Below are 64,495 nucleotides of genomic sequence, written 5' to 3' on the forward strand. Positions count from 1 at the left end.
GAATCGAGCTTTCGACCTTAAAGTATAAAAACTGAAAAAGGAACTATGTGTCCTTACCACTATTCCAAACTTTTTTTTTTTTTTTTGAACGATTGAATATATTAAGTAGAAGAAAGGCCTAACATTCCAAACTTATCTTAATAACAAAGATTATATAACAAGAAAAAAATTGCAGCATACTGTATGGTTTTAATGAAAGATGCTTTAGATTTATGTTATGTTATGTATCATTCATTCGTTTTAAAAATTATAGTTTAGTCCACTTTTAACGGTTGATAACTAAAGCCCTACTTTCAAAGCCCATCTTGTTTTTGGTCAATTTTGGGTATCTTATGCTCTTAATCTATTCTTGGACTATTTCTTATTTTCTAACCACTTTCATCATCCACCCAATCGGTTCTACGAATCAAGTTATTGTTTGGTAATCGAGTACATGGGTGGATATTGATCAAAGTTCTTGCCTTTTCTTTCCTATTAATATATTATTTTATTTTTTTTTGGAAAATTAGTACTAGAGAAATACTATAGTAGCGTAACTAATATGACTTTTTTTTTTTTTTTTTTAAATTATAAAGAGATGACTCTAATGAACTACTAATTTCTTGAAAATTCTATTGTAGTCATCCTTAACATAACTACCATTATATTAATTTTTTATTGGTTGATTTATGATTTATTTTGTATGCCAAAATTAATTATAAATGTTTTTTCTTATTTTAAAATTTTACTTTTTATTATTTTATATTTTCATATTAATTTATGAATTATTTTTTAATTTTAGTAATATTAAAAACTGAATTTTGTAATTAATTAGGAAAATTATAAAAAAAAAAAATAAAAAATTATTTCAAAATTCATAAATGAATTTTAAAAATTAGATAAATGATTTATAATTAATTTTGCATTAAAAACTAAATCAAAATCAGGCAATAAAAAATTAGTACAATGGTAGTCATTTTTTTTATCATCTTTTGTGATTTGTATGTAAGAAAAAAATATAGTAATGTGGGACTTTGTTAGAATTGTTTCAATAAATGCTATAGCAATTTCTAATTTATATATTTTTTTCATTCATTGAGGATTAAAGATATTGATTGCTTAAGATATGCATTAGCAAACGTGTTATCTGAAGGTAGTCAATTTAAAAAAAAAAAAAACGGAGGAAGTATCAATTAGTCCACTTATACATAGGAGTGTTTAAGAGCATGAGAGATAAGACAATCTTAACCCTAAGTACAAGTGGATGGTGAGGCTCATATTAATGAGCTTAAAGTCACAAGATGAATAACTGACAATCACAAGGAAACGTACTTCATTATATACACTCTTATTTAATTAAGGTATTGATCCAACTTCAATTCTCATCTTTTTCAAAGGGTTTTCAACAAACTTTTTTCTAAGGGTTTGGTTGGTTTACCTATTGCAAAGAAATTAACGATTACTAATCAAACTTTTGTTACCTTACTATGTGTAAAAATAAATAAACTTTTTCCTTGGTTGTTTTGAAACGCATCACTTTTTATATTTAGAAGTTTCAATTTATATGTATCACTTTTCTTTTTAGCTAATAAATATCTTTCTATCTATCTCATATCACATGTATCTCCACCAACTTGTGACTTTAAAATCACAAGGTGAATTCCCATCAAATTTTAATTATTTTTTAATGGTAACTGTATAATTCATAAATTATTTTATGTACACCGTATATTATTATTAGTCTTAATTTACGCTTAGAATCTTGTGTGATTAATTGTGATTGATTATGTAATCTTGTATTCTTATTTAGATGATTCTATAGGTAGTACGTATGTAGAAGCAATCTTTTTTTTGGAATCGCATGTAGTAGCAATCTTGGAAGGGAGCAATAACTTATTGGGTTAAATACAAACTGGGAGAATTGAATTGGATAATTTGGATTCATCATGATTGGGTTAAATACAAACTGGGAGAATTGAATTGGATAATTTGGATTCATCATGATTGGGTTAAATACAAACTGGCAGAATTGAATTGGATAATTTGGATTCATCATGATTGGGTTAAATACAAACTGGCAGAATTGAATTGGATAATTTGGATTCATCATGTGATCAATTACTAATTTTGTTTTGCCACTAGTTTGGATAATTTGGATTCATCATGTGATCAAATTACTAATTTGGATAATGTGGGAAGAATTGAATTGGATAATTTGGATTCATTATGTGATCAAATTTCTAATTGGGATGATTACTAATTTGGATAATTACTTATTTGGAAATTTGGATAATTACTAATTTGGATAATTTCTAATTTGGATAATTACTAATTTGGATAATTGAATGGGATAATTTGGATCATGTGATCAAATTACTAACTTGGATTCATCATGTGATCAAATTTGGATAATGTGGGCATAATTGAATTGGATAATTTGGATTCATCATGTGATCAAATTACTAACTTGGATTCATCATGTGATCAAAATAATAATTTTGTTTTGCCACTAGGCCAAATTCTAAGTGGTACGTGAATATTACGGAGAACAATGACAATGAGGATTAAAAAAAAAAAAAAAAAACAAATAGTCCCCTAGCTGGCATACATGGGCCTATGAGAATTAAACTTGGGGCCATAATATACGATAATAACCTAAAGACTACTCCTGCACCGTAATAGTTAAAGGTCGATGTCCAACTTTTAATTATTATTTTGTTTGCCCATTTGCATGTTCTCTCCATTTTACTTTGAGTGCGTATTAAGACTTTTATTCAACTTGGGCCTTGCCTTCTAATCCTGGATAACTCAGCCCAACTCCAAACAATGCAACCCTATTTTCTACTTGTATCTTACATCATTAATCTTAGCTAAATTCAGCCTTTGATGGTAGAATTTTGACTATTATAATACGACAGCATATTAGAATTCGGATATGTTTTTTTGAATGGATGCTAAAACTTTAGGCTAACATGCATAAGCAATATTTTTGAGTGTTTATATTAATTTTGACTCCAAATAGTATTGTTATTTCTTGGCCTCAAACTCTTTTACAAACTCATGATTGGAATTTGACCTTGCATATATGTCACGTCTCTTATGTGTTGCATCGAATAATCTTGTAATTTTAGTGAAGTTCCAATGATGGAATATTTGATTGATGTCTAGCTAAGGTATGTAGTACTCTACGTTGCTAACGAGTTTATGGACCATAAAATAACTGGAACTAAATTGGACGTGTCACGTGTGTAACTTCCATTGAGCACTCTCAGTCTCCACTCTCCAGCACACACACGTCAAGCCCAACTTATTATTTGGAACACTACTTGTTTATCGCCTTTCACATTCTTATTATATACTTCCAATTTATCTTATCCTTGATGTGCATGTGCTCCAATTTCATTGCTTTGTGACTCCATCTACTACTATAATTACCCAACAATGCTCATGTCTCAATACTTGTTCATTTCTTTTTGGAAAACAAATTAAAGGTGTTTGTTGATGCTATTTTACAAACAAACAAATTGAAACTCTCATCTTTTGTACTCCAATTTAGAGTGATTTAAAAGTATTTCGCTTTACGTTACCGACCTCTTAAATGGGCCTTAACTTGCTAACATTACGTGTAATAACAACTATCCAATATTCAAGAAAATAAATAAATGATAACGAGAATAATGTTTAAAATGTACTTCATAACATTCAACTCCAAAAAGTAATCACAACTCATACATATACATTTAAGAAAATAAAAAAATAAAAAAAAAGAATTGGACGATCCAAGTTATTCCTTATGCAAATGATGTTGTAATGTCTTGTTTGATTTTATTACTCTTACCTTTCAATATCATTTTGACGGACTTTGTTCACCAAGATAATGCTAAAATTTTCAGCAATATTATTTTCAGTTCCCATGACAAAAAGTCGTGAATTGATCTTAATGCTCACCAGGAGAGTGGGAGTAGGCCCTTGGATTCGATTAACCTCGAATAAAATTAATATAAATACTCCCTTTAGTATATTATTAAAATTTAAATTGAATTATTGCTTGTGTGGCGTTTTCTTGCTCAATTGCCAAGTAAGAGCTGGCTGAAAGTTATTAATAAAACATAAAGAAAATCTAAAAAGAATATATGATGATTCCTAAGTACTCGTATGAAACAGGTCCTTTTTCCCTTAAAAAAGGCAATCCGTTATGTCGGTAACTAATTAGAGTGCGCAAAGATATTTGTGTACTCTAATTAATTAATAAATTATTAATGATAGATATAATGTTACATCATAAGTTACCAATCGCCCACAGAAAATACCAAACTGCAGGTGAACAAACCTTTCTCCTATGTCTTCTCTGTCTTGTCACAGCTTCCCATTGTTGAATAACTACTACGGAATACTGGAGTAGTAACGTATTATTTTCATCTTCTTTTTTATTATTAAAACTTGCATGTTACTTGCCTACATTACGTAACTTATTAGCTGCGCACTATCAAATTGTCACTCGCCACGGACATAAGTCACACAACCACAATATTTTATCAAATTACCCTATACGTATATTATTATTAAATGTCTCATCAATTGGTTGTTGGTACAGTGGTAATTGGGACTATATTTAGTAGGGAGAACTGCGTATTTGATCCTCCGCAACAACAATTGGGAGGGGAATGAAACCTAATCACCCAGAATTGAGTCCTAAATCCGAATTAGCCTAAAGGGTGAATTGGGTGGAACACCAAAAAAAAATTATATTATTAGATGGCTCAAGTATTAAATCAAGGAATAATTTTACATTATATGACTTACATTTAATGAGTAAATAGTGCCAATGAAAATGATGAATTTATTTATAACCAGATATTTTTCTTGTTCAATGAATTAGCTGAAGATAGGGATAAAAAGAAGAAAAAAAAAAAACAACTTAAACTAACCATAATAAGATGTATGCTGTTTAGCTTGTGCTTATTCCATACATTTTGTTTCCCCAAAATGAATAATTTTGCTTACTAATTTTATCGCAAGTAAATCTCACAAGAAGTTTTCACTACATACTACGAGTAGATGTGCTTATACGAGTATCAAAGTTTAACTACATATATCATGATAAGATAATGTTACACAAAAGTTTGCATAAGCATAGGCGGTTTTGAGCCGGAGCAAGGTGGGCGACGGAGCAGGGCCTTCAAATTTGAGGGGCCCCAAAATTTATATATATATGTAATTAGGTTTGGAATAATAACATAAAATTATAGATGGACTAGTGGTTTGAGTTAATTTGCTTCTTCTGTATGAGAAATCTCAGGTTCAAGCCCTAGGTCCAACAATTTTTTTACTTTTTGGGAAATAAAGTGAAATCTAGCATTGAGTAAGGTTGAGCTTTGAGCGTCCAAACATTGAATGAAGTTATTACTTTGTCTTTAGAATTCTCCACCCAAACCCAAAATTAGATCTTTCCTTTTTCCAAATAATTTTTTCTCTCAAAATTTTTTCAATTTATTATTTTAATTCCCAAAAAAACTCTATATCTTCCAAAATTAATTTCACATTTAACTAATAAAACTTATTGTTTAATTTTGACAAATTTTCTAATGTAATGAATTTTTTTAACAAAAAAATTGGGTATTTAATTTATTGAGTAGAGGGGCCCATTTTGAGAAGTTGAACAGGGCCCCATAAATAATTTGCAATTGTAGCCCCGACACTGTGCATAAGCATAAAGTTATATGCATGATTAAGAACAATATTACAATATGGAGTCTGAACCTTTTGGGAGCTCTTACCAGACACCTATTACATGAGTAAGAGGGGGATGAATCATGAATATCAACACTTACTACATTCTAGTTCTAGATCATTAAATCATACCAAGTAGGATTTCATATTTTACAAAAAAAACATGACACCCCAATCATAAACAAGTGAAGTATTTTAAGAATTACACTCACCTATTGTGATTATCACATACTCATACTCCCATTTCCCAAAAATTAAAATTGAATTATGAATTACAGTTAAGTTGGCAGTTGGTTTCCCCTTGCCAACTCCACACAATATCTTTCAAAGCAGGCCTTACATCCTCCTCACAAAACTTGACATACTCAAGTGTATCCCCTGAACACTTTGAGAACTCTACCACCGTGACCTCGGCCGCCACCTCGAACACCTCCGCCGTCATTAGCAACCTCCCTTTCCTCCCCTCTTCCCTCCCCTGCATCTTCAATTTAAACTCCTTCGAACTCACTTGAAGATTCAATTTCTTAGCCAAGCCTTCAAATTTTGCCATAATAGCCGAGGCAGAGCACTTGGAGGTAAACATAGACCCCGATTTCTTGTTATTCTCGAATAAGCTGGACAGATCGAACCCTGATGACATCGATGATATGAACTCGAAAGCATTGAAAAATCGCGGTGATGCTACTTTAGGGTCCTGATGATCGGGGACTTGTAGGGGTTGAGGCAGATAAGACGACAAAGGATCCTTTCGAAACCAAGGTTGCCTCATGATCCCCTGAATAGACAGCCTTCGATTAGGGTCAACCACTAACAGCTTCGAAACAAGGCGCTTACCATCAGGAGGGAACCAAGGAGGAAACTCATATTCACCCTTGAATATCTTCCGATACATCTTCATCATATTAACATCCTGAAATGGTAAATACCCTGAAAGTAAAGCAAACAATATTACTCCGCAAGACCAAATGTCCGCCTTCGCTCCGTCATAACCCTTTTTCGTTAACACTTCCGGGGCAACATAGGCGGGAGTCCCACATTGGGTGTGTAGCAGGCCATCGTGCCTAAGGTGCTCCGGCAAAGCCGACAGCCCGAAATCGGTAACCTTAAGGTTTTCATTCTCGTCTAGGAGAAGGTTTTCTGGCTTAAGATCGCGGTGTGACACCCCGCGACTATGGCAATAATCGATGGCACTAATAAGTTGTTGGAAATACTTTCTTGCATATTCCTCCTTGAGTCTTCCCTTGGCTATTTTGGAGAATAGTTCACCTCCCTTGACGTATTCCATGATGAAATATATTCTTCCCTTGGTAGCTAGGACCTCTTTAAGGCCGACCACATTTGGGTGCCGAACCAATCTCATAACCGAGATTTCTCTCTCAATTGCTTCCACCATCCCTGCTTTTCTCACCTGCTCTTTGCTGATCACTTTTATTGCCACGTTTTCATTCGTCGCATCATTTTTTCCATAGTAGACCTTGGCAAATGTGCCCTGGCCTAGGAGCCTTCCAACCTCGTACTTTCCGAAAATTATGTTCCTAGTAGGCGTTTGGCTCTCACACTCGTGATGTTCATCTATGTGTCGGTCCATGACATAGAAATATCGAATACAAGGTTTGAAGTTTGGTGGGAGAAATGAAACTTAACTTACTTTCCAGATAAATATGGTGTGATTTAGTAGAGGTTAGGGAGTGAAATTGAGGATTGGTTAATAACAAGGAACATTAGAAAAAGTATCGAATGATTGAGGTTTGGTGATGAGAGATAGGACTATAATACATGTTATGTGATTATTTGAAGAAGACATGATTATTGTAATGGGATTATCGGAAAGTGTAGGCAGTTGATTTGAGAATGAAGCTAAGCTAGGGGCAAGGAGCACATTCAAATAATAACAAGGCCGTAGAATTATAATTTGGACGTTTTATAATATAATATTTTAAGGTTATTATTTGGTGGGGCCCAAATGCCGTCACTTGTGGTTGTGGCTTGGCACCCAATGGTTGGTTTAGTGTGAAGATGGGACCCCTGTTTTTGTATGTAACACAATAATTATAGTAGAGACTAGAGTATTTTATGAGGCCTTGGGGATACTTTGGACTTTGGAGCGTCCCCCATAATGTTAGTTGTTTGTTTAATTCAGTTCATGGGCCCACCTCAATCATCGATAATAACATAATACTAAAACAGATATCAGAGTAACACATGTCACATTTGGTGCTGTTTTTACCCTTCAAAACTCCCCTTCCTTTTTAAACTTTAATCTTTTTAATTATTTTTTGAATTCTATAATAATATCATTCCAAATCTTTTATATTATCTTTTTGACAAATATATTCTTTTTACTTCGTGTTTATAATTTTTCTTTACACATTTACCTAAATAATTATTCCAATACCTTTTTAATTATCCTTTAAATGGAGTATTATTAGATTTTGCCAAAAAAGTAATAATAAATTGATTCATATAATAGATGTTAAGGAAATTACTTTAAAACATCACTTAATTTTTATTTTATTTTTCAAATTTCCTCTATCTAATATTTTATTTCAATTTCATTATAACTATATATTCAAATTAATTACAATTTTGTTCTGAAATTTTACTACTACGTATATATTATGCAAATTAAGAATACCAATTAACATATGTCTAATTCTATGGAAAGGTAAAGTATCAATTAATTTTCTTTGTAAATTACGTAATTAAAACAAAAATCGATATCATAGTAAAAGCAAAAAAAATTATTATCTTTTGCCGATACACTTGATTGAGATGATATATTTATTATTTCGACATTCATAAATAATCTGCATACTTAAAGACACGCAAGACTTAGTGACAATTGACATCTCCTTTTGTATCTTCTTTCCTTTTGATGTATATCTATTATCTACAATTAAACTTTTAAGAAAATAAACAAAATTGATTAAACTACAATTATTGGATAGCTTCAAACACATTATTTATAACAACAGAGAATGACGATATCGTATATGTAAAGCATCAATCCATAAATAGAGAATATAATAATGTAGATTAGTGTTGCCCAATTATTGATGGTTCTTGCCTTTAATGATCAGAGTAGTATTTGTTTCCATTGAAAAGATTTTTTGCTAATAGTTTTACCGGAGATTTTAGTATGTTGTTTGATTAATTTTTAATGTTGATTAAAAATGCATTTATAAATAAGTATTTACTAATATGGCCACTAGACCTGATCAAACCAAGCCTCGCCTGAAAAAATCTCGGGTTTGGGGAGCTCAAAAAATCCATTTTTGTTTAATTTTTTGCTTTCCCTATTGATATAGACTATGACATTATAATTTCTATATATTTGATGTGTATGTTTCATCAAATTTTTATTTGTTGGATATAATTAATTTTCTTAAAAATTTTAGACTTAAATTACCATACATGGCACGGGTCTTAAGCTAATTGCTACATCATATTGGAGCTTCATACAGAGTATTGTTATACACTTCTACTCGTACTATATTTGTTTGTCTCAAATGATTTTTCACAAAATTATTTATAAAGATAATGAAATAATTACAAATTAATTGCATGACTATATTATTGTATATATTAGTGATAATTTATCGTTAGACTTCATAAAACCTAACCCATAAAATTAGAATGGAGCAAATAAATAAGGACAAAGGAAGTACTACGTGTCAACGTATATAATTTGAGAGTCATTAAAAAAGAGTAATTAAACAGGCTAGGTGATTTTTTTAAATAGAGTTTTTAGGATTTTTTTTAAAAATGAAGAAGATTTTTACTGTGCAATCGGTTATACCTTATACAGAGTAATATAGACTTAAATCGATACTACCTTCGTATTTAAATAAACGAAACGATTTGACTTTTTACGTAATTTATTTAAATAACTTTGACTAATATAATGTTTGTGATTTATAACATAAGAATAAATATAGTAGGTACTTGTTAGAAACTTCTCAATTCTCAATGAATAATTTATCATATTCAACTTTTATAATTTTTATTTTTTTAGTCAAAGTTTTATATTGATATGCGTATACAAGAGAGACGTTTCACTTATTTATATACGAAGAGAGTATTTTTTATCTTGTCTGTGTGGATATATAATGTACACTTACATTCTCCGTATACAAAGAACTATCATCACTCGTACAATATTTAAAGTATTATAGCCGATTATATGAAAATTGTATACTATACCAGGGTGCACCATGCTCATGGTACACCTGGTGTTAAATGATGTGTTTTTAACATTTCATTTGCAAGCTGTCAATTTGTTACTTAAAATATATATATATATATATATATATATATATATATATATATATATATATGTAATATATATATATATATATATATATATTACATATATATATATACATATATATATTACATATATATATATATATATATATATATATATATATCTTCCACGATTCATGGGATTTCAACGTGATATGCTCCATTCATAACTTCCAAAAAATTTCACCATATTTCAATTTCAAATTAAGAGAGAGAGAACAAAGTTTATAGTGAATTTTGTAGAAAGAGTAATACAGAGCAAAAGAATGTCGTACCAATCAGAATCACGCCATGATTTTAATTCTTTATTTGTTGATAATGCTCAAGATAATAATGATATTGACAATAATGGTGAATATGAGGACATTGTAGGAGAAGGTAATTTAATTTTATTTGTTATGATTTTAATTTCAAAATTTTGCTTATTAGGTTGATTTTATTTCGTTATTATTTTGCACGATTATAGTAAAAATATCATTGTGTTTTTTTTTTCAATTTTGATATTTATAAATTTGAGATCCATATGACAAAGGTTGAAGATGATATTCTTTATATATTTTTTTTTTCAAAGGTTGAAGATGACGTTGTTTATATATATATTTTTTTATTTCAAAGGTTGAAAATGATGTTTTTTATAAAGTGTACTTATGTTTGTTATTATAATTATTGAACAACTATATGAATGTTCTTTATTTTTATCCCTTATGTTCTTGGATTGGATGTTCTTTGATTTATTATGTATGTTCTTTGAATTATTATAACATTAATTTTAATACTATATCAATTATTAATTCTATATTTTTTTTAATATTAACTATCATTAACTATTTATATATATATTTTTTAAATCAGGATCATGAAGGTTGATGACGATATTCTTTTGAGATCTACTCTATTGATGATTGTTTTTCAGATCTAAAGAACATCCCTAATTTTATTAAAGAACACGATAATATTATCTAATGAACATAACTTATATATATTATACCTACCACGATCCAAAGACAAAATTCAAGGATCATTTCATAATAAGCAATGAATATTATATGACAATAAAAGTACATTGCAATTACAATCAAGGAACATGGACATTTAAAATAATCTATCAAAAGATCTAATATAATAAAAAATCATTATATGATATATGATTGAATATATGATAGATATTCTAGTTATATTATGTTATAGTAGGAGATATATTTTGTAAATATCTTTTGAGTTTACCTAACGTGATTAGAAGTCATGATTGTAACCCTTTATATATGTATCAATGGAATACACTCCAATCTGGGGAGTTTAATAAAATCTAATATGGTATCACAACTTTAGGTTTTTCGATCTAGCTCCCGCAATTTTTATTTATTTATTTTTTTGAGTTTTTCACCTAGCCGATTTTAAAAATTAATTGTAAATTACAAACAATTATAAAGTACATCATATTTTCTAATAAAGAACATTATTAAAATACATATAGAACATCACAAGAAATATATAAACCGAACCTACAATGAATGTTATAACTATATATATATAATTGGTGAAAAATTTGAACGAAATAAATAATTTGAAAGCTTAAATTTTGAAAATGAAATTTAATAAAAAATTGAATTTTGAAATTTAAAAACGAAATCTTAAATTATTTTTGGGAGAAATAATTTTAGAGAATAAAAAAAAAATTATGAGAAACTGCATTTTTTGAGAGAGAGCGAAACTGATTTTGGAAAATGATAATTTTTGAAAAGATTTTATCCGTTAATGTGAGTCATGGGTAGATCTTTTCCCACAATGAAAGATCTATACGGAAAAAATCTTGCGTTCTTTTTATCTTAACTTGATGTTCTTTAGAATATGCATGTTCATTATTTACAAACATGATGTTCTTTCCGCTTTTTTCAAGCTTATTTGGTGCCGACGTTTTATGAAGAAGAGGATGTCGTTTTTGCCCAGGTGTACCATGCGCATGGTACACCCGGGTGTATAGATCACGAATTACCGATTATACATTAAAAACTGTCGTACGCGCGCTTTGGAATCTTTGGTTATGTCGGAATTCCAGAATATTTAGGGATTCTAATGCTACCCGGTCGTTTGCTTCACAGTTTGCGGAGATTATGGATTCACATACAGTCTTTGTCAACGCGGATGCTTATGGAAACACCCCTTCTGCTGCTAGGGGTGATGGTGGTGCCTCTCCTGCGCCTGGTTTTTACATAGTTCATCTTGGACTGGTTAACCAAGGGAGTGCTTTACTTTCTCTACAAATAGATGGTTCTTGGTTTAAAGATACTCAACGAGCTGGGATGGGATGGTGTATAGATAATAGTGACCCGATGATCGAATCATTGGCGGCGGTAACTTTGAGGTTTGTACATCAGCTTTACATGCGGAGGCAATGTCATGCATGTATGGGTTACAATGGGCTTTTGATCAAGGCTTTTATTCCCTCACGGGTTTTACTGATTCTTATAATCTTGTGACCCTTCTTCGAGGGGATGGTCATGGTAACGTTGATTACCTTTGGCTCATTCGTAAGATTAAACAACTTGGATCAACCTTTCAGTATTGTAGTATACACGAGGCTGATCGTCAACGTGTTCATCAAGCTCATCAAATTGCTGGAGAAACCGCGGTTAATTTAATTTGCTTTAGTATTAATTAATAATATGTAATATGTTTTTATCCTTTGTCAAAAAAACAAAAAAACCAAATAGTACTCCGTAAAATTGGTTTTCTTAAAAAAAAAGTAGATGGCATACATATATGGAGTACTATATACACTTTGTATGGAATATTCAATGTCGAACTTCTATTGGCTTTAATATGTACTTTGTCTTCTAGTATGATAATATTATGTAGTCATCCCTCAAGAGATTTTTATATACACCTAAGTGTAAGGTACACTCAATAGAATATTTTGTTCAATTAAAAAAGTCAAAATTCACTTTGGATTCACCTTGCATAGTAAAAATTAACCTGGGAGCTGAGGCTAGCTATGTGAAATAGATTAATGGTTAACTATATAATATTAGCTGTGTCAACCTATTTTTTTTTTTTTTTATTTATTTTTTTTTTCTATGACAACCTAGTTGCTATTTACAGAGTTATACATTTACTATTGAGTACTCCCTTCGTATTTTAATTTATTACTTGCTCTATTTCTATCCGTGGGGAGTTTTAGGAGAAATAATACATTTTTACATATGCGGAGTTGTAGGAGAAATAGTAGAAATTAATATAATACGAAGGAAGTGAGGTTGGTGGAAGAATAAAAGTATGATACTGTAGTTGGGAGGAGAACATGAAAATATTAAAGTATGATAGTTGAGGGGGTCTATTAGGAGAGAAAAAATTTAGTAAAATATTGTGAAAGTTTTCCAAAAAAGAAAATGGAGCAAGTAATAAAATACGGTCGTAAAAGAAAAGTGGAGTAAGTAATAAAATACGGAGTGAGTACAATGTGAATTTGATAAATATAGAATATTTCCTATTTTGCTTTATAAGGATAACGATCAAAGTTATGTAGTTATACCACTAATGTAGTTTTGTTAATGTAAGTAAGACTAATTTATAGTTATACCACTAATGTAGTTTTGTTAATGTAAGTAAGACTAATTTATTTGTATTAATGTGGAGCAAAGTATGATTACTATAGATTGTTAATCTTGTTATAAATCAAAACTTGATTAAGAATGTTTTAAACGAATTGAGCTATTGATTAAGATTACTTGATAAAAATAAAAATGTGATTATTGTACTGTGTTAAGCCACGCCTCAAATGCACAAGAGTCTTATTAATTCATATGCGGACAAAGGGCACGTGATGAGTACCCTGAACAAACTATCAATAATTTAGATATCCACTCTTATCAACTACGGCGTATATCTAGCAACCATTATTATCCAATTCATCCGTAACACTATTATATTTATATAGTAGGAGTATCCACTATTAGTCTATTATCACCTCGCTCGCTCTAAAATATCTTTTTACCACTACCCTTATCCAAATCTCTATTGAATTCTATTCCCGGATCATTTCTTAAGTTAGTCAACCTATTATTTCGTATATACACTTGGTATTTTTAGAGCCAGTTTGATTCAAGTTAGAACATGAGTTTCTCTTATACATTTGACAATTGACCATCTTTATTTTACAAGCATGTGCCAAACAAAAATATAAATAAATACTCGATCTTAATAGCATTGATATGTTAAAGTGAAGTGTAAACTTTTCAAACGACGCATATAAGTAAGTGTTATACATGGAGAGGAAGAAAAAACAAAAAAAGGGAAAAGTTTAACACTTTATAAGCTAAGAGGCTACTCCTCCTATTTTCATATGGTTTTAAGATGGAACTTCCTTATACTTGTGAAAAGAACTCTCTAGCTTTTGGTGATAGTTACGACTCGGGCATGTATTTAACATAGTATCGAAGTAAGGCTCACGATTTAAGACTTTTAATGGCTTGAGTAATGAGTACACAAGGCCAACTTATGCATGTGAAGATTAGTGAAAAAATAGGCCCAAGGGGTCCTGTGAAACATCACATGTACGTGACGGAGAAATACAAGAACCTTACATGTGAGAGAGATGTTGAAGTGTAAACTTCTCAAACATTATGTAAGTGTCCTACATTGAGAAAAGAAGAGAGTGATCAACACTTTATAACGCTAAGGAACTACTCCTACCTCCAATCGCCATATGATTTTAGAATAGAACCTCATCGGCTCAAACCGTATAATTACAATAAATGGTCAGTGCTCTTACTTTTATTACTAATAACAATCTATCTTATCATAGGGAGTATTTAGTAAAGCTATAGCTATATATGATTAAAATGTGGAGCATGGGATTAATTACAATAAGGATAGTTGAAGATTATCAGTTAGTTCAACAACTTCATGAAGCGAGCAGACATAGGATTGAAATTAAAACGTACTATGATAAAGACGTCCAATAACATAAAATCTGTCTTACTTTCATTGACTGGGTTGTGATTTGAAGCACTGAGTTAGTTTGATTGGTAGAAATCGTCACTTTTCGATTGATTGTTACATTGTCGTTAAACTATTGGTCTGAGTTACGAAAGCTATAAGCAATCTTCATTCTGTAATCTCGCGATCATACTAAAATGTTAGGCGGATAGATCCTTAAATTAGTATTGGACTGGTTACGTTATTTTATGCATCACATTTTGCCATTTTTCCATAAATTCACTGTTACTTCCTTTCTTTGAGTAATTGCCTTGCAACCAAATATACTTTTTACTTCACAATAAACAAATTACGGAGTATATTGTATATATATATTATATACTCACTCGTTGCACAGTGATCCGGCTATAATTTCCACGTTACGGATTATCAAGTAATTATTGTACGAAGTAGTAAATTAGTGATATAAATGGAAAAAAGGTAAACGTTATTATATAGTGAGTCAGCATATCAGGATGACACGAGTCATATATAGATCGGAGTAGAACATATAAATTGACCTTTGTTTGGTTGAAGGGATGGAATTTATTCATCTAGCAAGGCATGGAAGTCATCGAATAATAGACAATGATTAGAGTAGTCGTCAATCTGATCTGCTCGCTATAACTATAAGTACAGTCAATTAAAAACAAATCCTTTGCTTATCACCATAAATATCTTCACTAACTCCGGATTATTAATCAAAAATCATATGTAGGTTTAATGTACTATTCCAGAAAGTAAGTGATTCAACATCGATCGATCAGGATGAGATCTGTTAAATAAAGTTGATTTCCATGATGATATATCCACCTACTTGCATTGTTTTTGTATTCCACCACCTTTTTTTTTAATGCATGCATCCTGATCGCCAACTAAATATAGCTGCTTCAATTTAAAAATGAGAATTGAGACAAGATATATATATATATGATTAAAGGATAACTTATCATCACATGAAATGCTTAATTATGTGTGTTCAATACTCAATATTAGCCGCACTACTCAATTTTGGAAATATTACGTTTGATGTCTTATCTCCAGAAAACCATTACACTCTTTAAAAGTTAGGTGTGTCATATCATGTGTAGGTAGTAAACTAAATCTAATAATGAAACTACCCATAACAGAGTGTATTACAATTTTATTTTTAATACTTGAAAATTCAACCTGTGTTTAGACTTGGTTAGAATTTATAAATAAAAAAGTGAGTAGTATATGGTTTGATTCTAGTATGATACTTAGAGGAATTGTATAGTATGTGGGTACAATTATACAAACTCCACACCATAACAATCCCATTTAAGAGCGATATTGATATATATGAATATGGTGAGTAGTTGAGTACTAGCCAAATGGACAAGTATGTACTCCTTATATGTGTTATGGGTAGTGAGTATGTGATGGATTTGAAAGCTTATGTCCTTAGCATGGTTGAATATAGCGTGTGCATATGACATGGATCATGATCTCATACGTAAGTATAAGTGTGCTTATGCAACCCTTGTATTATGTTGCTGAGACATGCGCAGAAGATCTCCCACACCGAACATGCATGCAACTGCTTGTCGCGTACTCCTGCTACTCCGACCTACACTTCTCACATGGCGTCCTCGGTCCTTAAACGACGGGGGCTGTATTGCTGTTTGCCTTTCCTTTCCAAAATGTTTACCTTCTTAAACTCTCATTTACTTGTAAGGATCAGCATCTCATTTATGGACTTAGGTTTGTGTATGGGCCATGGGCGTAGAGTCAAAGGATCCAGGGACCCCGATATTGCTAAGAGTTACCTGGCCCATATTGATCTTGTCCTGTGGGCCTTTAGCAGTTAGTTCGTATGATGTTTTTACATGGACATGAACCTCGGGGCCCAAGCTCCTATGTTAATGTGTTTTTCACTCCATTCATTTTGTAATATTGCAATACTTTCAACGTCCGTTTTATAATAATTGCAACATTTCCTTATTAAATAAAGATTCACTATGATTTAATTATTATTTATCTCTCTCATAACCCACTTGTACAAATATTTTAATATTTCTCTCTCTTACCAACCCCACTTAGGCTCCGTTCACTTCACCTTATTTTTTCTGAACTTAAATTATTTTTATTGAACTTAAATTAATTTTACTGAACTGAAATTATTTTTGCTGAACTGAAATTATTTTTACTGATTCTCTTTAATATTTCTTCTTTAAAGTTACTGATTTTTACTGAACTGAAATTATTTTTACTAAATATTATTATTTTAAGGTGAAGTGAACAGGGCATTATACTACTTTTTAATTAATTATCTATCCTACTAATCATACCCTTTTTTTTTTACAGATACTAACCATACTTTATATTATATAAAAACAAACCCTCTCTCTCTCTCTCTCTCTCTCTCTCTAATCTTGAAACACAATCCAACAATGTAAATTATAGCATTCATTTTGGGATTTTTTTTTTAGACCTGAAAAGTAATAAAGAGGACAATATGCTTCCTATGGATCCTATGAGAGCCCAGAAGCCAACTTGGGTAGTTGAAACCATTTATTTTGACTTTTAATTAGTAATTATAAAGGTTTTGGACACAGATCATTGATAACTCAAATCCATCTTAAGTTTTTATGTGAAATTGATGGACATATATGGTTCCAAACAATATTTGTAACACCTATACATCATCCATCATCACATGAATATTCGACACAAAGTGTCAATTTTTTCCAAAAAATGCTATGAATTCATGAATTATAGTCTTTTGTTCTGGATAATTTTAATTTTTCGAATTCGAAAAAGAAAGAGATGATATGTACCCGTAGACCCTATGAGACCTCAAGGCAATAGCAATAGAACAAACTTTTAAGGGGTTTGTTCACTTATCACATCATCATTATACAAATCCTTCACCCAAAAACCTATGATCAACAATAAATAAATAAACCTGTTCAAAGGTTTATGAATGGGACCCACTGTAAATACAACTCATTAAATTCATCCAAACAAAAAAAATAAAAATAAAGAAAATCTATACTAATATATGAAAAGGCGTTCTTAAGAACGTCTATGTGCCACACATGTAGACCTCTTTTCATTACGCCACGTCACCGACTCAACCTCTTATTATGCCACGTTACCACTCAATCAACCTTAATCATTATGCCACGTCATCCAATCAACCAACATTACTTCATATAAAAACATGAGAATAAGGAGATTCGATCACTCAACCTTTTAAAATAAGGGTGATTATTTAACCATCTAAGCCAATTATCAACCATGTTATAAACATGAAATATTGCAAATCATAAGGTCTAAATTTTTTATTTTTATTTTTAATTTTTTAAAAAACACACCATAAATATCGAATACATATAATCACAAAATTTTATCAGAATAGCAACCCGGTGCAAAGCTTGAGCTACACACTAGTTGATTGATTATTACTTTGTATTAAATAAAAAAGATAAAAAGTGGGCCCAGCAAGCTCCACTTATCAAAATGTGAAATAAATGGTAGAAGAAACAAACTGGTTTGTATTTACAAACCTCTTCATGTATTGTAAAACAAATCTCTAGATAAATCTCTTATTGCTATTGTATTTCGGAGGCTAGTCGGATATTGGAACCATCTACTTCATCTTTTAATTATCAAGTAGCATTCTAACGATTTTTTTTTTAAAAAAAATATCAATGCTAAAAACCACAAAAAAATGTAACTCGCATCATTTCATGATGTCACATATAATTACTGTAAGTTCACCTCGTAATATTTAGGTTTAAGAAATCTCAGGTACCATCATGTATTGGTAAAGATGGTTGTAGGTGGTATTAAAGTGCATGTGCCTGGTGCTTTTGATTTAGCCAAGCTTGATCTACAATCTTCGTGTTGGACAGAAATTTTCAAAAGGTTGGTCAATGGACTACATAATACATGGTCAGGTCAACAATCTATGTATTGTGTCTAGGCTTACCCGAACTAGTGTCTTCTTTATTATGGGATACCAGAGTAGTATCTGTGGAAAAATACAATGACTTTTATACATATGCACGCAATGACGTAAAGGAGGGTTTAGACTTTAGATAATTGATTAGCCGCCCAAGTGATCGAAGTTCGTCGATTGTCCAATCAAATAATTGATTGGACGACAACAATAAAATTGCAAATTGCATGTCCTAAAATTGACAAAGATGACCAGTTTCAGCTACTTAAAGACTTGAATTTTTCAGGTCAGGCCACCCGATTGATGATTCTTCATTCATTAAACTAGAATTTTATTGGTGGTAGCACGTGTGTTGAAGTTGGACTAGAATTTTTTTGCAATAATTGTTATTATGATTTATTAATAGTCATACCACTAATTTTTGTCCCTAAAATCATAATCTCACTGTAATTCTACTACTCTTGTCTTTTTGTTGTATGTAAATTAAATTATGTAATTGCAATAATTTTCAAGTGGGTTTGGCCTTTACTGATTGTCTTCTTGTATTACGTACATTTCAAGTTCTAAACGTGCTTAGCATCTCATGACTGATGTCGACAATTTAGTTTGGATGATTACCAATAACTTAATTAATCCATCTTCCCACGAGTATTTTACCTATATATAGATCTAATTAAATTTTTTTTTTTTTTTTTTTTTTTTTTGTGTGTGTGATTTCATCTTTGACTATCCTCACTTCAGACTTAAATAATACTCCGTATTAAGTATATTGTGATTTTATCTTTAACTAACTCTCCCATAATCTGAAGTTTAAACTTTTATTCTAGCTTGGATCTCTATTTAAAAGTACAAATACTACATAGATGAGATTAAATGAGGTGAATAAAACAAAGCTTAAGGGGCGAGGAACAAAACAAATGGATCTCATGAAAGAGTGAGTAGGAATGTTGAAAAATAGGTGAAGGATAGTAGTCCCTGGATGACCAAAGCAAGAAGAAGACAAGAAAACATGGAAAAAAAGAATGGTATTCTACCACGGAGTATTATGTATATTATGTGCAGTAGAGTAGTTGTTGTTGACTGGTGTGGACTCAGCTTCCATTTTAGTACAATGTATTAAAAATGGGCCAACCAACTTTATAAGAGAAAAAAGAAGAAAGAGAGCATGTAATCGTACAATGGTCATCACGTATTCAGTGCATCTAAATTCCGGTGCGGTGGTTACAAAACCTAATGTCGGCTCACCAATCACCCATCACACACCCTTCACCCTTTTTCATTTTTCTTGACGGTGCCTTCAGCTTTGCTTTTTTTATTCAACGTAACTCTCTTTTTTCTATCTTTTTTTTTTTTTTAAACAAAACTCTTTTTTTTCATAATACTGTAACATAATATTTCCTTTGTTTTAATTAGAGATGTACACAGTTTGGTCTGCACCATAACCAAATCAGACCAAATCACATTTAAGCGGTTTGGTTTGGTTTACGGTTTGTAAAAATACAGTTTGATTTCAATTTTTTTGTAAATATGATTTACGGTTTGGTTTGGTTTGGTTTTTCAAAAATAATAAACCAAACCAAACCGTAAACTGTATTTTAATATTTATATAATTTTTAAATAAATTAAATAATTATTATAAATTAAAAAAAAAACAATAAAAAATGAAAAATCACAATACAACAGGGTATACGACTATACGGTTAGTAGGTCAGTAGGTCATAAACTTATAAATTTATAATCAAAATAAAAATATGTTGTTGTTGGATGAGTGCTTGAATATGTGGTAATACTGCTGGCTTGCTGTGAGCCCCTGATGTTATCAATCTTGTCATGTTGCTGCCAATTTGACATATGTATAAATTTTAATAATGACTATAATGTATTATGAAATTATGATGATAAATTGATTGTTATTGTATTATGTGTTAGCACTTGGATTGTTATTTTTATGGTAGATTTATGATACAATTTAATCCGTTTGGGCTAATTATTTAAACTTTATTATAAGTTAATTAATGATATATTATTTGACAATTTTTAGGGAAAAATGGTATCTCATCATAAACTGCAAACCAAATCGCATCAACCCGTATTATTACAGTTTGGTTTGGTCCAGTTTCAATACTAATATGGTTTGGTTTGGTTTAGACTCAAACCGCACCAAACCAGACCGTGTTCACCCCTAATTTTATATAAGTACACCACTTTGATTGACACATTAATTAGTTGACGCTGAATTTTTATTAACCTCTTTTAATTTCCCTATATTTTTCTCGATCGCCACTCATCTCTACTTTGTTACTACCCCAAAGTTTAAAGCTATTTACCCACTAAACATAACTCTTAATACTGTGAAAAATGGGGTAGAACAACCCTAAAAAAAACCCTTAGTAGAATTTTAAAAAGTTGTACTATATGCAAGTATATGACATTGCACCATATTCACGAACTATATTCGGCGACCTCGTTTAATTCATCTTATTTTTATTTATTTTAATCAGATAAGAAAAAATAATTTTAGATCAGATCATAAAGGCTAATACAAAAATATTTTACTTTTTCCTCAAAAATAAAAAAATGGCAACATATGTTTTTTATATATTAGTAAAAATATTATAGTTAAAGCAAGGTTATATAAATAGTGCAAAAGTCAAACTGTTATGATTAATATGAAACGGAGGGAGCATATTTTTTCCGTATAGATTAGCGTATATATAAGGTTAAGTGTAGTCAAATAAGACAATCACATCAGACCAGAATAAATAAGTTCAGATCAAATTAGATAAACAAAAATAAGGTGAACTAAATAATCCTTCAATGGATACTATTGACCAATAATAGGTATATAGAGCAATAGTGGAACCACATCAAACAAGATGGTAAAAACATAAAAATGTTATATTTAGTAGATAGCTTGCTATGTCAAACATTAAAATTAAATTATAAAAACTCCAAGTATATTTTTCCTCCAAACATGGCCTGCTGTGCCAATTAAAAATTACAAGGTCAGGTTTGACTTGTTAATATTAAAAAAAGAGTTGACCCTTTTTATTATTCAAAAGGGTTGACATTTACAAAATTACAGTTGAATTAAAAAAAACCCGTCAATTCAATAAGAATAGGTGCACCAATGAATATCCGAACTGCAAGGATTAAAATAAATAAAAAGTCAAAATGGACCTTTTATTAATCCACAAGATTCAGTCTTTAATTCAGAAGTATAAGAATCAGAGATGGTCAAAATGATAATATCGCACATGTTTTATTTAACTGATGGAGGTATGATGTCATACGATATTATTTTGTACCACGCATCCCACGCGGAGTTCTTACGGAGTGTTGTTAGTCCTGGTCCTAGTCTTAATTACTACGACTACTAGTATTATTCTTATAAAATTTTGAGGTCGGACAATGTATTGAATTATTACATGAATAGCTATTTTAACCAATTTGTGGAATTCATGACTAAATTATTTTTCGGATAGAGTGTGAGACATGAAATAATAAGAATTTGTGAGAGCTTTTTAAAAAATGAAAGTATCTCATATCACAACATTTCATTTCCGTAACTATATACTTTCACCCCCTTCAATCCTAATACATTTTTTTTAAAATAAAGTAAGATAAATAAAGTAGATTAGGAACGTCTTCTCGCAAGGTTGTTTCCAAATCTAACTTTAATTACGCAAATAAAAGTTTCATTTTTCATGTGCACACAACTAGTAGAAGAATTGTAGTGAGTTGTTAATTATAGTTGAATGTAAAAGGAAGGTAGTAAGTATATCTTATTTGTTTTTAAAGGAAAACAAGAGAAAACATAGGGGATACGATAAATGGATTTTGTTGATTTAAAGTTAACTAAAAAGATATAACAATAAATGATGGATTCCCATTCACGATCCACATGAAAAAATGAAGCTTTAGGGACAAGAATTTGGGAAATTTTAAACTTTTATTTAGGAAAATAAAGGAACGAGCAATTGTCATTAAAAAAAGTATTGTACAAAGTTAGCCAAAAATTTGATCGATATTGCCTCGGTCCCAAAGAATTACAAATATATTTCAAAGCTCGTGGTGAATTGATTTACATTGTTTGTACAATACCTCCTTAAAAACACAGTACAATTAATTAGGCTGCTAGGCCATGTTTGACAATAATTAAAATTCTAACTTCCTTAGGTTGTGTTTGGAAACATGATATTCATTTTAAATGTTGGAATTGAATTTTAGATTTTGAAATCTTGATATTCAATTTCAATATTGGGTGTTTGGGAAATATCATAATTTCATTTTCAAAATTTCAAATTCCAACCTATGTTTGGAGATGAGTGAATATTTTGAATTAAGCAAATGAAATTACACTTTTAACTCACACAAATTTCCTTTCTCTCTCCTCCTCAATCTTCAATTCCCGAATTTTCATCTCTTCATCTGCTCAATCTTAAATTCCCAAAGTTTCATCCTCTTCCCCAATTTTTTCTTTCTCCTCCTCAATATTAAATCCCCAAATTTGCTTTGCTTGCTGCAATGTTGGTATCAGGTTGCAATGTTGGTTCAATGGAGGAGAGAGAAAGCTCGCACGTCGCTTCAATGGAGAATTCAAAGAGCTGCTGCAAATTTCAGAAATTGGTCAATCAAATTTCATCCATTTTAAATAGGGTACACTCTAATGGTCGAGCAAGAAATTCGAAGCTCGCTTCAATGGAGGAGGGGCGAGAGAACTTGTGTATGCTTCAATAGTGAAGAACCCTAGGAGAGAGAAAAAATTGGGGAAGAGGATGAAACTTGTGTACGACATAGGAGAGAAAGAGAATTGGGCTTTTTTTTTTTTTTATGAATATTAGAATTTGAAATGACAGGTTTAAGATTGGAATTTCAATATATTAAAAAATACTCATGTCATTATAATCTTGGATTTGGGCCAATTTCAATTCCCAAATTCTAAGCATATCCAAATAACATAATTAGGCCAAATATTTGATGAAATTCTGGTTACCAAACATGCCATTAACTTATATTTAAATAAGCTTCATTAAAAACAATTTTATTTTGGAAAAATTGATTCTAATAATCCCACCTTTAGCCGGTTTGCCATTAATAATCCCACCTTTTGATTATTATCTAATAATCCCACCTTTATATGAGATTCTCTTTTAATGGTCCTTGTGACTGATTACCTGCACTATAGGTAAATTTTTTAAAATTTTAATTTAATTGACACGTGTTATACATGATTGGTCAAAAAATTTTAAAAAAAATTAAAAAAAGTTACAAAAAAAAATAAAAATACACAGCAACCTCAACCCTACGCCACCCAATCCCAACTTCCGACAGCCGTCCTTTCCCACCACCGCCATCCTCCGGCAGCCCCTTCCCCACCCTCACCACCACCGGAATCTTCCCCTCTCCACGACCCACCCAACGACAACACCCCACTCCCCGGAATCCACTACGACACCCTAAACCTAGCCCCGAAAACCACCCCATCCGACCATCCGACCATCACAACCGCGACCAACCCGGACTGCCCACCTCCTCTGCCCCTCAATTGTAACTACAGCAGTAACAACACCCAATTCTCGCACCCCTACCTCACAGGCCGCAATTGAACCACCACTGGACCGCCATAACAATTAGCAGCAGCCCTCAACCGCCGCACAAATAAACACTAAGCAGCCCCAATTTCAGCCAATTTCGGCTCAAATTGAAGAACCCATGGCAGCAATTCAGTAGAGCAATCCCAGTTTCGATTCAATCTCAATTATTTTTAGGAATTGAGTTGTAGTAGGGATGTGGGTTCAAATGGAGGAGAGAAAAAGGTGGTCATTGTTGGGTTAATTAATTTTCTGTGGATGGTGGCATGGGGTGGTATTTGGAGGTGATTTTTGAAAGTGGGAGGTAGCCACATAGTGGCAGAGATGGACAGGGAGGTGCGAGTAATAATGGTAAAAGGTGGTGTTCGAGGGTTGATGGTAGTAGCTACACGGCAGCAACGGGGGTAGCTTCATGGTGGCACGGTGGAGAAAGGGAAGAAAGATAATGGCAGTAAAGAGGGAGGAGAGAGATGAGTTTAGTTTGTTTTTTTAGAAAAATTAATTAAAAAATCACAAACCAATTAAATAGTGACACATGTCACTTTTTAACTTGCTAAACTGGTTAATAACCGGTTATGGACCAATGGAAGAAAATCACCTATAAAGATGAGATTATTAGATAATAATCAAAAGGTGGGATTATTAATGGCGAACCGGCCAAAGGTGGGATTATTAGAATAAATTTTTCCTTTTATTTTCTTACTAAACATAAGTTAAATTAGACCTTGTTTTTTTCATGTCATTTTTGCTAAAATTAAATTAACTTTACTTAGTATAGCTTAAGTGAAAGCATGAAACATCCTAATTAATTGAATTATGTATGTGACAGTAATCAATAGCTTTTTCCCGTGAATGATTAATATATATATGAATGTTGAATATTATCAGTAATTAAGCCATGTGTTTAATGTTTGGTTTTGCGTTGTTCAATTTCTTAATAAAACGTTGTGAGAAGATTAAAATTAAAAAGCATCAAGTTCAGGGTAATATATAGTTTAATTATTGCCGACATAATGATAAAATAGTAGTAAAAGAAGAAGCAAGTAAGATAGCTAATGACAATATTAACAACCATAGAAGTATATCACTGGTCAACTTGTAACTGTGTTCATACAGCAAGCTGCTGATTTGAAACACAACAAAACTTGGATATTCTCCTTTCTCTTATTATCGATTAAAATAATTGTATATATTCTTCTTCAAGGAATTATATTTTTGATTTCTTAAGTCTAGCTCTTGATGAATGAGATTCTAATCAAGTAATCAGATAACAAATTTGAAAACTTTTCTACGATCATTCATGACACCATCATTATTTATTTATTATTATTTGTACTGGCATGATTAATTAGAGACAATCAATTCAATGCATCAACGCATCTTTGTCTTTGTACTAATTGATTTTATATACAACGGAGTACTACTGATCAGAATAAATTATATTATAACTAGGAATTTTTATGCGCGCAATATGGCTAATCCTTTGAGCAGAATTATTATTGGTGGCCTTTATACCTTATGCATATTTGCCTGATATTTTATTATATCTATTTACATTTCCCTATTATACAAGTCATGATACAATTATATACTCCATAATCTATGTATTCCATATATATTAAAATTAATTTAAAATACTTTGTATTGATAGTGTTTATATTCCAAATAGAAAAAAACAAAAAAATAAAATAAAATGGAGAGTCTAAAAGATGCTTTAAATATTGAAATAAACACAAATAAATAATCTATTTAAGGGATTCAAGAGACAATTTTATAGCTTTTGAATTTAATGGAGGCAAATTTGTAAAAAAATTCATTTTTAGGGATCTAATTGTCCATGCACTATTCATAAGAGCGTTCTTAAAATTTTAATAAGGTAGGGATGTAATATGTTAACAAATTTGTCTTGATACAACATATTTCGTATATCTTTAAATTATAAAAAACAGCGAGTCTTGTGTGTGACTGGCCACACCAAATTGATGCTTGTAAAAGAACAAAATAACCCCTATAACACTAACCGAGTAACCACCATGTAATATTGAGCGAGTAATCCCTAAAACACTAACGAAGTAACCCCTGTAACGTTGACCGAATAACCCCTATAACACTAACGAAGTAACCCCCATGATGGCTAACCACATGGTGTGGCCAGCCACATATAAGAATTATGTATTAAGAATATTAGTAGTCCCGGTAAAAAAAAAAAAAAAAAAAAAAAAAAAGGGAATATTTGTGGTCAAATTTGTAAAAATTCTACGAAAAAATGACTACCATTATACTAATTTTTTATTAGGTGATTTTTTATTTATTTATGTTAAATTAATTAAAAAAAAATTTCTCATTTTTTATATCTAATTTTTAATTTTTTTTTATGTTTTCATAATTAATTTATGAGTTATTTGTTAAAATCTGTAATAATAAAAATTGAATTTTTTAAATTAATTAGAAAAAAAAATCAAATTTTTTTCAAAATCAATAAATGAGTTTTAAAAATTAGATATATGATTTATAATTAATTTTGACATTAAAAAATAAATTAAAATCAACTAATAAAAAATTAGTATAATGAGGATGACTATCATAGAATCATCTCGGAGTAAAACGGAGACTAAAAGTTTTGATTTGATCTGATTTAGATTTTGAGTAATATAAATACAATAAGTATAAGAAATAGGTTGATGTGAAGAAGTTATAAAGTTTAAAAAAAAAATATCTAGAAGAAAAAGGTAGTAAAAGGGAAAAGGAAACTAGGAAAGAGTAAAAAAGAGACGCGACAAGGAAAGCAACGGGTCAAAGATAGATATCTAAGTAATGGAGTTTTGATACATCCAACCATTTCTTTAACTTTAAAATTTTCAAATGAGGTCCTTATATACATACATACCATAAATCCTCTCTTGCCTCTCTATAGTAGTATAATAATGTTAGGATTAGGACGAGGAGGTGTTGCTTGACCTTGACTTTATATATCCCCTTTTCATCTACCAACATGTACCACTTCTCTTACTTATTATTATAATTATAATAGTAAAAAAGGTGCTATTTATGAAATATACAAAATTCCTTTGTTGTAATTAAAAAAAAACGGAGGTAATATTATTCAATACACAATTAATCTTAACCATTTAATGACATACTTCCTCCATTTCTTTATAGTTGCAACACACACTTTATTACGCTATTTAACAAAAGTGGACTTCACATGATATAATACACTTATAATAGGGTTAAGGGGTTAATAAGAGTATAATAATAAATAAATAAAAAAAAAAGTATAATCAAGTGGGCTATGAACTTTAAATAAAGGTAACAGTACAATTTTCTCCATAAAAACCTTCCTTTTATAGTGTGTTGCAACTATTGTGACATTTTCTTTTTAAGGAAGGGTTGCAACTATAAAGAAATGGAAAAAGTATTTGTTAATGCAAAACTCATCTAATTTCAAATTAGTAAAAATTATTTGAAGTTGATATATTAAAATAGAATACACACTGAGATAAATTTACTACATTTTAAATACTAAAAATCTAATAAATGTTATTTTCTTATATATAGTAGTAAAAATTTATAGTTATAATAGAATATGTGAATAGTTAAAATATCTACTCGTAACATGTTTTAATCTAATTTGAAACAGAGAGAGTAGAACCTTTTCTATACACCTGGATGTACATAGGGGTAGATGCACCTAATTATGATTTTTTGCTCATTAAATTTTTTTTTGGTTAATTATAGAGTTTTAAAGTAGGCAAAAGAATATTACATGAATAGAAATAACTCTTTAATATACATTTTACACTAAGGTATAGATAAAAAAATTCACACATAAAATACTCCAACACAAAATTTTATATTTGACTGGCCATTATGGGGGTTATTTCGTAACTATTATAGAAGTTATCGGTCGGTGTTCAGGAGTTACTTTGTTAGTATTATAAGGGTTGCTCGACCAGTATTGCAGGAAATACTTGATTAGTGTTTTAGGGGTTACTTTACTCTTTTGCAAGTGGACACACGGTGTGACTAGCTGCACACAACACCATTGCTCCATAATAGCATTGAAAAAATATTTGAAAAAGCGGATATACAAAGTGATAGGGCATGTCCCATTGGAGCCGACCCTTAACTGTTTGACCAATTGACCCTTCCACATTGGATAAGAGACAAAACAAAAATAAAAAAATCACCGGTGTTGCACGCGAGAAATCCACGCAATCTCCTAAAATAAAAATTAAAAAAACAAAAATGCCAGCTTAAAACTTATAAGCAGTGACATCTACCTTTTCTTTCAGTTGCTTCTTCCAAGCTTCCTCCCGGCCGCAAGTGTGTCAATTGGGCTGCCTCCCTTATCTTTAGTTTGTTGCTATAAATACTCTTTATTCTTCTGGTTCTTTTCATTTGACTAACTCTCTTCTTTCTACCACATACCACCCACTTCTCTCTTATATATTAATTGTATCTGGACCTCTTCTTTCTTCCCTTCTTACAACTTTTATTTCATTCAAGCTTCGTTGATTGTTTGGTTTATCAAGAAAACGAAGTTATGGAGTATTCGTCATCAACATGGTTCAGCACCCCTTCTTTGGATCTCACTAATGCTAATACCCTTCGCCTTTTCGACGATGCCCCCGTTAGAGATCATCCCAACATCGTCAAGCCTGCCTCGTCTCCTCCTCCTCCTCCTACCACTACCTCCAATCAATTTACTACCAATCTTTGGCCCAAGCAAGAGGTTCGTCTTTCATCTTGGTACTACCATCTACTGTGATTATTATTGTTTTACAGTTTGAGAAAATAAATAATTAATTAAGTTTGTATGTGTCTGGTGGTTGCAGCAAACAGAAGAATTAGTAGAGGAATTGAATAGGGTGAATGCAGAGAACAAGAGGCTATCAGAAATGCTAACAGTCGTGTGTGAAAACTACAATGATTTGAAGAGGCAGTTGGTTGATTACATGAGCAAGACTTCCAATTCAAGTAACGATATCAACAACAATAATGTCAACAAGAAAAGGAAACTAGACAGCACCAATATTGTTAAAAATACTAACAACAACAACAATATCGTTGAGAGCAGCTCTAGTGACGAAGAAGATTCCTACGAAAAGCCCAAAGAAGAAACTATTAAGGCTAAGATCACAAGGGTCGCTGTTCGAACCGAAGCTTCTGATTCAACCCTTGTAAGTTATTTAGCTTTTAACGCGCAAATAATAGCTGTCGTGTATGCAACATATATAACATATGTACGAGTATGTCAATTAACTTTATTTGTTTAATTATCGCGTGCAGATCCTTAAGGACGGCTATCAATGGAGAAAGTATGGACAAAAAGTGACTAGAGATAACCCTTGTCCTAGAGCTTACTTCAAGTGCTCATTTGCTCCTACTTGTCCCGTTAAGAAGAAGGTAATAATTTCATCATCCTATTGTCTTAAGATTAACACTACTACAATCGCTCCTTTTAGCAATCAATCAATTATATTTACAAAAAAAAAAAAAAAAAAAAAAAAAAAAAAAAAAAAAAAACCCTTTATTTTCGCAATACAATTTATCTTCTAAATTAATTAGATTAGTTTCCTTGGCTTGCATGAAACTTGAATTAATAACTTCCTAGTTCCTCCATACATTGATCACGAGATTATTGCCAACATTCCTAACAATTTTGACTTACATAAGGGACATTTTATTAGTTAATGAAGGCATACCCTACAATTACATTTTTTTCAATCGGTTGGTTGCCTAATTATTGAACCAAATGCAATGACTCAATTCAATTCAAGTAGTAGTGTACATTATCTCGTTATTCTCATCTAGAAAGATTTTTTTTTTTTTTTTAGGCTATTGAAATCAATTAATAATTATTATTAGTATTAATAAATCTTCTTCAAAATGTTCAGGTTCAAAGAAGTCTTGAAGACCAGTCAATGCTAGTGGCAACCTATGAAGGAGAACACAACCATCCAGCCCCAGCACAACAAGAGGGTGCTGCACCATCGGCCTCCAGCCGGTCCATCGCCCTTGGCTCTGTCCCATGCAATGCCTCATCAGTTCCCACCGTCACTCTTGACCTAGCCAAGTCCAAGTCCAACGCTAACGAAACGACAACTGCCACCACCAACAGCAGCAACAACAACAACAGCAACAAGGTGTTGAATAGCACACCGTTGTCTAATAACCAGCTGCCCAAGTTTAGTTCACCAGAATTCCAAAAACTATTGGCTGAGCAAATGGCCTCTTCCTTGACTAAAGATCCAAACTTCACAGCAGCCCTTGCAGCTGCTATTACCGGCCGATTCGTCCAGCAAACTTCAAGTGATTAAGACTTTAATTACATATATACATAAATGTATTTAATCATTTTTTAGGGGAGAAAAATTCGATTATTAGGAGTTGCGTTTGTTAGGAAAGAATTTGCACGTACAATTTCAAGTTCATCAGAAATGCCTTTGAAGGCCGGTGTAGGAAATTTGTTTAGGCAATTGTACAGATTGATCACACTTATTATTATTATTCCAGTGTTGAATTTCAGAATATTAATTTTAGTTATCATAAATATTTTTTTGAATCGTACGTGTTTGCAAAGTTAAGCTAATTACGCAGATATATATAACGTACGTGCTCTTAAATTTTACACGAAACAAGTTTTGATGGATTGAAGATTTCCTTCTAAATATACATTACTAATAAATGTATATATATATATATATATATATATATATATATATATATATATATATATATATATATATATATATATATTTATATATATATAAAGTGATTCTATTGCCTAGGAGCTTCGTAAATTTTAGGCTTAGACATACAACTAGCCCTATAAATTATGTCAAGGGAAAAATTGAACCTGAAGGTTGGAAACAATCTAGAGGAAAACGTCAAGCAAGTACCTCTAGCTAGATAAACAAGTATCAATTTTAAATTTAGTCAAGAGGTAGCTGAGAATTGAATTCTATCTCTAGTATAGGATGGACAGAGTTCTACTTGTTTCTCTTTTGAGTTGTTCAGCCAACCCAATGCTTGAGAGTAAGCAGCGAGGTAATTATGGTAGTTCCCTCGTCACAAAAGTAAACGTCAATAGTGGGCTCGATTTTGTGACATCAAAGATACTACATGAGTATGTTTTTCCATTTTGTATTAGAGCAACAAAAAGCAAACCATATAGATGTAATACGAGTTTTAAATACCACCCTTATGACTAATAAAGTTAGATAGTGCTAGATCCTGGTAATTACTCAACAAGAGTATATCTTCAATTTATTATATGATGGAATCCTAGCTAATTAATGCTTTTTTAATATTTGTCACCACCCTATATTATCAAAAAGACACCAATTTGATATTTTTGGACCCTAAATGTGCTTCCTCTTATTCTATATATATCTCTTAAAACATTAAAAAAAAAAAAAAAAAAAAAAAAAAGAATGAAAGATGATATTCCAATGTGCTAAGGGTCTTAGTATATCATCCGATCCTTTATTGACATGACAACGATATGATGAGCCCCACGAAGCATATATAATCTATACACTCATGGTAACAAATTAGACCTTGTTTACCAAAAAAAAAAAAAAAAAAAAAAGGGGTTAAAGATTATTTGAGTACAGTGATACGTAGCAGTCAAGATGTTTGATGATGTCGCACGACTTTCTAAACATGGCAATGCTAATTGCTTAAGTTATGCCCACAATTAAGAGTTAAGACCCCTTTTGATGACTTTCTTTTTTTGATAAATCTAACCTCAAATCGGTGAACCTGCTCTCTGGTATTACTGACGTATACAATTTTATCTATTATAATCCTTACCACTTGTACGTTATCACCTCATCAAGTGTACTTTAAGATCATAATCTAATGTATTCAGTATTTGGGATAGAAGAAGAGATTAACTAGCTACCTCCAAGCCTAATGATCGAGCTACCACTATCAAATACTGTTTATAGGATATAAGTTTGTTCGACTTTTATGCATGTAGTGAGATTCTCATTTTAAAATAAACGATCTAATAAAATAAGCATATGAAAGATTTATCAAGAGCTCTAGAAAAAAAATGATAAACCAATTATAAATATATTATTATTGGTAGCTAAATTGTGAATAGTAGTTACTTATTACAAATTAAACGACTATTTTTTTTTTAGTAAAACTGTTCATTTTAATTTTAATTTGGGTGGTTCAATTACGTTACATATCTACAAATCCTTTTTAAATCTTTTTATGGCCGTACAAAGTTAATAAATCAAATTGAATAATAAGCTTAATTAAAAATGGGATAATTTTAGTGAAACAAAAAATATTACACGTAAAAGGAAGGATGGGAGGAAGTTAATGTGAGATAGATCCAAAAAGAGAGCATAGGAGGAGTAGACGAGGAGTTTCTAATTTTGTAGTGGAATAATTGTGGAAGTAGGCCAAATGTCCTCTGCTCCTCCGTAAACGTGTGCGGTAGAGATATGTTGTTTAGGTCCAATGGTTTTTTTTTTTTTTCATCTACTTACAAATGTGAGTTAGATTTGTATTTGTCTACTTGACTACTTCAAGATTAAATGCACGAAGACATTGTCGCGACTCACGACTCACGACTCACGACCCACGAATTTGGTTTCATGTCAAACACATAAATCATTAACAAGTACTCCGTATATAGGTAGAGTATATATATATATATATATATATATATATATATATATATATATATATATATATATATATATATATATATTTAAAGGTAATAAAAGGAAAATACTAGTAAACCCGCCCTCCTTAGAAGAGGAAGCTCTAATGCAATTTTATACATACTCCGTACTTGGTATATCTATATGATTATACATAAAAAAAATTGGGAAAAAAATTTGGTAATAAAAATGACAAAAACACCCATTCAATTCCAAGGCTGATAACACATAAATACCAAATATGTAAGGAAAAATGAAAAGTAAACCTTAGTGAAGTTAGATAGAGGCCATCTTCCTCTCCTTTTACCTCCAAATCTTTATTTGTGATAAAAAACTAGCTAGGTGAGTTTGCTTGACCTTCAGTCCACCCACATTGTTGAAATGTCCAACCCAATCCATATATATAATTCCCAAAAATAACTGATATGTCCAATAATTGATATCTAAATTTTTAAAGTTAAAATGTTCAAAACCGTATGTGAAATGTTTAATAACTTATATCCGTCTCACTATAAATAATCTAGAGTTATACAATACTTTGTCATTCACTTTTCATGTCATTCAAGTTGTAATAAGACTACATCAATATATGAATAAAACTTCTCGTAGCAGAAGTAGCCAGGAAGAGTTGTATGTGAGACTGTGAGAGAATTCACCCAAGAAACTGTTTGGCATGAATAAAATTAGAGGCACAATCATAAAATTAAAGAACGACTTCAAATTTATGGTCAAGACATTAATTAAAGATGAATATATATATTAAGGGAATATGTAAAAGATGGCAATAGTATTCCATTTCAATTAACTATAGTATGATTTTATATTAGATTGATTGATTTGGTTTATTTGCACCGACCAGCATTGCAATTCACGTTATTAAATTTGGGAAAACAACACATGTGCTTTTAGAAATAAAATTCAAGAGCTCGTTGTCAAAATTATTAAAAAAAAAATAAAATAAAAACAAGAGCTCTTAAACACGTGCTCTTGACAAACAAAATTATGTCCTGAAAGGTTGAGCATATAGTTTAAGACTAAAAACCCAACAGCTGATTATTCAATTGATTTGGACCAAATGTATTTAATCAAGGCTCCACATGTTTACTTTTCAATAAGAAAATAAAATTGATTAATGTGTTTAATTAGTGAATCTTAAGGCTAGTTAATATAGTGAGTAAACCAACACTAACAACCCTTGACGATTTTATAAACTATTCTTCATTTTTTTTTGTAAACAATCTAATTTATGTTAATATTTCTTGATAGTCGGATGTATTACTTATTTTTACATGAAAAAAACAAATTAAAGCAATAAGCTAGAGCACACAAAAGACAAGTCATTTTAAGATATGATAACGAGTGGTGGCTCAAGGTCATAAATAAGGTGGTTCCGAACACCATAGGCGGTTTTGAGCCGGAGCAAGGTGGGCGACGGAGCAGGGCCCCCAAATTTGAGGGCCCCAAAATTTATATATATATGTAATTAAGTTTGAAATAATAACATAAAATTATAGATGGACTAGTGCTTTGAGTTAATTTGCTTCTTATGTATGAGAGATCTCAGGTTCAAGCCTTGGGTCCAACAATTTTTTAACTTTTTGGGAAATAAAGTGAAAGCTGGCATTGAGTAAGGTTGAGCTTTGAGCGTCCAAACATTGAATGAAGTTATTACTTTGTCTCTAGAATTCTCCACCCAAACCCAAAATTAGATCTTTCCTTTTTCCAAATAATTTTTTCTCTCAAAATTTTTTCAATTTATTATTTTAATTCCCAAAAAAACTCTATATCTTCCAAAATTAATTTCACATTTAACTAATAAAACTTATTGTTTAATTTTGACAAATTTTCTAATGTAATGAATTTTTTTAACAAAAAAATTGGGTATTTAATTTATTGAGTAGAGGGGCCCATTTTGAGAAGTTGAACAGGCCCCATAAATAATTTGCAATTGTAGCCCCGGCACTGCCGAACACCAAGGAGGCCTCTCGAGGTAATTTGGTAAGTCCGTCAACATGAGTCCACCCAACCAAAAACTAATGTATACATTCAATATGCCGTATGAAATTTTCAAATACTTATACGGAGTATGAAATGTATCAAAAACTTATATTTAAATTTCAAAAATCAATATGTTCAAAAACTTATATGAATGTCTATTAATTTATATTTGTCTCACTATTGGACTCATACGATACTTCTATAACCATACCACTACCGGTAAGGATTGGACAATCAATAACCAAAAGCAATGTTATATTTGAACATGTTTTTACTTATGTTATTAAAAGCATAATGATGAAGTTAAAGATAAGATAATTATATTGAATCCGCTTGCCTTAAAAAAAAAAATGAAGTTAAAGATAAAGTATACAAGTATAAAAATGGAACAAGTGGCACAAATAGCCATCTGTTAAAAGAAACTTTAATGATAGAGAAATTTTGAGTGAAGAGAAGGTAAAGATAGAATCAGTGAAAATGCCGTAATATTTACTACTACATCAAGTCTCAATTTATAGAAAAAAAATTTACAATAAAATATTAGACATTATTGTACTTTTGAGCATATAATTGATCTAAATACCACATGTGAACTTTCACATTTGCATTTTTTTTCTCAACACTCCCCCTTGAATGTTCACATGAAATGGGGTGTGAGTTGCCTTATTAAAACCCTTGCTAGGTAAAAACCCTATGGGATAAAAACCATAGCTAGGGAAAAGGAGTACAACGATATTATTGTATTATATACTTTGGTATACTGCCTCGTTAAAAACCTTGTCAGGAAAAACCCAGTAGGATAAAAACCTGATCGAAGGGAAAAAGAGTGCAGTGCATATAATACTCCCCCTGATTTCAGCATAGTTCACGAAGATGTCGCATTCCAATTTTGTAAACTAATTGCTCGAATTTCTTGGAAGGAAGTGATTTGGTGAACAAGTCGGCAAGGTTGTCACAAGACTGAATTTGCTGGATATCTATTTCCCCATCCTTTTGCAGATCATGTGTGAAGAATAGTTTTGGGGATATATGTTATGTTCTATCTCCCTTAATATATCCTTCATTTACTTGAGAGATGCATGTTGTATTGTCTTCAAAGATGGTGGTTGGTTTTTCTGTTATTGCTTTCATTCCACACTCTTCTTGGATATTACTAATCATCGACCTCAGCCATACACATTCTCGTCATGCTTCATAAAGGGCTATTACCTCTGCATGATTTGAGGATGTCGCAATCAATGTCTGCTTTGTTGACTTCCATGATATTGCAGTGCCGCAATAAGTGAACAGATATCCATTTTGTGACTTGGCATTTTGAGGATCTGATAAATATCCAGCGTCGGCATACCCAATGAGGGCAGCATCTTGTTTCGGTTGATAATATAAACCAAGGTCTTGTGTTCCTTGCTTCCAATGCCTATATGTTGGTATATTGTTGTGCCTGGCTAACAAGTTCACAGAGAAAGGTACGTCGGGTCTAGTGTTGTTAGCTAAGTACATTAAAGCTCCAATTGCACTTAAGTATGGTATTTCTGGACCCAGAATTTTTTCATTTTCTTCTCGTGGTGTGAATGGATGGTTTTTCATACTCAAAGAATGAACAACCATTAGGAAGTTGATTAGAGTTGCTTTGTCCATGAAGAATCTTTTCAAAACTCTTTCTGTATAGTTTGATTGATGGACAAAAATACCATGACTCAAGTGCTCGATTTGCAATCCAAGGCAAAATTTAGTTTTTCCAAGGTCTTTCATCTCAAATTCTTCCATCAAGTATTTTGCAGTTTTCTCAAGTTCATTTGGGGTTCCGATGATATTCAAATCATCAACATAAACTGCAATAATAGCAAATTGTTATCGCTTTATGAAAACACAGGGACTAATTTGGTTGTTCTTGAACCCTTCTCTCACAAGGTATTCACTGAGACGGTTATACCACATCCTTTGAGATTGTTTCAATCCATAAAGTGACCTTTTTAGTTTTATGGAAAGTAATTGTCTAGGCTTGTGGTTTTCTGGTAGTTTTAGTCCTTCGAGGAATTTCATGTAAATGTCTGTATCGAGTGACCCATACAAATACGTAGTCACTACATCCATTAACCGCATTTGCAGTCCTTTTGCGACTGTCAAACTTACCAGAAATCTTAATGTAGTTGCATCAACTACTGGAGAATATGTTTCTTCATAATCAATTCCTGGATTTTGAGAAATTCCTTGGGCTACAAGCCTTGCCTTGTATTTAACTATCTCATTTTTCTCATTACGTTTTCTCACAAATACCCATTTAAATCCAGCGGGTTTTACACCTGTTGGTGTAAGAGTTATTTTCCCGAAAACTTCTCGTTTTTCAAGTGACTTCAACTCAGCCAGCATTGCCTCCTTCCACTTTGGCCAATCACTCTTGTGTAGACATTCTTCCAATGTTCTTGGTTCAACATCATTTTCATCAGACACAATGTAGATTGGATGGAATTTGCAAATATTTCATCCACGATAACATCTTTCCTATTCCACTGAGTCTTGGAAGAGACGTAATTCATTGAAATTTCATTGTTATCGATGTTTTGAACATCTTGTTCATTCCCCGTAGGGTTGTTTTGTTGTTCGTCCCCTTTTGGATTATCATCATTTTCTTTACTTTCATTCACATTTGGTATTTCTTGACCTTCTGACGGGGGAACATCATTAGTCTCATTTTCTATTCCATCCAATCTTTTCAATTTCCTTGGTTTACAATCTTTTGAACCAAGTGGTCTCCTACGCTTTCTGCGTGCTTGAGATTCATTCTCATTGGCCTTATTATCAGTTGGGATTTCAATACGTGCAGGGGCATTTTCTGCTGGTATATGTGATTTTGTCACCTTTTTTGTGTCTACAAATGTATCAGGCAATTGATTTGCAACACTTTGTAAATAAATAATTTTCTTGACTTCTTCTTCACACATATTTGTTCGTGGGTCTAATATCAACAGTTGTGTTGCATTCCAAATAAGTTCTATTTCTTTCTTGCGTGGGTCCACTTTCTCTCCCCCCAAGGCTGGGAATACTGCTTCATTAAAGTGACAGTCGGAAAATCTAGCCGTAAATAAGTCACCAGTCAGTGGTTCAAGATATTTAATTATAGAGGGGGATTCAAACCCAACATAAATTCCCAGCTTTCTTTGTGGACTCATTTTGTTCGTTGGGGTGGAGCAATGGGAACATATACAGCACAACCAAAGATTTTTAGATGTGAGATACTTGGTTCTCGACCGCAAACAAATTGTAGTGGTGAGAATTTATGATAAGCTATAAGTCTCAATCTAATTAGTGCTGCTGCACGTATTATAGCATGTCCCTAAGCAGATGATGGAAATTTTGACCTCATTAATAATGGTCTTGCAATCAATTGCAACTCTTAATTAGTGATTCAGCTAGACCATTTTGTGTATGAACAAGAGCTACAGGGTGTTCAACCTCAATTCCGATTGACATACAATACTCATTAAATGTTTGGGATGTAAATCCCCCAGCATTGTCGAGTCTTATTTTTTTATTGTATAATCTGGTAATTGTGCTCTTAATTTGATAATTTGGACAAGTAATTTTGCAAAGGCAACATTTCTACTTGAAAGCAGACTGACATGTGACCATCGTGTAGAAGCATCAATCAAAACCATGAAATATCGAAATGGTCCACATGCCGAATTAATTGGCCCACAAATATCTCCCTGAATTCTTTCCAAGAATTTTGAAGATTCAATAGCAATTTTGTTCATAGATAGTCTTATTATTATTAATTTGCCAAGTGAACATGCAGAGCATGTTAATTCATCCGATCGACGAATTTTGACATTTCTCATTGAATGTCCAACTGAATTTGCTATTATTCTTTGCATCATCCCAGTTGCTGGATGTCTCAAACGGTCATGCCATAAAATAATCAGATGTTTGTCATCTAAGTTTTGGTTAGATATCATATTGATTTCCACGGGTCGTATGTTTACACGATATAACCCCGAAGAATATGCTGGCAATTTCTCATAAATACTCCTTTTAACCTGTTGTCATTGTTTCTAAATAATAGCCATTTTGACGTACATCTTTAAAGCTTATGAGATTTCTTCGAGATTTACTCGAGTATAAAGCATTATTGATTATCAATTTTGTTCCATTTGAAAGCATTATACAAGCCTTTCCAGATCCTTCAATTAATTTTGTTGACCGGGAAATAGTGTTTAAATTTGCCTGAAACAACTTTAATTATGAAAAATATTTTCTATCCTTCAAGATAGTGTGTGTTGTTCCACTGTCCAAAAGGCACTGATATTCGGAACCAACTTTAGACATATCCATATCTGACTAGGAATTGGTGCTGATAACGTGTTAAAAGAAACTTTATTGATAGAGAAATTTTGAGTGAAGAGAAGGTAAAGATAGAATTAGTGAAAATGCTGTAGTATTTACTACTATATCAAGTCTCAATTTATAGTAAAATTTTTACAATAAAATATTAGACATTATTGTACTTTTGAGCATATAATTAAGAGCATATAATTGATCCAAATACCACATGTGAACTTTCACATTTGTATTTTTTTTTCTCAACACCATCTTATTAAAGTTTCCGATAGAAGAATAGAGGGTCAAGAGTCAAGCACCTCGTGTGGGAATTGTATTTATTAGATGATGAAAAAGTTGAGGAAATACAAATGAAATGTACCACTCTCCTTTTATTTTGTCTTCAACGAACTCATCAATCTTAAATGTGTAGTGACTACTGAGTGTAATTTATGGTCGACAAGCAGTTTTCGTCCCCTTCCTTTTTTGGTGCCTTTTGAAGCGATTAATGCCTTCTTTATACTACGTAATATTTATATTTTTGCACGTTTGATTCGTTGAATTCATTATTATTTTTCTTTATTTTAATGAGAAATTTATCAAGACAATGTAGTTCTTACGAGGTATTTTGAAGAGCTTCCACTAGACAGAATAGAGCGAATTATATATATTTTTGGGAAGAAAAAAAAATACTCCGTTGCAATCAACAGGAAGGAGAACTAAAACATACATAGCAACTGTACAAGAAAGCTAAAAATATCACCTGTCACATAACAGAATTTCCTAAACCCTAAGCATACCGACGACTTCATCTTCTTCCTTTTGTCTGCATCTCACATTGAGGATTGTAGAGTACAGAATAATTCACATTTATACAATTAACTACTATCTGCCAGCTTCTCTTGATAGAAATATGTTCTTATCAACAAAACTGCAGGTTTAACCATCAAAGCAGACACTCATTTCATCCAAAGCTCTAGCAAGCTCCAGCTTATCCATGTCTATCGGTTTATCCTCCTCGCCCTTAATTTTGTCATCTTTTTCTTTTCCTTCTCCTGCTGCAACGCATTCCTGGAATCTAAAGCAGGTTACGAGATGATCGTTTGTCAAACCAGCTGCTTGCATAAATGAGTAGACTGCAGTGGGCCCAACTCCTCGAAATCCTCTTCTCACCAGGTCCTTGCTTATCATCTCTGCTTTAGAAGTCTTGACTGGCACCTGGCGTGGATATCGGAACTTGTTTACTATAGGTTTCTGATTCATAAAGCTCCATATATACTTGTCAAATGATCCAAACTCCTCGATTATCTGCATAATCACAATAAGAAAAACATAACAGTAAATAACATAATCAGCACTTTCCTTCTCAGCTGTTTCCTTGGAATATGTTTTGAAGCAAATAAAACAGCATTAAGTTAAATACGCTTAGCTCACCCCATTACTAACTTCATTATTTTCACACAAGATGCAGCAGCATTGGAGTTAATTCTTTTAGCTCAGGATTACAAATGTGATGATTTACACAAACCAAAATAACATTCTACAGTACATAATAACAACATAGCAAATAAAATACCTCAGGGCTAGAACTAATACGACAGAACTTTAATACTTCGTATCACATTTTGAATAACATCAGCAAAATATTGTTAATGGAATGCACTACAGATAAAAAGCCAGAAGACAACACATTTGCACAGTGCTAAGCAGCAAGTTGCATCAGTTTTGCTTCTGCTACATGATAATTCTGATATCTAGTTATTCAACGCTAGACTCAACCACTGCACAAGAAACTAACGGACTCAATCAATTAGAAATGGGATAAGAAGTCATCTAGGTCTCAATCATGTAACAATTAGCTTGATTAAGAAAACTAGATACTGACTAGTTGCAAGAATAATTGCACCATATTCAAATGACATCCCTTTTGTGGTTCAATTCAACACCAGCAAAAATCGCAAGATAGCGATGATTTTCCTCAAATTTTACAGATGCCTAACTGAAGAGAAACAAGTTAACATTACATGCGAAAGGGAGGACAGGTTTCTAACTTTGTTGAATCAAAGACAACGAATTTCCAAAACAATAATTGAATAGAGATCTAAAAGAGGCTAGAGATAAAATCTTTCTCCAAGCTGGGAAACAAAGCTGCATTTCTCCCTTAAAATTCGCAGCATTGAGTTCTGAACAATTATGCAGAGAAACTGGTAAGAAAGCACACTCCTGAGAATAACCCCATGCGTATTTTGGCAATTTTGCTGCCAAGAACTCAAAACCTCCAAGGTTAACATAGCCTTGCTCGAAAGGAAAAATGTATTTGCCCGGAAAGGTGCATCTATAATCCACTCGTATACTACTACTCTCATCACTGATATAACATAATTGCAAGGGTCAAATTTAGCTTCTGGGCTCCAAAGGGTTCAAGAATCCAACCAATAATTATAGATATAATACATATCCTTATTATGGACCCTGAAGATTATGAAATCCTTCGCATCTTATTCTATTTCTTCATCTCCATGATATCAACCCTACATTGAGATCCATGCTAATAAGAATGATAAGTGGCTTATGGTCATGCAAAAGCAATTACCTCAAGGATAAAGCTGTAACTGAAAATTGGAAACATTCAGCTCCACACTTTAACCTACATGAAGGTGAAGAAGTAAGACTACCTTGCATCACTTGCATGCAAAATTGTGTTTTTTCCTTGGAAATTGTTTTCCATGGAAAAACATTTTCCCATAAAACAGTTCCATCAAAGCATACAGTCTTAGTCCCCCCCCCCCCCCCCCCTCCCTCCCTTTTCTATTTGGTAAATTACACTTTTAGGTGCAAATAATGTCATAATCATGGCATCCACATTGTAAGGTAACTTTACCAATAACACTTTTATATAAATGCTACGTGCCATGAAAAGAGAAATAATCATGCATCAACAACAAATTTAGTATTACCTTGCAAACTTGACGTGCATTTTCAACAATATTGCGCATTTTAAGCTCTGATAATAGGGTACTTCCAGGACTTCCCGGTCCACTAATCTTCTTCTCATTTAATTTAGAAACAGATACTGGATCAAAATGCAAGAACACTTCCCTGCAAAGTGGAAGGTATAACAAGCACTAAGACTGTGATTAATCAATGAATTGTCTGATATACATGGTATGACTATCATAGAAGGAAATTAAAAAAGAAAGAGAAACTAATCATAAAGTCCTACCTGAATATATTTCTCTTATTCAGTATTGTCGGCCATGCTAACTCAGCTAAAGCGGCCGAGAGACTGAGCAGTTCAAACAGTTTGCTACAGATAAACAAAAATAAGATGGTAAAATTCATTAGAATGCATTAAAAAAAACTTGGAATATATCAACTCCCTCATAAATCATAATATACCTGTCATCATGAACTGGAACTCCCCATTCTTCATCATGAAAAGTAGCGTAAGATGGATCTTCTTCAGAAAAGGAAACAGTGTTAGAATATCAACAAAGATATAACATCAAACAGAACAGGCCAATATATAGCTTTTTTATGAAATAAAATAAGCAGTTTGATAAAGAAATCTCTTTTATTTATGTACATGAAAGAGAAAGAAAGAAATTTATAAGCAAGTTCTAATGGCCTGTTTGGTAGGAAGTGATAGATGACCGTAAACCCATAATGATGATAATGATATACTCCCTGTGTCACAATTTAAAAGTCTCATTTCTCCCCAAAACCTTGTCCCTAACTTAAAAGTTACATTTCACCTTTACGGCTGTATCTATTTCTCATTCAATCAATCAATCAATCAATCAAAGCCTTAATCCCATAAGTGTGGGGTCGGTTACATGAACCAAAAGTAATTATTCCGTGTAGTCCTCGACGAAAATCTTCCTTCTCCATCCCTTATGATCCAATGCTTCATCCTCATGCAAATCCATAAACTTCATATCCTTCCTAACTCCTTCCAACCAAGTCATTTTCGGTCTTCCTCTCCCTCGTTTAACCCCTCCTCCTCCATCCCTTACGATCCAATGCTTCATCCTCATGCAAATCATATACTTCATATCCTTCTTAACTCCTTCCAACCAAGTCATTTTCAGTCTTCCTTTCCCTCGTTTTACCCCTTCATGGTCCCACTCTTCCACTCTTCGTACCGGTGCACCCTCGGGTCTCCGTCCTACATGCCCAAATTAACGCAGGCGATTTTCCCTTAGTTTGTCTGCAATGCCTACCACCCCTACTTTCTTGCGAATAACCTTATTTCTGATTCTATCTCTTAGAGTGTTCCCGCACATCCACCTTAACATGCGCACTTTAGTAACCTTCATTTTTTTAATGTGCTCTTTCTTAGAAGCCTAACATTCAGTCTCATAAAGGGTTTTATGGCAGCAGAATTTTCCCTTCAACTGTAAGGGAATGCTTCATGGCCGCTCTCCATTTAAGCCACCCCAACTTAATCCTCTGGGCCATGTCTTGATCTATGTCACCATTTTTCTGGATGATCGACTCAAGATTTCTAAAACATTCACTCATGGTCAAGTCCTTTCCACCCAAACTCACCACATCATCGCTTGTCCCCCCTCTGAGTACCAAAGTGGAATACCAAATATTCAGTCTTACTCCGACTTAGCTTAAACCCTCTACATTCCAACCTTTGTCTCCATTGCTTCAATTTGGCATTATCCCCATCTTTAGTTTCATCCAACAAAAACGATATCATCTGCAAACAGCATACACCATGGAACCTCATCTTGAATTGGTCTGGTTATTTCGTTTAGAACCGTTGCAAAAAGAAAAGGGCTTAATGTAGACCTTTGATGTAATCCAACTATAATGGAAAAATCTTTTTTCAACCTTCCCCATGTCCTCACATTTGTTGACACATCCCGATACATATCCTTAACCAGGTCCACGTACCTTCGTGGGATACCTTTCTTCAACATTGCCCACCAAAGTACCGCTCTTGACACCTTGTCATATGCCTTCTCTAAATCAATAAACACCAAACAAATATCTTTCTTCTTTACCCTATAAAACTCCATCGTTTATCTTATCAAATGGATTGCTTTCATAGTAGATCTCCCACAAATAAAACCAAATTAGTTATTCGAAATGTTTGTGCATGTCCTCAACCTATGTTCAATCACTCTTTCCCACAACTTCATAGTGTGGCTCTTAAGTTTGATCCCTCGACATTTAAACAATCTTGAGCGTCTCCTTTGTTTTTATAGTTCGGGACCAAGGTGTTGTTCTTCTAATCTTGCAAGATCCTTGTAGCCCTCCATATCCTGTTAAAGAGGTCTATTAACAAATCAATACCAATCTTACCCAAACAACTCCACACCACTATCGGTATACCATCAAGCCAACCGCCTTCTTAGGCTTCATCTTCTTCAATCCCCCGCATATATTCCACGTTGATTTCTTCATCACTCACAGAGGTACCCCTTCCACAACTCCACGACTTCCATTAAACAATTCATCGAAGTACCCCTTCCACATGTCCTTGATGACCTCTTCTTGTACTAGAATAATTTGGTTCTTATCTTAGACACACTTTACCATGCCAATATCCTTCCTTGCCTCTTGTCTTCTCTCGCCATCTTATAAATGATCTTTTCTTCCTCCTTGGAGTTGAGCTTTTCGTAAACCTCCTAATAAGCCTTTTCTTTCGCTTGGCGAACAGCTGCTTTTGCCTTACTCTTAGCCTCCTTATACGCTGCAAAGGTTTCGTCGCTCCTACATTTTCCCAAGGTGTGATAGCATTTCGTTTTTTGCTTAATTACTCCTTTCACCTCTTCATTCCACCACGAAGTATCTATCTGCATCGAAGTTCTCCCCTTTGATTCCATGAAGTATCTATTTCTTCATTCACTTCAAATAAAACGAACCCCACTATCTTTTTTTTTTTTTTTTTTTTTTTTAAACAACGTTAAAAACTTGTGCAAAAGGTAAATAAGACTTCAAATTGGAAACGGAGGGAATATGTAATTTTGGAAGGAAAGTCTTGTGTCAATGTAGAACTCAATACCACCTCTATAGTGATAATGAATGGTTATCTAAGAAAAAAAAAAAAAAAACAAACAAACAAATGATGGTGGAAATACACTACCATGGACATTGGCATGTAAACTTTCTCTACAAACCTACATATAAATTCAATATTATTACCACCATATATCAGCCTCCACCAAACATACCATAAAGAAATGTCCAATCAAAACAGAATATAAGATACAAAAGTCACTCTTTTTTTTGCCTTCACAAAATAAAAGCATATTATTCATTGCAATCTAACACTCAGCACCACTACAACAGAGCTAAAAATTCATTGCACACACTTCCATTACTTGTCTCAAATTCAAGTGTTTGTTCTAAACTAGTACTCCTTCACTCTGTTCCTCTTATTCTACAAAGTACGAACGTATTGAGGCAAGGAACTGAGGTATGGAGCAGTAATGAAATTAGGTTAATGGGCCTTAACTTCGCGGCTCTAGTTGATCCACATGTATTGTCAATTATTATTCTTTTTTAATTCCCTCAAAAAGCCAGATAAGCCGGCCAGATTTTAAATTGCCTAACTTGCAAGCTTAATCAAGCCCAGTTGGATCGAGTCCAGCTGGGTAGCTATGATAGCGCCCAGACATGAACCGGTTAAGAAACCTGGGTCGAGACAATTCACATGCCTTACTCAAGTTGCCTTAGGTGGCATAGTATGAAAATGCGGTTTCAGTCGCGATCGCGGGAACGGTTGCGGTATCACGGTAACGGTATTGATGCGTTGATCGCGGACCGGGTCGCAGTTGTAGCGGTAGAATTTCATTTAAAATTTATGAATCCAAATATTATAATTTAGGTTTTTAAATAATTTTTTATATAGGTTATAAATTAAATTATTATACAAAGTACTTAGTACTTACCTTTAAACCAAAACCATACTTGTTCTTTTATTTACCCATTGACAAGTATGACAACAATTTAAAAAAGAAATAAAGTAACAAACAAAAAGGCCCACTATTGTCCCACTAACTTATTGATATATAATAAAAGTGACCAAACCCATTACTTGAACTTACATGTGATTACCTCTTTACAGTTGTCCCAATATTTACTTTCTCTCTCTTCCTTTGGTTCTGAGCTAAGAAACTCAATGGTTTCCACGGAGTTTCTCCATTTCTTTCCTTTTTTTTTTTTTGTCTAAAAACTTAGTAATTCTTCTCGAAATTATCAACTATTGAGTCAATAACGTTCGATGTGGACGAGATTCATTTCGTATCGGTTGTATTGGCCAAAATCTCGACCTTTTGAAAAACGTCGTGCAAAAACGGTAAATATCGAATCGGTAAGTTCGAAATCTGTTACAAATCGGCCGGTTCACGACGTAACAACCGCATTTTTATACCATGTTAGGTGGGCCAAGTGTTTGCTAAAACGTTTTATTTTTGAGAAATTGAAACACCTTTAATAAGCCATATCAACCGGCTGGAATTTGGTGACTTGGCCCATGAGTCCATGATGCACTTGCTAGCTTGACTAGTCTAAATTCACCTTCGGCTTGACGAGCCTTGCCATCTTTATAATGAAAAGATGCTCTAGTATCAAATGCATAGCAATCGTCTCAATTTTAGCCTCCACCAACACCACCCACCCCCCAAAGTTGAAAGAAGACTTAGAACACCAAGGCTCCTTGAAAGGGAAAACCTAACAATGATCCCACAGATTAATTTTCCAACATGTTCTCAATTGCTTTGGCAATCTCTAAAAGGGATGACATATAAATCCTTATCTTAATCCTTAGTATTGGGATTGGAGGTTACCTTGGACTTCATATGTCTCCAACCTTGATGAGAGCATTAGATGTTTAGATCTCTTAGCCTTACCAAAAGTATTCTAGTACGAGGTTGTATCTAAGCCTTATATCAAAGCTTACACTACCCCGGTTTCCGAAAGTTCTTTACACTTTTACTTTAATGTATTTTTGGCAAAACCCATATATTACCTTACCTCCACATTATTTACACTTAGCCTTCACAATGTTTACACTTATCCACTTACTCTCTCTTACTTTTCCCACCTTTTTCTTACACCCACTCACTTTACTCATCACATTAACATACTCGATCTCTAATTGCCATAATTTGTGTGCAACGAAGATAGTAAAGAGAACCATATATTGTCTACTATGTTGAGTTAGAGCCAATAATCAAACAAAAAAATAAAACTTTTGCTCTAAGAACAATAAACCATTGTGTACAAATTGAAGAAGGAGAATTTAAAAGGAACAGCCAAAGACACCCTAATCCTATTCTTCAACTCAAACCTTAATTAAAAGAAATCAAATATTGCTTTCTATGCTACATTTCATCTTAGTTTCACATGTTTCATCTTCTAGGGCCTTATTATCAAATTTTTGCGGAACTTAACGATGGTTTTAAATGAATTCGGTACCCTCATCACTTCAATGATAGACCTTTTAACCTCTCCAAACACCTCCTCTAGAAAGTGAGTCATTCACTAGATTCTATCCTTCTTGTTCACCATAAAAAAGAGGTTTATCCTCAAGTTAAATGCTTTGATAAAAGCCACAAGATCTTCCTCAATCGTCATTTTTCCTACCAGTATCATAGCATCAATCATCTACAACTCACCCCAAAAATTCACACCTCCAAACTTCAGCAGCTTAAAATTTTCACCCCTAAATTTCTAGCAACACAAAAAATTTGGCTGTCATGTCACCCAAGACCACCAAATGACATTTCTTAAACTCAATTACACTTACTGACACAAAACTGCAAATTTAATGAAAAATAACACAAGTAGAAATAAAAGTCTTTAACCACTACTACCAACATATATCCACCAATGTGTATCACCAGTTAACCAAATCACACATGGAGAGTGCAAGAGTCTAATTCAAACTTTGTTGAATGACAAAATATTAACATACATTTCCTGCTTTCTCTTCCTACCTCTTAAAAACACGGAATTTCGAGGAAAAAAAGGAAGCTAATAACATACATTCTCTTCCAATAACTTCGTAACCAGACAAAAGGAGTTGTTCCCATATCTACAATAAAAACTACACGATTGAACATCAATCTTCTTCCGTAATTATCCACCTTTTAAGTCCAACAAGCTAAGCATAACAAGATATTTGCACTATGATTGTAGCATTGATGTTAAAATATGAAAAATAAAAAATAAAAAAGGCTAAATCATACCAGTATTAGAAGTAACCCAAGCACATCGCTTCTTTCCCAACCCATCAACCTCAGGCGCTGCCCCATTATCCACAACCACCTTCTCCACCTTACTAGCACCCAAACCCATGTTACTAGCACCCCCTAGCTTCCTCCTCATCAATGGTGCGCTACTCCGGCTAATCCTCCCAGTCGATGCTCGACTATGAGAAGAATCCGACGAAGCATCCGATGAACACGAAGCATTAAGTGAAGAATTACCCCGCAAAAGCTGATTCCCGTGCCTTAGGATCGACGGAGCGCTGAGATTTCTCATTGGCGGCGATAATGTGGGTGGATTTTGAGCTAATCTCTTCTCTTTACTCTTGGTTTCCGTCTCCGGCGAGCTATCGGACTTCCGCTGAGGTTTCGTGGTCGGTTTCCGAGCTTCAACGACGGTCCTCGCTTTGTTTCCGGCAGGTACTAGCACTGGCCTTTGCTCAAAGTCAGCTAAATTAGTCGATCTAACCCTGGGACCCCCCGACATTGACGATATTCTGGGCAAAAAAACCCTAAAATTGGGGTAAAATGCAGTGAAATTAGTTTAGATTGAAAATAAATAGCAATTGGCAACGCACATTGTGGGAAAATGGAGATCAGATGTGAAATTAGGGGTTATGAATTAGGGGTTTTGGGGGTAGGAGAGAAACCCTAGAAGAGGAGAGAGAAGAAGAAGAAGAAGAAGAAGAAGAAGGTGCATTGATAATAATGGGGTTGACTAAGAAGATGGGTAGTAGTTGGATGCCATTTTTAGGAAGAAGAAGAGGAGAGAGTGGAGTGAGGAGAAGTTGCAAGAGAAGAGTCAAGTTAAAGCTAAAATGAGATTTCACCCTAAAGTTGTTTGAAATTGGGCACAAATAGATGGAAGGTTTTTGCAAGCAAAGCATGGATTCTTTATTTTTTATTCTTATTCTTATGGGGAGACTGGATAGAGAATGAGAGTTTTTGAGTCTACCCATTTAAAGTGTGCCACTTAATGACACACTTATGACTACTACCAAAGTTATTGTCACTTTAATTGTATAATTTGTGGTTTCTTATTCCATTTTGCCAACTCTACCAAAGATTGTACATAATTGGTCTAAAACACCACACAATACGAATCAACATGAAAAAAGCATGACATGATATGGACATGAGATTGACACGACATTGTTACATTGGTTAATGTCTAGCCCACTCTTTTTAAAATTTTATAACGACACAACACAATTGGTGATCCAAGACGTGAGTCATGCCTCTCTAGCTCTAAAATAACCATTCGATCAGCTCAGCATAAGGCATGACCCATTACCATTTTTACTCTATCCTGTAATTATTCATTGTCCTAAAGTTGCTAGGAAAATTGAAAAATTAACAAGTAATTTAATTTAGTTTTTAAAATGACATTGTGTGACTTAGTTTTAACAAAAAGGATAGTTAGGCTGGTCACTAATCAATACAATTATGAAAGAAACAAGATAGCATTCAGTATGGCCTTTAAAAGTAGAATATTATGTACACGGATCAATTAGTATAAAAAAAAAAAAAAATAAATAAAGAATAAATAAAAAATAAAAAATAAAAATAAAAACTATTTTTGTTGAGCAAACTTTGTAATCTCATTGTGTCGATTGTCATATAAAATACATAATACAATAAGTGATCATCTCTAAATTTATTACTTAATTTTAACGATCATAATTCACACACATGAATCATACATTAAAATTGTGTAATAATCCTATAACAATCCAAGAGATGCCTTCTAGTATAATAGCATCACATTAATGTGTCGACCCCTCGTTTAATTTTGCCTGCCTTATTATATGGCATGTTATGTAGCAAGACTAGCAAGTAGCACCTAAAGTCCTAAAAGTCAACAAAGGGAAATAATAAAAGGAAAAGAAAAGAAAAAAAGAAGAAAGGAGGAACGGATAAGTCCAAGTCCCAGGGAAGTTATAACGGTAGGCCCATTAAAGGCCCATACACATATACACATATGGGCGAAAATAATAAAAAGAAAAAACATTGGAGTTTACCGTTAGATTGGAGCGCATCCAACGATCCGAACTTTACAGAAAATTCGACCGTTGTGGATCCCCACCCCCATTTAAATACCGCCATTGCAAACCTTGTTCTGTCATCTCCATCTTCGTCGCTCATTAATCCACTCTTAGGAGAGAAGGAGAGAGAGAGAGAGAGAGAATATTTTACTCAGAGAAATCGAAACAGAGAATGGCTGCTCGACCTGTTCTTCAAGATCAACCCAGAGGTATTCTTCTTTCCTATTCGCCATTTCATTCACCGATTTTGCATACTATTTGATCTATCTCATGTTCATCTTTATAACTTTAATCAGAATTCAATTTTGTTATTTATCTCCATTTTTTTCTCTGTTCATTCTGATTTTCTCTGTTTTTCGGAAATTCATTTCTGGTTTTTAATTTCTCTGTTTTTTGTATTTCTGATTGACTTCTCTGTGTTTTTTGGATGTGGATTTTTGATTTCCATCCATCTCTATTTCCTTTCTGTTGTTATAATGTCGAAAGATTTGATCTTTGATTTTTCTACTTATTCTTTTGTTTTCCTCTTGAATTTGGTTTCTTTGACTCATATGTTTGACGAGAATTTGATTAAAAATTATAATTAAAACCCCCAATTCATTGTTGTTAATCTTGGTTTTAAGTTTTGATCTGGGTATTCTGATTCTTGTCCGTTTGAAAAAAAAACCTAAAATCTTGGGATGTGTGAATGAATAGGTGGAGTTCAACAGAAAAATGGTCAAGGAGAGAGAAAAAATAGGACAGCATTAGGAGACATTGGAAACGTAGTGACTGCAAGAGGAGCAGTTGGTGGTAATGGTATTGTTAAACCCCAGGCAATCAACCGTCCTCTCACTCGGAGTTTCTGTGCGCAGTTAGTAGCAAATGCACAAGCCGCTGCTCAGAAAAACAAGGTACTATTACCAAAGCCTCGGATCAAATTCCATCTACATCATCCCTCTTTTCAAATATAATAAGACAACTGAAAATTTTGGTTTTAATTTGATTGATGCAAATTACTTATCTATCAAAATCTGGACTGTTTGCAGAAACAAGGAGTTCAAGTTGTGGATGTAAATGTTGGTGGCGCAAGGAAAATTGGGGTAACAGGAGCAGGAGTAGCAGCAGCAGCCCAGAAAAAGGTGCAAGAAAAGAAGAAAACTGAAGTTGACTCAAAAACCCCTTCTGGACATGGGAAGGTTGAGCATAAACCAGCACCTAAGAAGAAGAAATCCCCAACCCTTACTTCTTTCCTCACCGCCCGTAGCAAGGTCTAATTTCAATCATTTAATTGCATCCGATTAAGATTAGTATAGTAGACAAATATTGTTCTAAATTAAATGTGCAAAATTATTCAGGAAGCTTGTGGACTGACCAAGAAACCTCAAGAACTAGTGGTCAACATTGATGAGGGAAGCATAGAAGATGAATTGGCAGTTGTTGAGTATGTTGAGGACATTTACAACTTCTACAAGATTGCTGAGGCCGAGAGTCGAGTGCGCGATTACATGGATTCTCAGCCTGATATCAATGAGAAGATGAGGTCAATTCTTGTAGATTGGTTAATTGAAGTGCATTACAAGTTTGAGTTGAGGCAGGAGACCCTTTACCTCACCATAAACATCATCGATCGCTTCCTTTCGATGAAGGTTGTCCCTAGGAAAGAGCTTCAGTTGGTAGGCATTGCCTCAATGCTCATTGCCTGCAAGTATGAAGAAATTTGGGCACCTGAGGTACTGTAATTTCAGGACCCTAAAACTGAAACTGTTTATGGGTTGTTTTTGAGCTAGTAATGTTATTAATCTGAGTGAAAATTGTTGCAGGTGAATGATTTTGTACAGATATCAGACAAGGCATATGTGAGAGAGCAAGTTCTGGCAATGGAGAAAACAATACTTGGGAATATGGAGTGGTATTTGACAGTCCCTACACCATACATGTTCCTCACTAGATATGTCAAAGCTTCTGTTCCAGCTAATTCTGAGGTATATATATACATACAATTGGATCTCAATTGTGAAGATTTTAGCCTACAATAATCAACTTTTACTGATTGGTTTTCTTTGCTTGTTTTTGGTTAATGGCAGTTGGAGAATATGTCATACTTCTTTTCAGAGCTTGGCATGATGAATTATGCTACCACAATCAAGTATCCTCCTTCACTTCTGGCTGCTTCGAGTGTGTACGCTGCTCGTTGTACTATGAACAACAGTCCCTCTTGGGCAGAAACTCTCAAGCATTACACAGGCTACTCTGAAAACCAGCTTACGTAAGAACTGTTCCCAAATAAACACATATAAAGTGCTATATACATCGACCATGAAAGTTATACTAAACATACATTTTGTGATGATATGATGTGCAGGGAATGTGCTAGGCTGTTGGTTAGCTTCCATATGGCAGCACCGGAAAACAGGCTGAGAGCAGTTTACAAGAAGTTTTCAAAACCAGATAATGGCGCTGTCGCCCTTCGATCTCCAGCCAAAAGCCTTTTGGCCTCTACTTCATGAGATTTTTGTACTAGAGTTCATTGCAAAATAATGCTTAGTGTTTTACTGTCATTAAATTTCTACACACCATCACAGAATGATGGTCTTGCAATTCTTTTATTGACAACTGAGATATGTAATCAAAGCTTTCTTACTTTGAGTATATATAAAAACAGATTTTTATTCTTGATTTCCCGGTGTCAAATTTTATCTTTCCATCTTGCTCAGAACTTCTTTAAACCGAAAATTTCTGAAGTGTTAAAAACAAAGCTGATGCAATCTGCAAATGAGGCCAAATTTATCGAGAATGCTTCCAAAACAATTCGTCCACATAATATAAGGGAAAATAATATTTACAAAAGTGTACAACAATAAGAATTTACAAAGGGAAAATAATATTTACAAAAGTACAACACAAGGGAAAATAATATTTACAATAAGAAATTAATAATGTGAGGCATAAAATGAAATCAGCTTCCTCACTTATCCAATTATCTCACAAACCAACTGCCAAAACCAAAACACACATTTCACAAAAACAGACTTTAGCTATGGCTACTTCTCTACTACCCAAGTGTCTAGCTCCAATTTTCTTCAACTCTCCTTCCTTGCCTAGTAATTCCAACCACCTCACCAAACTCTCCTTTCTGAATCCACTAGAACACTCACTTAGCGCGAAACGACCAATTCTTCTGCCACAAGCAAAGAAGAAAAACCCGTGGTTAGATCTATTCGACGATGGAGAGGATGATCCAGATATAGAATATGGGTCATTGTATACTGATGGGAAACAAGAGGAAGACCCAAGACCACCGGATAATCCCGGCAACCCATATGGGTTCCTTAAGTTCCCACAAGGATATTCTGTGGAGGTAGCATCATTGGCATCAAAGGTGAGAGGAGATGTCAGAAGATGTTGCTGTGTGATTTCTGGTGGTGTATATGAGAACCTGCTTTTCTTCCCTGTAATTCAGTTGATCAAAGATAGGTATCCTGGAGTTCAGATCGATATAATTACATCAGCCAGAGGAAAACAGACTTATGAAATGAATAAAAATGTGAGGTGGGCAACTGTTTACGATCCTGATGATCATTTTCCTGATCCAGCAGAGTACACTGACATGATTGGACTTCTTAAGGTTGGTCAGTATGTTCTATCTTTTTTGGGGCACTTCAAGTTCAAACTAAAAAGAAGCATCATACCTTCCAAATGTCATAAGTAATATGCCAATATTTCACGTTAGTAGAGTTTGAATGTTAGTAATATGTAGCTCTGAAAGAAGAGGTAGTCTAAGCTCCAACAAAATTTAGGCCTACATGACTCACAGTCAACTTTATAACACCCATTTTAATGAGATACGTTTCTTGTGCCAACACAACTAAATGAGTAAATATAGATGATCAAGCAACAACATACTCACTGAAGATCCTAAACTATCGATCAAGGGAAGTGGTAAATCGGAACAGCTACATACTCATCGCATAAAAGTGTAGACAATTTACAAATTGATTTTAATTTTTCTTGCAGAATAGATATTATGACATGGTACTGTCTACAAAACTAGCAGGGCTAGGGCATGCAGCATTTTTGTTCATGACAACAGCAAGAGACAGAGTAAGCTACATTTATCCCAATGTAAATGCAGCAGGAGCTGGACTCTTACTATCTGAAACATTTACACCAGACAGTATGAATCTTTCAGAGGGAGGATATAACATGTGAGAATTAACACAACTTACCCGCAACTTTAACATTTTAATATCATAAGCAAAACACAATTCCTTATTTGTGTTGGTTTTTTTTTTTATGGCTACTAGGTACCATCAGATGGTTGAATGGTTAGGCCGACCAGCTAAGAACGTACCTCGGCTGCCAGTTACCCCCTTGAAGGTATCAATTTCAAGGAGGCTGAAGGAGGTTGTGGATGCTAAATATAAGGAAGCAGGAGCAGAAAAGGGGAAATATGTTGTGATTCATGGCATACAGTGCGACTCACAGGCATCAATGCAGTCCAGAGGAGATACTGATAGCTTGCTCCCTATAGAGATCTGGGCAGAAATATCCCAGGCGATCAGGTAATGTTGGTTGTAACATGTAACATTTTTTATTTTTATTTTTTGGGCAGCATTTTGCTAGCTCAGAAAATTTTTAAGCCAAAAATTGTCTGCTGCATCAAACTGTTTTGTTAAAACAGGGGAGTTACTCCAGTGTTTGTGATTCCACATGAAAAACTAAGAGAAGATGTGGAGGAAATTGTCGGGGACGAAACAAGCATTGTGTTTATAACGACGCCTGGCAAAGTAAGTACAATGTTATTTTTACTTGATCCAAAGCATGAAGAACTTCCGGAACTTTAACTTGAACTTATAGCACTTGACTCTAACTTTGTAAATATGCATCAGTTAGCAGCATTGATCAATGATTCTGTTGGCGTTATAGCAACCAACACAGCAGCTATTCAGCTTGCGCATGCCCGAGAAAAACCCAGGTTAGACCAAATTTGTATTAAAATTGGCACATAAGAGTTTTGTAATTGAATCTACTATAGCTGCATTAACACTCACAAAGTTGCAAAGAAATGATAATATCTTCACTCAAATTCTGCAGCATCGCTTTGTTTTGCTCTGAAGAAAAGGGAAAACGTTTTGTTCCCAATGCAGAAGGAAAGAAGTGTACAATCATAGCATCAAAAACAGGAAAATTGGCAGATATTGATGTTGAAGCTGTAAAAGATGCACTTAAAGTTTTTAAGATTGCAACTGCAGTTCCAGCTTTGGTGTAAAATGGCATATCAAGGATGTTCTCCCCACCTTTTTTTTTTCTTTCTCTTTCAACTTATTCTACCAAACCCCTCATGGAAATTGATTTAAGAAAACGAAATATGAGTGTGAGGGAGACACAGTACTTGGAAGATGTTACTCTTGTATGCTTATGTAATGACATCAACTGTACATTCTGAAACTTGAATGAGAATAGACAATCATTCATTTTCTTTATTTTCAGAACCAAAGATTCACATACTGAAGTTACAAAGATCGAGTTTTGCAAGGGACTCACCACTAATTAATTTGAAGCAAACAAAATGATACAAAACAGGTACCAAAACTAAGCACAAGAAAAATTGATGTGAACTTGGGAGCTTCATTTCACTAAATTTTTTTGCATCAGTGGCTTATAGGATATTCTAAGGATGAGTTGGAAACTCATCTGAGTGGTTTGGCACGAGTGGTTGGATCTTCGTCTGACTCTACATGTATCATGAACACATAGCCGAGGCACCACAAAAGGATATATTGGAAGGGAACCCACGAAAGACAGGCCAGTAAACTCATAATGCTTCCAACATACTGTGGATCTTTGATGTAACCAAATGGAAATTCAGTAACCCAAGGAACGGACTTTCCAAAGCGAACACCATAATAAGTGCCAGATTCGCCCAATAACTGATAAACCCTGCAATTAATTGAACACTCCATTAGTTAACATAAAGTATAAAGGACAGGGGGAGAACAACAGGAAGAAAAGAAGGATGAAGAAGATGAGAAACTCCTTAGTCCTTAGGAAAAGCAAATACCAACTCTGAAACTAAATAAATGGTCTTAGTTAAATGCTTTTTGAATAAAAAATTTCTTAATTAGGAAATAACTGAAGAATCACAGGGGCCAAATTTTGGAGCAAGAACAAAAATAAGAACCCTATTTCCTGAATTTCATCCACTTTTTGTACAGTCTGACAATCAGTAAAATTTTAAGTTTATTTTGACACAATGTATTAACTGCAAGCCTCAGTAACCCTATCAACAGGTATCATCATCTCCAACCAAAGGTCAAATTCACAACACCCTCCCATTCAAACACAATTTCATGTTCTTGGAAGAAGCCTGGAAATGGAAAAGCAGTGGACAGTACGCCTTAGCAAGAACAAGAAAGCAAATTCATTACTGTCAACCCTCTCAAAAAGTTTCCCGGAGAAATTAGCATATACGAAGTATGTTTCTCTAAGGTTTCCATGTCTTGCGAGGATACATGGAAGAACTTTGGGTAATGTAAGCTTTATAGGTGAATGGCAGAGAAGCAAGATAGAAATAGATACAACCATAATAACAGTCTGAATTGTATTAGGCTTATAGCTGATCAAAGGAGTAGTATTACCATATCCTATATATCTTCAACTCATACTACTAAATAACCCTTCACTCTCTAGGATTTCTCCAACTTACTTCAGTGTTTCTCAACCTTGTCATCAACTGGAATCGGTAATGTATTCATCACTTATGCCATCAAATTTTTAGAAGAACCGATAAGCAAGCATCGGATAACTGATCTTTGGTAAGTAATTAGTTATCCGGAATACATAATCAATATCGGAAAATATATCACCCCTAACAACTTACTAACTCGGTATTCAGACTATTAATTGCAAAATCCATCTTCTTCAAAAAATCATGTAAAGGGGCCCAACAAATTAAACCAAGTCTACATTACTAATTCATTCATTCATTCATTCATTCATTCTCCCCACTTAATTAATCTCAGAAACTCCAATAACACAATCTTCTCTTTCCATCTTGCATAATTAAACCAAGTCTATTTTCCTCGTGATTAACTACAATCAAACAAACAAAAAATATTGAGAAATTAGAAATAAAAGAAGAGAGAAAAGGATGGACCTGAAGTTGAGGAACTGGCCAGCAAGGAAGAGAGGCCAAAAATAGAAAGGAGGAGGCCATGAAAGAGAAGAGAAACTGAATGAGTTTGAGAAAATGAGAGACAAAAGCCATAATCTTGGAAGGATCATTTTGTTTGCCGCAAAGATGAACCCATTTCTGAGGTTGTTTCCATAACCAATAGTAGAATGGAAATGGCAACAACACTCCTATTCCTGCCCATATTCCCATCTTCAGGGATCTTCTTCTTCTTCCTTGAGATTTTTTTGTTTCCAGATTTCTATTTCTGGGCAATTTCAGAACAGAAAAGGTATTTAAAACTCGGATAGGTTTCAGTGTTAGAGATTTTGGACAATCAGCCCAATGTTTGTACCTCTGGGCCCAATTATAACTCACTCTGCCCTTTACCTTGTAAATTGTGATAAAACAACTATATGGCTCTTACCAACACTTCTTTCAATCTTAGCATTGGCTTTAGCCTTTAATTAAGAGATCAATTAATTTAAGTACCTGTATTTAACTACCAGGTGAGTATGTATGGTACTTCATTCAAAGTGAAGTGCTTACGGATTACAGAGTACTATACTTCATTCTATAGACATGCACGCATTATAATTAAACACATGTTACTTTTATCCTAAAAAACATATAACAAGGTCTAATAACATTTTACATATGATTGGCTTCTTGGGCGCGAAGGTTAAAATTCTTTTTCCTATTCACTTTTCTGTAAATGATGTAGGATATATACTTGTCTTATCAATTTTTGTAAGAGCTGTAAAATGAGACCGAGGGAATATTAGGAATGTAAATAGCAGCGAACAATAATGACTAATACTACATGTGAAATTCTATTTTCAGCGGTACAATAATCAGCAGCCTAGATTAGCAACATATTCTAGCAGTTGGGCCTGCCAAGAAAAAGAGTTGGTAATCATTAAGTTGTGATTAAAATGTCACTTTGATTTGCCACTGATGCAGATATTAGAACGGCTACAATATTTTGCAACTTTATTAAAGTCGAAGATCTTAATAATAAAAGAAATTCCACAAACATGTGTCAACTTCATTCAGTTACTTCATGTTTTACTAATTGCCATCAAAACAATAATAAAGCTCATTTTATTAATCCCTTTTGGCATTAAGATTTTGAGAGTCATGGTTCTAGTAATATCAAACAGATTGCAAATGCCTCAGCTCATGATTCCTAACTTCATTGATATAATTCCTTCCCCTTTCATTCATAATAGAGTGCAAATTCAGACATGAGCACGTGAACTTTATTTGTGACATCTTTTAAGTAAAACTTGTTTTAAGTAAAAGATTCCATCTCACTATATCATTATTCGATGTAACCGATTCGATCTCACTATATTATTACTTGATGTAATCAATATTCAATAAGGATAACCTATATTTTAAACGTGATTTTATTTAACTTTTATTGAGAACTGATTTCTTTTAAGTTATGTTGTGTAGGGTAAATTATTCTAGTTTCACCCCATACAAACAATAAATGACCATGAGATTTTTAAAAAAATACATGTGATTATGATTGATGTTAATGTCCTAAGGACCAAACATATGAACAACACATATAAAGTAAAAGCAAATCTCGTAGCTTATTATATACAGAGTATCGATCATATGCATTCAATACACAAAAATTGTACTAATTCATAAATTGTTATAGACACGCGTTTATCTGTTACAATACAATATGTTTGAGGAACAATTCAAGGGGGTTGGGAAAAAATGGAAATCATAAAATTACCAAATTAAGCTCCTTTGTACTAGGAGTAGTACTAAATTAAAGAAAGAATAGAGTTTTAAAAATTACTAGTCGTAGAAAAACGGAGAAAATGAAAAGTGGGTGATAGTCATGGACGGATCTACTCATGTGCACAGTGGTGCACGTGACCAGCAAAAAAAAAAAAAAAAAAATTGGTTTTTTTTTTTAAATATCATAGGAGGTCTCTTTGATGTTGCTATTGCTACATAGCCTACAATAAGTTTACCATCAGTTTTTTTTTAAATATCAAAGAGACATGTTATTTAAATAACAGGTCTCTTTTCTACTGCCATTGAATTTGAATGATTTTGGGAAATTCTTAATGGTAGCTCTCTACTATTGCTTATTTCCAACGGTAGTCAATTTTTTTTGGATTCTCAATGGTAGCTTTCAACTTTTTAAAAGTTGCAACTGTAACCTTATTAAATATTAAGTCTAAACCGTTAAATATTTGTTAACTTTAACTGTTGCCAACCATTTTCTCTATCCCATAAAAATAAAAAAATAAAAAAAATATACATTTTCTCTCTTAACCATTTTCTCTCTCCTTCCTTTCATTCATCTTTCATGCACCTCCAACCCAAAAACCCTCCACCCGCAACACCCTCCACTCCAACAACCACCACATCTCCGTCTTCCCCTCCACCGCAACAATCACCCCCTCTCCATCCCCCTCCACTCAATCGCAACAACCTCCCACAGTCCCACGAAAATGGCCACCAACCCCAAAACCCACCACGTAATCAACAACCCACCCAAGAAACTCGCAACTCACAAAATTACCACCTACACCTACCAAAACCCCTCCTGCATGAAATACCCTTACGAAAACCCCACCCACCTTAACCCCTCCTAAGATACCATATATGCACGAAAATGAAGAACCCTATAATTTGATTGAAAAAAAAGGGGGAGAAATGAAGAGCACTTCAAAGAATCAAACAGTTAAGAGTCTGGAGGTTGATTGACATTTACACATTTATCAATTAATGGTGATGAAGGTGGAGAGATAAATCTATGGAGTTTGGAGGTTGAAGGAAGAGTAGAGATAAGGAGGATGGAGGTATTTGTGGGGGTATTTTTCTGGGTTTTTTTTTATTTTTTTCCTTTTTTTTTTAATTATTGGAATAGTTAACTTGTTTAGTAATCCGTAGACCATAGTAAGTTAGATTTAACGGAAATTTAACGGGAAATCATTATTAAGGTTATAGTAGTAAAAAAGTGAAAGTTTAGGGCTGCCAAAAAGAGTCGGAATAAAAATTGGCTATCATTGGGAAAAAGCAAAAGTAGAGGGCTGGTTATATTTAATAACCGCTCTCTTAAGTTATCTCACTTACTTACTTTCTTTCTTTTTTTTTTTTTTTTTTTTTTTTTTTTTTTTTTTTTTGGTATAATTTTTTAATAATTCTTTTTTTTTTTTAAACAATTTTTTGCATAATTCTTGTTTCTATTTATACTATATTTGTGCAACCAATTTTAATATTTTCCCAAAGCTTATCAATTAAGTAAAAATTCATAAAGTTTATTTAATGTAATAATTTTATTTTATCATTTATTTGTAACATGTTATTTATTTGGAATTTTAAAGTACTTTCGACTTGTAAGATTGAATTTTTAAGTAGTACTGTAGTATGGATTTTTATGTCCTATTTTTGGATTGAAATTATTTTGATGAAATAATTTTTTTTTTTTTTAACATAATTCTTAGATTGAAACAAGTGATCAATTATTGATGGTGACTTACCAGTTCGAAAATCTTGAATCCGCCACTAGTAATAGTGGAAAAATACAATCAAGGTTAAGGATAAAAGAGGGGCTGATAATGGTGAGACAAAAAATAACATGAAACGTTATTACGATTGTTCTCTTTAATAAAACGCAGTCATTTGTGGTTGAACTGACTACACTTCACACTTCTTTATCAGCCATGCTTCGCTCGTTATTCTCGTCTCTTTTTATTTTGTGGCATCTATTTTTTTTTTCTCTAAGTTTGTCTAGATAAATGTGTATGCATGAGCATGATTGATGTGTCTTATGTCTTAACCTTGTACGGGCCACAACAATGAACCTTGATTAATAATTTTTGTACGGCTTATAACATCTGGTCGGTGTATACTCCTAGTTTTGTCAATTTTTTTATTTTTTAATTTTAAAAGATACATGGGGTTTGTAAATTATGAACGTTTTTGCAAGACCGTAATCTATCTAAAAATAAAAAATAAGAAAAGTTGCTATCCATAAATGTGTCTATTAATAATATTGCACTCTTATTTTTTAACATCATTTATTTTCTTTTCTCCTTTTTTTCACCTACCATGATTTGATCGACATTATTTCTTACGTCTATCTTTTTGTTGATCCTTTGCACACAAATTGAAAAATAATAAAAATAAATTCACATTCTTAATATTTTTTTGTTGATCCTTTGCACACAAATAGAAATTCATTAATAAATGACATAACATAAATGTCTTAGCTTCTACTAATTAACTAGGCAAAATAGTTACAAAATATATTGAAATTGATATTGGAATACAATAGTATGTTTAAACTTAAACTGTACTCGTATATTAGATAGAGTTTTCATATGAAGTATACTTGTCCACAGAGTATGACTTCTTTATTTTTAATTTGAACTGAAATTGATTTTAGTACTACCTATGTTTTTTATCTCATGAGTTTACTAAATTTTACTAATTATTATTTGATCTTATGTTCTTCAAGCAAGGTATATTGTATTGATCTTTATTTTATAATCAGATCTTGAATGTCATTAGTTTAACATACATGTTCATTAATTTGCATGGTCAAGAATCGTTAAACCATCTCCTTGATACAAAATTAATGGGGTGGTGGAAAGGTATGGCTAAGTGTGTGGAGTTGAAAAAAAAAAAAACCAATAAAGCTCTTGTGAGATTTTTTTACGCCCTATAATTTTTCACTTTGGTTAAAGTAATAAATTTGAATAGGAAAAAGTAATAGATTTGTCATCATGAACAATTTACGAGCACACTAATCATCATGAACAATGTGGACTATTACTTTAAATTAACAATGTGACATTATTAATTTAAAGTAATAGTCCACTCGAATGACTCGATCTAAATGTATAAGAAGTATTGTTTTACGAGCACACTAATCATCATGAACAATGATATATATGGACGGCAGCTAAAACACAATTAGATCGAGTGGGACATCATGGGATGCTTGCCAATCTCGCTTAGCTTATATACTTAGCATCAAATTAAGCCCTATTTATCCTATCTTTAGCTACTCCAAAAAGATACGAGTATTAAAGTATTAATGTAAAAACAAGTGAGAGTTGTTCATTATCCGCGCACCTTCCAAATTTTAAAAGATAGTGAACTTTGACAGCATACAATGATTGGGTATTTTTATCCCGTCACGTGGACCAATCAGAGCGTGACACGTGTCATCCAAGGGAAAGTCCAAAGTAGACCTATTAGGGCTAAACACGTGGCAGACAGATACCCCATATGGAATTGGCAGCCTTCAAGGCCCAATTCCCTAGACCGCCCAAAAACGGCGCAGCCGAATAGTCCTAGGTTTCCGTAACTTAGGATAGGGGCACAAATCCCAATTATCCTATAAATAGGGAGATTTACCCCACCTTGGGAACAACATTAAATGATTAGAACATAATCAATTCTCTCAAAAACAGAGAAAACACCTAATCTCGAAATCCGAGAAGATCCCACTTTACTTTCCACACTTTTACATTATTCTCTGTACACGTTCTAACTTGATTGTCGGAGGAGGAACTCCACCCAACCGGAGTCTCCGTTGTTTTGCAGGTACAGGCGTTCGGAATCCAAACTTAGTGACGTGACTCTCCCGAGAGACAAAAAAACCCCGAAACATACAATATTATTAAAAAATATCCCCAGTATCATGATTGCTATGTCCATATGTATAATATAACACCTTAAAGTCTATAGTTATATATACATCCAATTCACCCTTCACTAAAACTTTTGACGCTCACTACTTATAACATTATTATTATTTTAATCACATATTCGATCGTATAATGATTTAATCACTACATAAGGATAAAAATATAGCATGAATTATAATATGCATGATTTTGTTAAATTCATTTCAAAATATACTTTTATAATATCAAATTTATATAATTAAGAATATTTAAAGAAGAAAATGTGTATTAAGGTGCATAAATTCTTCTATATATGGTGCAATAGTTGGCGATCAGAATGAGTACATAAAAAGTAGCTATTTTAATTTGTATTATATAATTGATATGAAAAATCTTGCAACTTTTTTTTGATGGAATTGAACCTTAGATAGAGATAGGCAGATGTAGCCAAAACCCAAAAGGAGGTGATGGAGTAAAAGTATAGAACCGTCGTAGAATGAATCTTGTAGGCTAATTAATTAGTATGATCTATCTCGCTCGATTATAACAAAATCTTAATAAAAAAATAATAGAATATATAAATTAATCATGAATTTCAATTACTGTATAAGTTTAAGGTTTTAATACCATGTTAAAAGACTTATTCAACCAAAAAATAGGCTGATGACTGAAATTCATAATTAATTTATATACTCTATCAAAATATATATAAAAAGCGTTATTTATTAATTTTGTCACTCAGAGTCCAAATTAGCATAATCATTTCCTAAGATGACAGTAGCAAGGACAAAAGTACAATCCATTATTTTGGCATTAGACAAATACGTGGCTCTTCTTACTTTAAAGCTAAGTGTAAGCAGCATGCGTTATCCCAATT

At 33.0% G+C, this 64,495-nt stretch overlaps 5 protein-coding genes and 1 pseudogene across 6 annotated transcripts; 3 read left to right on the forward strand and 3 right to left on the reverse strand.

Moving 5' to 3' along the window:
* Positions 1–5,684: 5,684 nt before the first annotated feature.
* LOC110739965 (CBL-interacting serine/threonine-protein kinase 25-like) lies at positions 5,685–7,607 on the reverse strand. The gene has a single exon (XM_021920447.1). It carries the CDS (start codon positions 7,295–7,297, stop codon positions 5,975–5,977), a length of 1,323 nt encoding a protein of 440 aa, XP_021776139.1. The 5' UTR covers positions 7,298–7,607; the 3' UTR covers positions 5,685–5,974.
* Positions 7,608–28,563: 20,956 nt separating this feature from the next.
* Positions 28,564–31,078, forward strand: LOC110739966 (probable WRKY transcription factor 40). Its single transcript, XM_021920449.1, has 4 exons — positions 28,564–29,245; positions 29,349–29,693; positions 29,803–29,919; positions 30,411–31,078. The coding sequence occupies exons 1-4, from the start codon at positions 29,057–29,059 to the stop codon at positions 30,831–30,833; spliced, it is 1,074 nt and encodes a 357-aa protein (XP_021776141.1). The 5' UTR covers positions 28,564–29,056; the 3' UTR covers positions 30,834–31,078.
* Positions 31,079–40,158: 9,080 nt separating this feature from the next.
* LOC110739967 lies at positions 40,159–49,773 on the reverse strand. 2 transcript variants are annotated; one of them, XM_021920450.1, is made up of 5 exons: positions 48,728–49,773; positions 42,915–42,975; positions 42,739–42,822; positions 42,473–42,614; positions 40,159–40,823 (listed from the first exon to the last, which is right to left on the reverse strand). In XM_021920450.1, the coding sequence occupies exons 1-5, from the start codon at positions 49,230–49,232 to the stop codon at positions 40,455–40,457; spliced, it is 1,161 nt and encodes a 386-aa protein (XP_021776142.1). In that variant the 5' UTR covers positions 49,233–49,773; the 3' UTR covers positions 40,159–40,454. The 2 variants fall into 2 exon arrangements, with proteins under 2 accessions (XP_021776142.1, XP_021776143.1); XM_021920451.1 differs by having other exon boundaries at positions 42,915–42,972; positions 48,728–49,772.
* A 1,074-nt stretch (positions 49,774–50,847) lies between these two features.
* On the forward strand, positions 50,848–53,448 carry LOC110739968 (G2/mitotic-specific cyclin S13-7-like). Its single transcript, XM_021920452.1, has 7 exons — positions 50,848–50,999; positions 51,487–51,683; positions 51,819–52,040; positions 52,128–52,502; positions 52,593–52,754; positions 52,857–53,038; positions 53,135–53,448. Exons 1-7 carry the CDS (start codon positions 50,963–50,965, stop codon positions 53,277–53,279), a joined length of 1,320 nt encoding a protein of 439 aa, XP_021776144.1. The 5' UTR covers positions 50,848–50,962; the 3' UTR covers positions 53,280–53,448.
* Positions 53,449–53,734: 286 nt separating this feature from the next.
* Positions 53,735–56,261, forward strand: LOC110739969 (photosynthetic NDH subunit of subcomplex B 1, chloroplastic-like). The gene is made up of 6 exons (XM_021920453.1): positions 53,735–54,397; positions 54,787–54,977; positions 55,077–55,334; positions 55,454–55,559; positions 55,662–55,747; positions 55,867–56,261. The coding sequence occupies exons 1-6, from the start codon at positions 53,810–53,812 to the stop codon at positions 56,039–56,041; spliced, it is 1,404 nt and encodes a 467-aa protein (XP_021776145.1). The 5' UTR covers positions 53,735–53,809; the 3' UTR covers positions 56,042–56,261.
* A 152-nt stretch (positions 56,262–56,413) lies between these two features.
* On the reverse strand, positions 56,414–58,291 carry LOC110739970 (annotated as a pseudogene).
* Positions 58,292–64,495: the final 6,204 nt, after the last annotated feature.

This window comes from Chenopodium quinoa, unplaced genomic scaffold, assembly GCF_001683475.1.
Source record: "Chenopodium quinoa cultivar QQ74 unplaced genomic scaffold, ASM168347v1, whole genome shotgun sequence".
Lineage (NCBI taxonomy): Eukaryota > Viridiplantae > Streptophyta > Magnoliopsida > Caryophyllales > Amaranthaceae > Chenopodium > Chenopodium quinoa.

Coding starts and splice junctions, on each gene's coding strand:
- LOC110739967 (XM_021920450.1), bottom strand. CDS start 49,232: ATGTCGGGGGGTCCCAGGGTTAGATCGACTAATTTAGCTGACTTTGAG. Junction 42,976..48,727: donor TTGGGTTACTTCTAATACTG/GTATGATTTAGC, acceptor CCTTTTCTGAAG/AAGATCCATCTTACGCTACT. Junction 42,823..42,914: donor GTTCCAGTTCATGATGACAG/GTATATTATGAT, acceptor GTTTATCTGTAG/CAAACTGTTTGAACTGCTCA.
- LOC110739966 (XM_021920449.1), top strand. CDS start 29,057: ATGGAGTATTCGTCATCAACATGGTTCAGCACCCCTTCTTTGGATCTC. Junction 29,694..29,802: donor AAGCTTCTGATTCAACCCTT/GTAAGTTATTTA, acceptor TATCGCGTGCAG/ATCCTTAAGGACGGCTATCA. Junction 29,920..30,410: donor CTTGTCCCGTTAAGAAGAAG/GTAATAATTTCA, acceptor CAAAATGTTCAG/GTTCAAAGAAGTCTTGAAGA.
- LOC110739969 (XM_021920453.1), top strand. CDS start 53,810: ATGGCTACTTCTCTACTACCCAAGTGTCTAGCTCCAATTTTCTTCAAC. Junction 54,398..54,786: donor ACATGATTGGACTTCTTAAG/GTTGGTCAGTAT, acceptor TTTTTCTTGCAG/AATAGATATTATGACATGGT. Junction 54,978..55,076: donor TCAGAGGGAGGATATAACAT/GTGAGAATTAAC, acceptor TATGGCTACTAG/GTACCATCAGATGGTTGAAT.
- LOC110739968 (XM_021920452.1), top strand. CDS start 50,963: ATGGCTGCTCGACCTGTTCTTCAAGATCAACCCAGAG. Junction 52,041..52,127: donor TCCTCACCGCCCGTAGCAAG/GTCTAATTTCAA, acceptor AAAATTATTCAG/GAAGCTTGTGGACTGACCAA. Junction 52,503..52,592: donor AAGAAATTTGGGCACCTGAG/GTACTGTAATTT, acceptor AAATTGTTGCAG/GTGAATGATTTTGTACAGAT.
- LOC110739965 (XM_021920447.1), bottom strand. CDS start 7,297: ATGGACCGACACATAGATGAACATCACGAGTGTGAGAGCCAAACGCCT.